Here is a 72,089-nt window from a genome sequence, read left to right as displayed (position 1 = left end):
AGAATTGCATGTATAAGGTGGTAGTTCAGTTTTGAAGAAAAAGACACAAATTTTGGACAGCATGGCCAATTTTAGATATTTAGATCGATGTTATTACTGCTTGATATTTCCTGAGAATGGGTGTGCATTTTAGAAGGGACATTGTATTTTGACTTACAGATATTTCATTGGTATTGTAGTACTCACTTGGATAATAGACTACGGATATTCAAATTATTTCTATGCGGAACGGAATAATTTTAGAAGTATTTTTAGTGGGATGATCGTGCATGAGGGATGATTTAGTCATTTGAGTACTGGATTTGGGATCAATTACGGTGATTCATGTGTTCTATGAATTTGGATACTAGGAGTCCCCAGAAGTATACTATTTCGAGAATTGCGGCATGCTTGATGTGAGTATTTTATTTAAACCTAGTGGAAGCACTAGTTGCACTAATTGATTGTTATAGCTACTCGTTGTGAGTGCGCATATACGTGAGATTTGAACCCATGTGCGAGCATCGGGGCAATTATTCATGCTCAGGAAGAAGCTTAGGCTATGATATGCCTAGAGTTGACTCTTAAGCTTAAAGTTATAATGTTTCTCGCATTCGTACCTTTGTTGAGAACTATCTTGGCTATACTTGAGGTTAAAAAGAGGCTAATTTATAGAATAAACTTGGTTGTTGCTAATTCTGCGTTAACTTGCCGATTTGAGCTGTGATAGCACAATTTGCTCATGCCTACAATATAGCGTGTTATTTATGCCAGTCTAGGAGCATGAGAATCCTATTTCATTTAGCATATACGTGCGTACTTTTGGATTGCTCCTATATGATATGCTTGGATGGGAGGCCTATGACCATGACATGTGGATTATATTATTGGCAATTGAGTTGCTCGTACGGTTGTTGTTAATGTGAGCTATAGGAGAGTTGGTTACTATTATTAGATTCATAGGTCTTGGTTATACTATGAATGATGAGCTCATAACATTTCGGTTGTGGTGATGCTTATTGAATTTGCGAAACAATTCTCTTCTTTGAGACATTTTCCATTTTTGGGTGCACGGATTGCACAGTTGAGACTTGAGTTATATTGGTGTGGAAATCACATCTCCTTAATTGTCTATCAGATTAATTGCTTCTTTCCTCTACATGCTATGATATTTTTTGATCGGGGCAATTTGAGAAAATTATGTGCATGCACACACATATAGTCTTCTCACGGAAATTGATTTGTTGGTTTTAAATAAATTTCTGTGCCGGAAAGGCAGGATTACACCGAAATAGCTGGAATAGTTGTGTTTGGTGATATAAGATCAATGGACCTAGAATGGGTACTATAATGTTTGATTACAGCGTATTGGAAAAAATAATTTAGAATTCAGCATAAACAATTGGCTATGGTACTTGTTAAGCGAGAGAAAGCTCCATGACATGTTGATCTAGTGAGTGGTTATGAGTTCCTGTATGTTTCTTTCATTTTCGGCGATGTACGAAGGTTTTAGAACGAGGTCTTCTTTGATATGAGGTTTACTGTCGGCATCGGGTTAATTTGAGAAACTACTGTAATTAAAAAGCATTGCTACGAACATTGAGATATGTGGCATTTGAGTTGGAGTATTTGAGTTATGGTTATGACTTGGTACAACTTGTTCATAATTATACAGTGTATAGATGTGAGGTTCAGATCTTGTAGGAAATTTCGGAGATTGGAAATTTGGATTCTAAGTCTTATAAGGCAGGTTGAATGAATTTTTTTTAGTTATATGGAGTTATCAAACCTAGATAGGATATGGTGACGTGGGATCACCCCGGGTATGTACATGGTAAGGCTACACGTCGGTTTGATGGCATTGGGAACAACTCTTGGTACGTTCGAGGACGAACGTATGTTTAAGTGGGGAAGGATGTAACGACCCGACCTGTCGTTTTTTAGCATTTCCATCCCGTTCAGCTATTTGAAGTCTTAAGTAGCGTTGTTTTGTGTATTATGACTTGCGAGAGTGGTCAAGTTTTGTTTTCAGATGATTCAAAATTTAATTGAAAGAACAATCCATGTTTTGGAAGCTTAAGTTGAATAAAAGGACCGGATGGTAAAATATATGTAAATTACCCCAAAATAGATTTTTAATGATTTCAATAGCTCCGTATGATGATTTTGGCCTTAGAAGCGTGTCCGGAATTCTTTTTGGAAGTCTATAGTTAAATTAGGCTTGAAATTGCGAAAATAGAAAATTTAAGTTTGGAAGTTTGACCGGAGAGTACTTTTTGATATCGGGATCGAAATACGATTCTGAAAATTTGAACAGCTTCGTTATGTCATTTATGACTTGTGTGCAAAATTTGAGGTCAATCGGAATTGATTTGATAGGTTTCGGCATTGAATGTAGAAATTGAAGGTAGAAATTGATCTTAATTATTCACTTACCTATGATAAATTAATACGATTTGGTGTAAATGTTAGTTTTTACCATTGATATAATCAGTCCATTGCATTTCAGAAGATCATCAAAGGTCTTGCCTAAGGTCAATTCAAACGGTCAAGGTTTTGCCACAACTTGTGGCAGAGAAAGTTAATATTTGAACAAGTCCTACAAAAAAAGGAAATATCATAGAGTTGTATATACTCAAGATTGTAAGACAAGTTATAATCACGAGATCAATGGGTCTATTTAAACATGAATTAATTAATAGGAATTACTGAAAGTTAAAGAAATCTGCATATATCGTCATCATATACACAAGCACATATAACTTTTGAGTTGCAAGTAATTTGACGTGCAGCGGCAACCCGTAGCTCCAATAATGAAGAAAAATGCCAGGAAAGCAGAATAATATAGTACAGTACATATGGGGTGCTGAGTGTGGACAGGCGGACCTAGGATTTGAGCACGACGGGGCACCATTGTATGTTTATTACTAGCGATAAAATTCGGCGTACAACTCTTTGAAAACTTAATGATTATAGTGACTTATCATCCAAGTATAAACAAAAAGAAGTTCTAAAGGGAAAAAAAAACACCAAATAAAGAGAGAATTTTTTTCGCAAAATAAGTGTATGGGATAGGAAGGAGTTTGATTAAGCATGTTTCATACTTTAAAATATAGGGGGTGCTTTTTCTGTAGTGGGCTTTACATAGCGAGATTCCGAACTAATCAGAACCCAAAGCAGGTTCCGGAAACAAGTGAGAAACAAAATAATTGAGGAAACTGCCACATGTTGGTATATAGTTAATGATTAAAATAGAAGCGAAAGCAAGTTTAAATTAAAAGGTGACTGTTAACAGGGTCGGATTTAGGGGCGGAAGGGGGTTCACGCCTGAAAATTACACTATATGTATAAGGTAAAATCTGTTTTTTTTATCTATATGCTATATTTTGAATCTCCTTCACATAGCCCAAAGTCATAGCGTAGTGTTCAAGGGGTTCAAAATCTTTATAAGGACTCTAGTTCAATTCCCACTAGCACAATCTTTCCTATTTTTCTAACTTTTTTCTTTTTTGAGCTCCCTTAGTAGAAATCTTGCCTCCGCCACCGAGTGTCAGAAACTTTGAAGTGCCTTTTCAGAATATTTTAGGTGTTATAATACCTGTGTTTGTGTCCAAAACAAGCCCTAAAACATCGACATTATACTTCTCTGTTTCTTCTCAAGTATTATATATATGTATATATATATAATGTTCTGGTGAGAAATTCAAATTATTACTGACCTTGAATTTCGTTTGGCTTTATAAAATTCTGTAGAAATTCTGCCACAAACGCTTGTAAAAAATATTAGTGAAACTTTAAATTCCTCAAGAATAGAAATTACTCTATCAAAGCCGCCAATGTTCCGTTCCCCACAACTTTATTTTTCCCAACACACAAACCAAACAACATGGGCAAGAAAACGATTACGAGAAGTTTATTCAGAAGTACTTCTACGTGCGAACTTATTTAATTTACCCATATAGTTCGTCATATATGGGTAAATCACAATTCCATTTTTCCTATATTACCTGAAAAATAAATGCGATAAATGATATATAGAGGTGTGCCTTGGAGTACCAAATACCTTTTAATATCGACACATGAAATTAACCGGCCTTAGTTTTTTAGATATATACAGCTTCATATTCAAAGGTTCACAATTTATTTATTTTTAATATTGTATTTTATCGAACAACACAACCGATCGAGATATTCAAGTGATGCATCGGGAAGGCAACTATGTGGCTGGTACTCTAGCAAAGTATGGACGTTCCAAGCAACCATCAACAACGGATCGGAGGGAGACAATACAATATTTTGGGAAATCGGCCCTCCAAACTTTGCTTTACATGCTTTCAATAAAACCAGATCATAGGCAATCACTATATGATCTACCCTATGTTACGTAATAATTAAACTTATTATGCTTTTAATATAAAGTATTCTTTTCATTAGCCAAAAAAATAGTTCAACTAGTCCGACGTCCATGACATAAAACGTGGCTCATCGACCTGTATATAGCTATGATCCTATTTCTAAAAGGAATAGTTACAAAAAGAATACTATTATACAATTTTAAATTATGATGAATTTATTTTTTACACCATCAGGTAATATTATTTGCAATAATAGGATTCTTTATATCAACTATAATATGACAACCTGAAAATTAAAATTAAGTGAAAGCTTACTATAATAAATTAAATTGCACTAATAGTGTAAAAAAAAAAATTACACTATCAAATTACAAAACTTAAATCCTATACAATGACTCTTCCTAGTCTCACAAAACTTGCTACATCCTTGTTTTTCAAGAATTCCAAGAAAATATTGTTTCTATCTAAAGGCTTCTTTTGCTGTGCTTCATCATTTTCACATCTATCAAACTCTTGAGAACAAAAAGAATATTCATATGAACTTTTTTTAGGCATATTTATCTTCCTTGAGAAGAAAATTTCATCGTCATTTTCTTCTTCGTCAGCTAACATATAAGAAGGAACCTCTGCTTCATGTTGTTCAAATTCTTCAATGCTTATCCCATCTTTAATATAATCAGCTCCAATCATGGCCAATGCTTCAATTGAAATCGACATTTCTTTTGTTGCTCTTTGTGCAACTTAAGAGATATGACACTTGAGGGCGGAAAAAATGGATACTATAACACTGAGCCAAGGACACTCTGCCTTCTCTATAAAAGCAGTTAATTGAATTCTGAATGAATTAACTTCTTGGTAATGACTTAATCTATAGATCGAAATTGTGATGAAAAACGAGCACGCTAGGTTTTGGAGAGAGATGAAACTTTGTTGAGTTGTTTTATGCAACAATTTCATTTAGAAAGGACATATTTATAGGTGATGAAGAAGGTAAAGTTGAAATACTACTTAATTAGGATGTTGAATTGACTCTTGAATTAACCTTTTGACATCTAGCTAGAAAAAGTTTCAAAGCCAAGAAAGGTAATGGTGAAGAAAAGAAAAACGTTTGAACAAGAATTCAAATTTCACGTGATGATCAATCTCGTAACGAAGGTGTCCTTGTTGCAATATGGCATCTAAAATATCTTTCTAATTTTTTTTAAAAAAAATCAAAATTGTTACATACTTTCACTTATTAGTTATCAATTGCACCAATAGTCGAATTTAAATTGGAATAAATTATTTTTATCTAATATTTAAATAGTATATTGCACTAAAAATATGATAAGTTGTAGTACTAATTTTCTTCAACAAAGAATTGGGAAAGAATACATTATCGCATTAACTAGTCAAAGCTCAATTAATTGAATCTGGAAAAAACATTAAAGAAGTGTCTTAGTATATTCTAAGTACAAGTACTTTCACGTATTCATTAACTTTGCATGACTACATGCATGATGACACTGGAGTACTACTAAGCGAATAGTTGAGTCCGAAACCTTTTTAATCATTTTTTGGACAAAAAACACTTTTGTACTACTTTAAAAAAAAGTTATATAAATGAGTAAAACGCAGTATTATACTGCGAATTACTTTAACGGAAATTTTGCCGTTAAAGTAATTCACAGTATAGTACTGCATTTTAATTAAAAAATTATTTTTTTTGTAATTCGCAGTACTATACTGCGTTTTACTAAGATACATTTGTAAAACGCAGTATAATAATGCGTTTTACATTAAATAATTGCGTTGTACTCTGGTTTTTGCCCCCACCAATAATGAACTGACATAACAATAATTCAATACATAAAATGTAGTATTGTACTGCGTTTTACATAGAAAAATTCTACACCCCAACGTCGGACTTGCCTTATTTAAAGGCGTTTCAATTTTATAAAAATTCATTCAATACTTTATTTCAAACTTACGTTCATACTTGTCTCTTCTTCTTATCAATTATTTTTTTACAATGTCTGAAGTGGCAAAAAATAAGGGTTTCACTATATTGGGGGGGGGGGGGTGAGTTGTGTTGGAGAATAACTCTGTGAGGTATAGCTCACCTCCACAATGTCATGTTAAATTGCCTCTTACTATGGAGTACGATAAATTGTTATCGTTGTTACGTAAAAAAATGAATGAGAGGAGGCGTTCGATTAACCTTAAAATAACCGGTAGATTTCCGTATTCAGTGACTCCGCAGGGGTTTGCTTATTATTCTGAGTTTAACATCGAGGATGATGAAACTCTTAGAGATTTTTTGCTGATTCCGGATGAATTTAGGGAATTTATTGTAATAAAATTATTGGAAATGTACGTCAAGGTGGAAGACGTTCCCAATAATGAGGGCGTGCATAGTAGGGATAACCCCCAGTCATCGGGTGGTTATTCTGGAGCAGTTTTTGCCGGACAGATTGATGATGAAAGAGCTTGCCTTGATTTAAACTTGTCACCACCGGCGAATGAGCAGCCACAAAATAATTTTTCGACTTTAGATAATCAACAAGACGACTGGTAAACTTCAATTTTACTACGCTTTAGCGATGTTTAATTTATGTTTTAATTGGATTTGTATTAACACTCATATTTTTCATAGGGGGTACCGTCCGGATATGAATTTTACAAGTTATGACCCTGCCCCTAGTTGGAATATGCGTAGTTCTGGAGTATTGGACCATGGTGGTCCATCTGGGAGTCATCACCAACAAGAAAATATCCATCATGAAACGTCAAGACAGTACGACTTGTAAGTAAAGTGATATAGCTATATCTAAAGTATTTATCTAGTTAGGTAACTTATCATTTTGTTCTTTATGTGTAGTGAAAACGAGCTTCTTGAAGCTCCTGACCTCACACAGTTGCCCATAGACGACGTATTTACTCGTGATTTGGCAGATGCGCAGAGTCAGGAAGATGATAGTGATTATGACAACAATGCAGATGAGTCTGGGGATGACACACCCTTCCATGATGAGGGTGATGAGGAGGAGGAAGTGAATGTTGAACCTGAGTTGACGAGGGAGCATGTTCCTCCACCTCTAGCTAGACCAAGAGTGTACGAGTCCCACGTGCCATTTCATGAGCGGAATATTCCCTACCTTGATAATTTGCCAAGCATGCCGAACGTGGATGCCCTCACAAGGGATGATGATGAATTTCGGTCAGCGATGTGGGATGAGTCTAGACCAGCTGTTCTGACAAAGGGCATATATTTCCCCGATAAAGCTCGCCTAATTAGGGCTGTAAAAATCTACAGTATAAGAGAGTGCCGTGAGATGACGGTAAGTGAGTCAACTACGAAGAAATACAAGGTTGTATGCCGTAGAGACTTTATGGGTTGTCACTGGATGTTGCGTGCCACCAAGAAGAAATCAGGTTTGTGGAAAGTGGGTAAATTTATTAGCGAGCACAGATGTGAAATGGACACATACAATGAGAATCACTTCAACTTGGATGTGGACTTGATTTCTCTTGTCTTGATTCCATATTTGGAAGTGTCCATTAGGTTCAAGATTAAAGAGTGTATTACAGCCGTCCACCAGGAGTATGGTTGTACTATAACCAAAAGAAAGGCATATCTCGGTCGCAAACGTGCCTTTGAACTTATTTATGGCGACTGGGATAAGTCTTTTTTAAATCTGCCCAGGTACATGGCCGCACTGCAACACTTTAACCCCGGGACTGTTGTTGAATGGAGGCGTGAGCGGAGTCCGGACATACCCGAATATATTTTCAACTATGTGTTCTGGTCATTTAAACCAGCAATTGATGGTTTTGTGCATTGTCGTCCTGTTATTTCCATAGACGGTACTCATGTCTATGGAAAGTATGATATTAAGTTTTGATTGCAGTTGCAGTAGATGCCAACGGTCAAATATTTCCACTAGTTTTTGCCATATGTGCCAACGAAAGTGAAGAGACATGGACGCTTTTTTTGAACCACTTGAAGCAGCACGTTGTCAAACAGCGTTCAGGTATTTGTCTAATATCTGATCGACATGGTGGTATTTTAAGTTATGTACGTCACTTGCCTGAATGGCAGGAACCATATGCATACCACCGTTACTGTGTGCGTCACCTGAAGGCCAATTTCCAGAAGAAATATCCTGACAAGGCATTGTATGACTTAATGTGGCTGGCTGCAACTGAGCACCAGCAGTGCAAATTCACGAGGCGCATGGAAGCGATCCGGCAGTTAGAACCACGAGCCTATACTTGGTTGATGGGGCATGAGCTTCACATGTGGACATTGCATGTTGATGGTGGCAGACGATGGGGAGCCCTCACTACAAACGTGTCGGAGTCATTCAACGGCTTGTTGAAGTCTGCCCGTGGAATGCCTGTCACTGCCATGGTCCGTATGACATTCAAACTGAGTGCGGAGAGGTTTGTCGAAAGGCATGCAGCTGCATCAGCATTGATGGACAGGGGTGTTCAATTTATGCCAATACCCATGAGAAGATTTGAAAGGTCCAGGAGGCGAGCACAATGGCATTCATTTCTTCAGTACGATCATGAACGGGGTGTTTTTGAAGTTAAGACCGGTATCCGCGGACACCGTAGGAATAATCTACAGATGGTGAATGAAAATAGAAGGTTATGTTTGTAAGCACGTGATTTTTGACCCTCCCCGAGAATTTTCACATTTTTAGTGTGAATATGTGAAATTGGGTCTAGTATAGCTATTTTAACTATTTTTACTTTATTTCGTTGCAAAAAGAAAAATTACAAAAAAAGTATATATATATATAAATTTTAGTTTATGTATCCCTCATAAACTTGAAAAAATCAAAAATTGCACTTTATTTTGGTACTTTATATAAATTCGAAAATTAACAAAAAATATATATATAATTCTATTAATGTTTTGAAGTCATTTTAATACAAAAAATATTATTTCATATTTTTGTCTTTATTAAAAACGAAAATTACAAAAAATAGTTTTATTAATATTTTATAGTTATTTTAACTTTGAAAAATACAAAAAATATTACTTCATATTTTATCTTAATATTTACGAAAATTACAAAAAATAGTTTTATTAATATTTTTATAGTTATTTTAACTTTGAAAAATACAAAAAATATTACTTCATATTTTATCTTAATATTTACGAAAATTACAAAAATAGTTTTATTAATATTTTATAGTCGTTTTAACTTTGAAAAAATACAAAAATAGTACTTCATATTTTATCTTAATATTTACGAAAATTACAAAAATAGTTTTATTAATATTTTGTAGCTATTTTAAAACCTTAAAAATATTTAAAAAAAGATATAGTTTTGTTAAATACTAGTCTTATTTTCGGTAGTTATTTTGCTTACATAGGACTAGTTAAGCAACGTGTTCCTATTTCTCGGGTCCGGGCAAAAGAATAATATTCGGGTTCAAACTACCCGGTTTTAGGCCTAATTTTCGGACCTAGCCCACAATAAACCGTGTCCAGGACACGTGGGGAACCCCACCACGCGTGGGGAACATATGCCTTGAACCCCACCACGCGTGGGCTCATTTTTTCTGGGCAAACCATGTCAAATACACGGACTACACATTTGACAAAGGGGGGAATTTTGAATTTTTGGTCAAAAAAAAAAGGGAAAAAACGGACTTTTGGATTTTGAAGAAAATAGTATTGTTCATCTTCTTCTTCACAAAGAAGAAGAAGAGAAAAACCTACTGGAAAAACCCACCTCCATCAACGGCAACCACCCTACTGTCCGAACGGATTCCTCCAAACACCACCACCAAACGACCAAACAGTCAGTCACCCTCCTCACGTCCGGCGACCATCCCGACACCATCTCCCCCGTCGTCTCGCAACCAGCCCAAACCACCACCCGAACACCACCACCGCAGCTGCCTCCACCATCCAGAAACCACCCATCAAGCAACAGCTTTTGTTGCTGCATCGTCACCTTCCCCAACTCCCTCTCTGCCATAACCACCAAACGACTACCACTCCCTCACGTCGGACTCCCCCTCAACCCCACTGTAAAAACAGGTTCGTCACCTTCCCCATCGCCCAACACCACCTGAAGAGGAAGATACTATCGTCCTTTGCTTCAACTGCCCGTCGACCCCATCGCTGCGTCGATCGAGCAGCAGCCATTGTTGCTGCTGTTCGTTTTCAACACGTCCGTCAAACAGCAGCCCGCGACCACCTGCTACCCAGCATCGTCCAAAACCACCGGCGACACCAACTCCCTCACCTTCCCCATCGCCCCGACGACCCACTGCTGCTGCCCAGCTCGCAGTCCCCAGTCCAGCATCCAAACGACCCCTTTGCTTCATATTCGCGTATCAGTCTGTTGCGTCGAAAAAATAGAAATACAGCAGCAACCAACATTTCGTGCGTTGGCAGTCTTGGCCGAGGTTTCAGTCTCCATTGAGGTCGTCGTTGTTCGTCGAGGTCCGGAACGTCGAGGTCGTTCCGAGTTTTCGTTGTTGTTCCTCGTTTAGTGAAGTCCAGCTTGAGTCCCGTCGAAGTCTTGTTTGTGTTCTAGGTTTGTCGAGGTTCGAAGGTTAGTATTCTTCATCCTTTGTTTCATTCTGTTTCATTTCGCATATTATCGTTCAAGGTGAATAAGAGTATTATTTGATATGGATGAATGTCAACAATGCAATTTTTGTTGTTGTGTTAAAAACGTTTATTCTATGTAATTACCGCATGCTTAAAGTAAATGTGAGAATGTATGAACGGTTTGCGAGTCATCTTAGTTGAATTGTTTTTTTTCATTTTTACCATGGATATTATTATTTATTAGAATCGTTGTTTTCGTTTAACCTTGGATGACGTCGTGGGTAAAAAATCATAATTGCTTTTAGGCTTGCCTTTAATAAATAAAATGAGACGATCCTCGAAAAATGCACAAGCTGCGGGGACCTCTAAATGTATATACTAAATACTTAGATTCCGGGATGGGTCGTTTAGCAAATTTCACGGCCCTACCCAAAAATAATAATGTGCTAGTTGCTTTAGGCGCGCCTTTAATAACGTTATCTCCCTGAACTCGGGTGTACATTTATGTGACCCAAATCCAAATCTCAACGAAATTGAAATGTGCCTCTAATCACGGGTACATTGACTGTGACGTGGTATGATATGCATTTCCATGACGTTGCAAATTCCTTTTTAAAAAAATAAGCATGAGATGAGCCTCGCCGAATAACAACACAAATCGTGGGGCCCTCAATAAATACTTGTTTTAAATTACTTAGAATTCAGGAGGGCCGCTTAGTGAATTTCGTGGCCTTCCCAAAATAATAACGCAATAGTCTCTTTAGGCGCGTGTTTAATAATTTACTTTCTTAAACATGGGCGTGCATTTCATGCGACCCAAATCCCGATCCCAAAACATCAAATAAAATGTGTTCCGGATTATGGGTGCATTTCATGTGACGTAGTCCAAAGACGTGTTTTAAATGATGTTCACATTCTTTTATAAAAAAAAATATAATAATTATAAAAGCGGTTAAAAGATAAAAATTCGCACATAAGTTCATAATTGTATTTAAAATCAGATAAATAAGCCGAATATAACAGTTGAGCGACCGTGCTAGAACCACGGAACTCGGGAATGCCTAACACCTTCTCCCGGGGTTAACAGAATTCCTTATCTGGATTTCTGGTACGCAGACTGTAATATAGAGTCATTCATTTCCTCGATTCGGGATTAAAATTGGTGACTTGGGACACCCTAAATCTCCCAAGTGGCGACTCTAAAATAATTAAACCAATCCCGTTTCGATTGTCCTTTAATTGGAAAAAACTCCCCCTGCGCCCCCGGGCGCGGAAAAAGGAGGTGTGACAGCTCTGGCGACTCTGCTGGGGATTTGGACCCAGAACCGCTGGTTCAGGGTTAAGAATTTGAGCTTAAAATAATTGTTATTATTTGGCTTTATCTATTATCTGATTTTTACATGTTTGAGCCTAATGTGTTAAATGCTGCTTTTACCGCTTTGATATTATTTGAACTGTATATAAACTGTGCCGAAACCCATATCCTTTCTGAGTCTTCTGAATCATGAAGAAGGGTGTACTTCGTACGACTTCTTTTCTGTATAGTGTCAAATCCCAATTTAGAACGAGGTTCGGACAAGTTGCTAAGCCGGTGAAGCTTCTGTATTCCCGGTACGCTGCCCCCCCTCGGCTCGAGCTGTCCGCTCGGGTAAGCCAGGTCTAGAACAAACACCCAGGTTCTGAACCTAGTATAACAAAGCCATGCTGGAAATTAAACCCAGAACCACTGGTTCAGGGCTCAAGGATTCAAGCTTAGAATAATTGTTATATTTGGCTTTATTATCCGATATATATTGCATGTTTTGACATAACATACTAAATGTTGTCTTTTACCGCTTTGATATTATCTGAATTGTATATAAACTGTGCCGAAACCCTTCTCTTCTTACCTCCGGGGATGTGCTTACTGGTTGAGACTCCCTATTCTGTTAGTGTCATACCCTAAATAAAAGAGGCTCGGAAAGTTTCTAAGCCGGCTGGCCTTTTGGTTCCCGGAAAGGAGCTCCTTCCTCAGCTCGAGTTGTCCGCTCGGGTACACTGTCTAGAACACCGACCCAGGTTTTTGAACCTAGTATAACAAAGCCACATGCCGGATCCCTAGTAGGAACGTTTATTTGCATCATGTGCATTTGACTTAGGGGACTCAACATAGGGGTTGGGTCCGTCTAGGACAAGCAACCTGAAAATAATAGACAATCTTTCGGCATCCTATGTGCTACATGTTGTATTTAGTCAAGGGCGTATGGGTCATTTGGTCATTTCCAGCATGATGTTATTTTAATCAAAGCATGGGGAACATTTGTGGAATCCAAGAAGTCTTGGAATTCCCTATGTCCCCCACGCTTGCTTTTGGGAAAGCACATGGGGAACATTTGTGGAATCCAAGAAGTCTTGGAATTCCCATATGTCCCCCACGCTTCATATGTTGGGAAAAGCGCATGGGGAGCATTTGCGGAATCCAAGAAGTCTTGGAAATCGTTATGTTTCCCATGCCACATTTTTGAAAGAAATAACAAATATAAAAAATAAAATACAAATAAAAACAAAGCATGAAAATTCAAAAAGATTTTGTATGTTGTCATCATTTTCCACATATAAGAAAATCGTGAAAAAGGAGAAAATAACAGCATAGAAGTCCGAGTAGAGTCGAAACTCTGCCAAAATTTTGAAAATGAAAAAATGTCTTGTTAGTTTGTTATATTAAAAGCAAAGGAAAAGTAAAAAAAAATCATCATTGTTCTGTCTGTTTTATTTTTTAAAAAAAAATATTAAAGAAAATAGTTTGTTTTGCCATTAAATGAAAATGAAAAAGAGTTTGTTTTTTTTTAAAAAAAATGTTTTATTTTATTTTGTTTGTCTATGAAAATGCCAGAAATAAAAATAAAAAGAGTCCGGCGTTGAATGTGATTTTATTATTTGTTCCAAAAATAAGTATATATATAATCCAAAAAAAATTCAAAAGAAAGTTCAAAATTCAAAAAGATAAAATAGATAAATAAAAATCCGAAAATATTTTGATTCTTCTTTAGAAAATTCAGAAAAAAAAACATTTTAGAAGCATTTCTTTTATTAAAGGTAAAATTCCAAAAAAATATTTTCTTCTTCTTCTTTAGAATAAAAAAAAAGCAAATGAAATTCAAAAATATATCTTAGAAGTGTTTCTTTTAAAAAGAAAATCAATCAAAAATTAAAAAATATACTTCCTTTCTTCTTTTAAAGTAGTTCTTTCAAATTCAAAAAAAAAAGGTTAGTTCATCTACTTATCCTTGATCGACCGAACTACGCGGGTTTGATTCTCACCGGATGTGAGATACGTAGGCAACCCTCATCGGGTCCAACCCCACCTTCTCAAAAAAAAAAAAAAAAAAAGAAGAAGAAGGAATGTTTTATGTTTTTCGTTAATTTGTTTGTTCGTTATGAATGAAAAATAATAGTCTATTTGATTGTTGTGGGAAAAATAATAAAAACAAAAAAAAAAACATAAATGGAAAAGGCTCTTCTCAAAAATAGCTTATTTGCCCGAACTACGCGGGTTTGATTCTCACCGGGTGTGAGATACGTAGGCAACCCTCATCGGGTCCAACCCACCTTTTGCTAAAAAGCCAAAAAACAAATAATAATAATAATAACAAAAATACATGTCAAATTTTAGCTTTTGTCATAAAGAAGTCGGGTGACGCTGTTTTATCAAGACATAGCCGAATGTTCCCGAAAGGGACGCCGAAAGGCTGACTTTGCATAAACAGCCACTTTTGGGTCATTTTTAAGACTTGGTCCAGTTGACCCCCACAGCCTAAAAACCTTCGTCCCCGAGACGTTGAAAGGCCGTGTTCGCAATATTGAGTTTTCTAATTTGAAAAACGACAAAAGAGTCATAAATAAGTCAGGTGATGCTGTTTTGTCATAAATAGCCGAATGTTCCCGAAAGGGACGCCGGAAGGCTGACTTTGCATAAATAGCCACCTTCGGGTCATGTTTAGAATTTTTGGTCTAAGTTGACCCACACAGCCTTATAAATCTTCGTCCCCGAGGCGCTGAAGGGCCGTGTTTTGCAACACCAAGTTTATATTATAATTTGAAAAAAAGAGTCCACGGTCAGGTGAATACCGTTCAAATTTTGTCATAATAAGCCGAGCCAGCTTCAGCCGCGTCTTAAACCGTTCTTGCCGAAATAGCCTTAGAGTATCTTTCAGTTGTCGAAAGGTTATTTTCGTAAAAGAATGGACAAGTTTGTAAAGCGTCATAAAATAATCCTCCTCGGCCTCAAAATTCATGTGAGAGTTGGAAAGGGCCACGTTTTGCAAAAACAACCATTTGGTTAAAATTAGCAAATGGAAGGAGGAAGTTGGCCATTTGTTTTGAAGTTTGTAAACCTTTTGATTAAAATAGGCGGGTTGTTTGATTTTCAAGTTGGTAGGTCATCTTTAAACCTTTGAAACCTAGTTTGTTTTAATATGAAAAGTGAAAAGAAAAAAAATGTTCATTATTGTTTATCTTTTATTGGTCTGAACTACGCAAGGTCTGATTCATGCGGGGGCATGATACGTAGGCAATCTCCATAAGATTCGACCACAACAAAAAATAAAAAATAAGAAAAATTTTGAAAAAAAAAAGAGAAAAGAAAGAAAATGAAATGAAAAAAATCTAAAGAAAAAGAAAATACAAAATATAATAAAATACAGGGGTTCCCAAAGTACTTCAAAGGGGCAAATAAGCAAGCCGGGATGACGCATGTTGTTTGAAGCAGGGATGACGCATGTTGTTTGAAGCAAGGCATGTTAGAAACGGTTAACTGCCTAGGGGCATTGCATCCTCAATGTGTTGTTATCAAATCTGTTAAACTCTAAACGCTAACAAGTTTGTTGTTTTCCGAATCTCAAACAGTTAGTTGTTAAAGAATTCTGGCAACACACCCTTACCAAACTAGATCCAAAGGACCGATAACAACAAGCATGACTACTTCAGAGAATAGCACCGAGGAAGAAAGGCCGATGAGCCAGTTGTTAAAGGAAGCGATGGAAAAGATAGAAAGGATGGGACTAGATATGAATGCAATGCAGCTAGCTCTAGCCAAAGCACAAAAGAGCCCTGAGCCATTGGGGCACATGCCGGAATACCCTCACTCCGGCCCTTCAACAAGCCTCCCAAATCCCCGTTACCATCAAGAAAGAAGCCCTCATGATTCCCAGGCTCCACCACCCCATCAACCTCTCCCCACACCCGATATTCCCACTTTTGTGGGACCCACACCAGCCCCCTTGCACAGAACGACCAGTGAGCCATTGTTTCAGGCTCACGATACGCAATACTATCCCCCTGAGCCTACATTCCATGCCCCCGAACCACATGCTTACAATCCACACTTGGAGGTACCGGCAGAGATCGAAAAACCGGTTAAAGCCCCTGAACAGGATGAGGTGTTGAGAAAGTTCAAAAGCCTAGAGCAGTCCTTCAGGAACCTGCACGGTTTGGGCAAACAGGTCAGCGTAGCATACAAAGATCTATGCCCTTTCCCGGACGTCCAACTCCCGGCTGGGTTCAAGATGCCTAAATTTGATTTATATGAAGGGCAAGGTGATCCCATGGCGCATTTGCGGGGATTCTGTAGCAAAATGAGAGGGGCAGGTGGCAAAGATAAGCTGCTGATAGCTTATTTCGGCCAAAGCTTGAGTGGTTCGGCACTAGAATGGTACACCAGGCAAGATTCCAGTAGGTGGTATACTTGGGATGATCTGGCGCAGGCTTTCGCAGGTCATTTCCAGTACAATCTCGAGATAGTCCCTGACCGTCTCACATTGTTGAGGACCGGGAAGAAGTCCGGGGAAAGTTTTCGCGAGTTCGGGTTCCGCTGGAGAGAGCAAGCAGCCAGAGTTGATCCTCCCATGAAAGAGGGAGAAATGGTGGACTACTTCTTGCAGACACTGGATCCAACTTACTTTGGTCACTTGGTGACGACGGTTGGGAAATCCTTCAATGAAGTGGTAAAGATAGGGGTCATGATAGAGGAGGGTTTGAGGTCTGACAAAATCCTGAATTACTCAGCGCTCAAGGCAACGACCCAGGCTATTCAGAACGACACGGGAGGTGCCCTGGGAAGGAGGAAGAAAGAAGAAATTGCCACGATTGAGGCAAGCAGTTGGTCCAAGTCTGGTAAACCATGCTACAACCAACCCAGACCCCACAAACCAAACTACCCATACAGCCCACCTCAACACCACTATTCACCTCAAGAACCACACTTCCCCGTGCACCAAGCCCAAACATATACTCGGCCTCCGGTTCGCCCGCAATGGCGCGTGTCGGCTCCCCAGAACACACATACACCACCGCAAAACACCTATCCACCGCCAAGAGCCTACAAGAACCCCCCAGGGGCAGGTTTTCGGGGAAATCAGGCTTTCAGAAATGAAAGAATCCAAAGAACATTCACTGAGTTGGGGGAAACCTATACTGCCGTGTTCCACAAATTAAGGCAGTTAGGCTTGTTGAGTCCTGTTGAGCCCAGATTGCCAAATCCCCTTCCCAAAAATATGGACCACTCGGTAAGCTGTGAGTATTGTTCGGGGGCTCCCGGACATGATACCGAGAAGTGTTGGAAGTTGAAACATGCAGTACAGAATCTTATTGACACCAACAAGATTGAGGTTCAGACACCAGAGGCTGAAAGCAAAGATTCCTTATTTTGAAAGCAAAGATCAACAATTGAATGGCTACTCCTCTTCTTATACGAAGGGAGTCTTGGTAGTGGGCTCTGATTTTCTTTTTTTGTTGTCTGGATTATTCCAGAGTTGTAATCCAGATTTTTTTTCTTGTGCTCGCCAAAGTGTGAAACCTTGCTATCCCGTATTTTAATAAAGTGAAAGTTTTTTTTCCTCATTCCTTATTTTGTTTTAATTTTTCTTCTTATTTTCTGAACAGTTCTCTTTATACTGGTTCTAATGACATGGCATGCACGACGGATCTTCAACCTAGTCTAAAAAAATCAATTTGATTTCGAACTTATAGTACAAGATTGTGATGATAAGTCGAAATACGATAAGGATGAAGCCTTCAAAGAAGTTAACAGAGAGTTGAGCCAATTTGAAAAAAGAGGGCCCAACTGACACGGAAGCCGTCAATCTAGGGATGCGGATGACATCAGGGAAGAACTAATCAAAGCACTTACTGAATTCAAAACATTCTGCATGGTCATACGACGACATGCCGGGTTGAAGCACCAATTTAGTGGTTCAAAAAATTGCCCACTGACCCGACGTTTCCCCCCGTCAAGCAAAATTAAGAAAGTCCAAAACCGACAGCAAGCCCAATGACGCTTTGTGATCAACAAATATCGAAGGGAAATACGTCGACATGGTTATCAATTCTGACACAGTTAAGAGATATTATGTATGATTGTGATTGTTGTTTGTTGGTATTTAGCATTTATCAGAGAATGAAATGACGGAGGCAATTCTTTCTTCTATCCAAACACTTTAACCTTTGCTACCCCTTTTGAGCCTTATTTATTTTTTTCATACCCCTCTTTTGGAATCAGTAATGAAAATGAAAGAAAAGAGAAGAAAAGAAAGTAATGATGATAAGAACAAAAGAAAAGTCAAAAAAAAACAAAAAAAAACAAACAAAGAAATGGGAACTACGTTTGACCTGATTCCTCAAAGAAGGATACGTAGGCGCCTCACGGCTCGGTCATAGTGTAACAAAAAAAACAAAAATCCCCAAGCAAGAAAAACTGGGGCAGAAGTTGATTCCGAGAGTTGTAATGTTTTACCCATCAAAATCGTTTTGAACCTCTTGTTACCCCTTTTCTTTTAACCATACACGAAAACCCATATTGACGTCCAAAAAAGACCTCCCAATCAGTAACTGAGAAGTGTTAAGTCAATGCAAATGGATGTCGGGGATAACACTCTGATCCCCAGCCAAGAAGAAGATCACAAGCTGGAAATGAATTGATAGCCGAAAGAATCCCCAACAGAAAGTCATATCGGCATCACTCCGATCCCAGTTGAAAAATAAAATAAAATGAGAGAGTCTTATCGGTGAAAACCTTCACAGGCACCATAAGGCGACGAGAGTTGAGAGAAACGAGAGAGTCTTATTAGTGAAAACCCCTCGAAGGGCACTATGAGGCGACAAGACAAGATTGGCGGGAAGGATCCGCATTTGGCAAAGAGTTGAGTGCCTGTTTATCCTCAGCAACATGAGGCCGTCCGAAGGGTTGATTGATACAAATCGACTGGGTTGATTAATCCAGAATGCATGACATGTTCGTTGGGATCGGTTATATCATTCAGATAAGTTTTTTTTCTTTCCTTTTCCCCAGCATTTGTTCAGAAAGACTTCTTCTTTTTCTATTTTTGAAATTCTTCACTTTTTCATTTCTTGGTTTAAAGATTTTACCTCCCCAACAGTTTATTTTTGAAAAGGATTTTCAGAGCTTACTACCAGTTGCCAAAATGATGCAAAGCAAAATGCGAATAGGACATGCCAAAGATAAGACGATAAAGCGAAAAAAAGTTGGTCGCAAGACCAAATGTTGAATGGGTCTAGATCCCAAGAGGACCAAATTTCCAAGGGTAGCTGGAGGAAAACAGGAAAACAACAGTTGAGAAAATAAAAGGAAAACTCATTCCCAGCAAAATAACCCCCAGCAAGTTTGATAGTGTAATGAAGCACAAAGCGGGGGAGAGAGAAAGGGAGAAACCATCCCCAGCAGGAGTGGCACGACCACTCACAATGTGTTAAAACTAACAAATTTTCTTTGATTTGAAGCAGGAAAAGGAAATCTTGTTAATGGCAAAAAACATGCCACAAGGAAAAGCACCAAAACTGGGGCAGAAAATTTCTTGCCATTTGTCGAAAATTTTCTCGAAGGAACGAGGAAATCAATTCAAGTTTTAAGAGATAGCAAGACAACACGATTCTAAGAAAGACAGTCGGAGGTAAGACAATTCCAAGCTTTTGAAGATGGGTTCATCCGCCCTCGAATAGGATATTTTGGGTTCATCCGCCCTCGAATAGGATATTTTGGGTTCATCCGCCCTCGAATAGGATATTTTGGGTTCATCCGCCCTCGAATAGGATATTTTGGGTTCATCCGCCCTCGAATAGGATTTTTTGGGTTCATCCGCCCTCGAATAGGATATTTTGGGTTCATCCGCCCTCGAATAGGATATTTTGGGTTCATCCGCCCTCGAATAGGATATTTTGGGTTCATCCGCCCTCGAATAGGATATTTTTGGGTTCATCCGCCCTCGAATAGGATATTTTGGGTTCATCCGCCCTCGAATAGGATATTTTGGGTTCATCCGCCCTCGAATAGGATATTTTGGGTTCATCCGCCCTCGAATAGGATATTTTGGGTTCATCCGCCCTCGAATAGGATATTTTGGGTTCATCCGCCCTCGAATAGGATATTTTGGGTTCATCCGCCCTCGAATAGGATATTTTGGGTTCATCCGCCCTCGAATAGGATATTTTTGGGTTCATCCGCCCTCGAATAGGATATTTTGGGTTCATCCGCCCTCGAATAGGATATTTTGGGTTCATCCGCCCTCGAATAGGATATTTTTGGGTTCATCCGCCCTCGAATAGGATATTTTGGGTTCATCCGCCCTCGAATAGGATATTTTGGGTTCATCCGCCCTCGAATAGGATATTTTGGGTTCATCCGCCCTCGAATAGGATATTTTGGGTTCATCCGCCCTCGAATAGGATATTTTGGGTTCATCCGCCCTCGAATAGGATATTTTGGGTTCATCCGCCCTCGAATAGGATATTTTGGGTTCATCCGCCCTCGAATAGGATATTTTGGGTTCATCCGCCCTCGAATAGGATATTTTGGGTTCATCCGCCCTCGAATAGGATATTTTGGGTTCATCCGCCCTCGAATAGGATATTTTGGGTTCATCCGCCCTCGAATAGGATATTTTGGGTTCATCCGCCCTCGAATAGGATATTTTGGGTTCATCCGCCCTCGAATAGGATATTTTGGGTTCATCCGCCCTCGAATAGGATATTTTGGGTTCATCCGCCCTCGAATAGGATATTTTGGGTTCATCCGCCCTCGAATAGGATATTTTGGGTTCATCCGCCCTCGAATAGGATATTTTGGGTTCATCCGCCCTCGAATAGGATATTTTGGGTTCATCCGCCCTCGAAAAGGATTTTTTGGGTTCATCCGCCCTCGAACAGGATTTTTTGGGTTCATCCGCCCTCGAACAGGATTTTTTGGGTTCATCCGCCCTCGAACAGGATTTTTTGGGTTCATCCGCCCTCGAACAGGATTTTTTGGGTTCATCCGCCCTCGAACAGGATTTTTTGGGTTCATCCGCCCTCGAACAGGATTTTTTGGGTTCATCCGCCCTCGAACAGGATTTTTTGGGTTCATCCGCCCTCGAACAGGATTTTTTGGGTTCATCCGCCCTCGAACAGGATTTTTTGGGTTCATCCGCCCTCGAACAGGATTTTTTGGGTTCATCCGCCCTCGAACAGGATTTTTTGGGTTCATCCGCCCTCGAACAGGATTTTTTGGGTTCATCCGCCCTCGAACAGGATTTTTTGGGTTCATCCGCCCTCGAACAGGATTTTTTGGGTTCATCCGCCCTCGAACAGGATTTTTTGGGTTCATCCGCCCTCGAACAGGATTTTTTGGGTTCATCCGCCCTCGAACAGGATTTTTTGGGTTCATCCGCCCTCGAACAGGATTTTTTGGGTTCATCCGCCCTCGAACAGGATTTTTTGGGTTCATCCGCCCTCGAACAGGATTTTTTGGGTTCATCCGCCCTCGAATAGGATATTTTGGGTTCATCCGCCCTCGAACAGGATATTTTGGGTTCATCCGCCCTCGAATAGGATATTTTGGGTTCATCCGCCCTCGAATAGGATTTTATTTTCTAAATTGTTGTTGAAACCAGGCGCCCACCTGTATAACGAGAGGAATACATTTCAGTCTTTACTTTCAGGTGTTGAAATTGGGAGCCCGCCCATAGAACAGAGGCATACATTCAGTTTTTACTTTCAAGTGTTGAAGTTGGGAGCCCGCCCAGATAACAGAGGCATACATTTCAGTCTTTACTTTCAAGTGTTGAAGTTGGGAGCCCGCCCAGATAACAGAGGCATACATTTCAGCCTTTACTTTTCAAGTATTGAAATTGGGAGCCCGCCCATAATAACAGAGGAATACATTTCAGTCCTTACATTTCAAGCATTGAAGTTAGGCGCCCACCTATATAACAAGGGAATACATCCTAATCTAGTGTTTAGTTCACTCTCAGCACTGCATCAGTAGTATCAGTGGGCTACGATTTTGCTAACGACTCACAAACCTCCCCAGGGCAAACCGGGTTAGGAAATTTGTTTTGTTTTGTTTGTTTTGATTGTCAGGGACCCGCCTGTAGAACGGAGTTTGTGGTAAAAGCAGAAGGACTACAACAAAAATCCCCAGCACTCAATCCAAGATAGAAGCAACAAGAAGCTCGCCCCAAGAATGCGAGTCAACAGTCTGAGCGGGTCAACAAAAGCTAGTCACAAAAGAAAAAAAAAAGAAGAAAAAAGAAAAGAAAAAGAATGAATCCGAAGCACGGAAGTGGAGAACGGATGTGATCTGCTCAAGAACTAGCGCCTACAACTAGCAAGTATCAAGGTTCAAATCCAAAGTCTGTATGAAGCACCATTCAAGACTCAAGACCAAGTTTCAGAAGACTTAAGAGATAGGAATCCTTGTAACTAGTAGCTGATAGGCTTAGTTAGTCTTTTTCAGTTTTCATTTTTGTTGTAACGACAGGACCGCAGACCGGAACCTCAACGGAACGGCACCTCGATCGGCTCTTCACCTCGGTACACTTCACTATCTCTCTCATTTCCGAACTACACGTGGCCTGATTCCTGTATAACCAAGGATATGTAGGCAGCTCGGATACCAGGGCTCGGTCACATTCCCTCCCTTTCCTGAAGTGTAGTCCGTCCAAGTAATGGTCGGGTCAAAAACACGGCTAGTCGTTCTTTGTCGGAAAACTCTTCGTGTTTCCAGTCAAAGAGGGGCAGCTGTAAGCACGTGATTTTTGACCCTCCCCGAGAATTTTCACATTTTTAGTGTGAATATGTGAAATTGGGTCTAGTATAGCTATTTTAACTATTTTTACTTTATTTCGTTGCAAAAAGAAAAATTACAAAAAAAGTATATATATATATATATAAATTTTAGTTTATGTATCCCTCATAAACTTGAAAAAATCAAAAATTGCACTTTATTTTGGTACTTTATATAAATTCGAAAATTAACAAAAAATATATATATAATTCTATTAATGTTTTGAAGTCATTTTAATACAAAAAATATTATTTCATATTTTTGTCTTTATTAAAAAAAACGAAAATTACAAAAAATAGTTTTATTAATATTTTATAGTTATTTTAACTTTGAAAAATACAAAAAATATTACTTCATATTTTATCTTAATATTTACGAAAATTACAAAAAATAGTTTTATTAATATTTTTATAGTTATTTTAACTTTGAAAAATACAAAAAATATTACTTCATATTTTATCTTAATATTTACGAAAATTACAAAAATGGTTTTATTAATATTTTATAGTCGTTTTAACTTTGAAAAAATACAAAAATAGTACTTCATATTTTATCTTAATATTTACGAAAATTACAAAAATAGTTTTATTAATATTTTGTAGCTATTTTAAAACCTTAAAAATATTTAAAAAAAGATATAGTTTTGTTAAATACTAGTCTTATTTTCGGTAGTTATTTTGCTTACATAGGACTAGTTAAGCAACGTGTTCCTATTTCTCGGGTCCGGGCAAAAGAATAATATTCGGGTTCAAACTACCCGGTTTTAGGCCTAATTTTCGGACCTAGCCCACAATAAACCGTGTCCAGGACACGTGGGGAACCCCACCACGCGTGGGGAACATATGCCTTGAACCCCACCACGCGTGGGCTCATTTTTTCTGGGCAAACCATGTCAAATACACGGACTACACATTTGACAAAGGGGGGAATTTTGGATTTTTGGTCAAAAAAAAAAAGGGAAAAAAACGGACTTTTGGATTTTGAAGAAAATAGTACTGTTCATCTTCTTCTTCACAAAGAAGAAGAAGAGAAAAACCTACTGGAAAAACCCACCTCCATCAACGGCAACCACCCTACTGTCCGAACGGATTCCTCCAAACACCACCACCAAACGACCAAACAGTCTGTCACCCTCCTCACGTCCGGCGACCATCCCGACACCATCTCCCCCGTCGTCTCGCAACCAGCCCAAACCACCACCTGAACACCACCACCGCAGCTGCCTCCACCATCCAGAAACCACCCATCAAGCAACAGCTTTTGTTGCTGCATCGTCACCTTCCCCAACTCCCTCTCCGCCATAACCACCAAACGACTACCACTCCCTCACGTCGGACTCCCCCTCAACCCCACTGTAAAAACAGGTTCGTCACCTTCCCCATCGCCCAACACCACCTGAAGAGGAAGATATTATCGTCCTTTGCTTCAACTGCCCGTCGACCCCATCGCTGCGTCGATCGAGCAGCAGCCATTGTTGCTGCTGTTCGTTTTCAACACGTCCGTCAAACAGCAGTCCGCGACCACCTGCTACCCAGCATCGTCCAAAACCACCGGCGACACCAACTCCCTCACCTTCCCCATCGCCCCGACGACCCACTGCTGCTGCCCAGCTCGCAGTCCCCAGTCCAGCATCCAAACGACCCCTTTGCTTCATATTCGCGTATCAGTCTGTTGCGTCGAAAAAATAGAAATACAGCAGCAACCAACATTTCGTGCGTTGGCAGTCTTGGCCGAGGTTTCAGTCTCCATTGAGGTCGTCGTTGTTCGTCGAGGTCCGGAACGTCGAGGTCGTTCCGAGTTTTCGTTGTTGTTCCTCGTTTAGTGAAGTCCAGCTTGAGTCCCGTCGAAGTCTTGTTTGTGTTCTAGGTTTGTCGAGGTTCGAAGGTTAGTATTCTTCATCCTTTGTTTCATTCCGTTTCATTTCGCATATTATCGTTCAAGGTGAATAAGAGTATTATTTGATATGGATGAATGTCAACAATGCAATTTTTGTTGTTGTGTTAAAAACGTTTATTCTATGTAATTACCGCATGCTTAAAGTAAATGTGAGAATGTATGAACGGTTTGCGAGTCATCTTAGTTGAATTGTTTTTTTTTTCATTTTTACCATGGATATTATTATTTATTAGAATCGTTGTTTTCGTTTAACCTCGGATGACGTCGTGGGTAAAAAATCATAATTGCTTTTAGGCTTGCCTTTAATAAATAAAATGAGACGATCCTCAAAAAATGCACAAGCTGCGGGGACCTCTAAATGTATATACTAAATACTTAGATTCCGGGATGGGTCGTTTAGCAAATTTCACGGCCCTACCCAAAAATAATAATGCGCTAGTTGCTTTAGGCGCGCCTTTAATAACGTTATCTCCCTGAACTCGGGTGCACATTTATGTGACCCAAATCCAAATCTCAACGAAATTGAAATGTGCCTCTAATCACGGGTACATTGACTGTGACGTGGTATGAGATGCATTTCCATGACGTTGCAAATTCCTTTTTAAAAAAATAAGCATGAGATGAGCCTCGCCGAATAACAACACAAATCGTGGGGCCCTCAATAAATACTTGTTTTAAATTACTTAGAATTCAGGAGGGCCGCTTAGTGAATTTCGTGGCCTTCCCAAAATAATAACGCAATAGTCTCTTTAGGCGCGTGTTTAATAATTTACTTTCTTAAACATGGGCGTGCATTTCATGCGACCCAAATCCCGATCCCAAAACATCAAATAAAATGTGTTCCGGATTATGGGTGCATTTCATGTGACGTAGTCCAAAGACGTGTTTTAAATGATGTTCACATTCTTTTATAAAAAAAAATATAATAATTATAAAAGCGGTTAAAAGATAAAAATTCGCACATAAGTTCATAATTGTATTTAAAATCAGATAAATAAGCCGAATATAACAGTTGAGCGACCGTGCTAGAACCACGGAACTCGGGAATGCCTAACACCTTCTCCCGGGTTAATAGAATTCCTTATCTGGATTTCTGGTACGCAGACTGTAATATAGAGTCATTCATTTCCTCGATTCGGGATTAAAATTGGTGACTTGGGACACCCTAAATCTCCCAAGTGGCGACTCTAAAATAATTAAACCAATCCCGTTTCGATTGTCCTTTAATTGGAAAAAACTCCCCCTGCGCCCCCCAGGCGCGGAAAAAGGAGGTGTGACAATGTTCATGTGGGAAATGGACCATCTACCATATGCCGTGCGCACATGCGTTGAAGTGCTTTCAACAAGTTGAATATGGGGCAACAAACTATATTGATAGGCAATACAGTGTTGCTGCATACATAGACACGTATATTGGGAAGTTGCTGCCATTAGGTGCTGAGCATTATTGGCCGCCGGAACCTTTTAAGATGGTATGTAACAAGGACTATTTGCGCAAGCTGCAAGTACAAAAGAGAACGCGTATACGGAACCAAATGGATGTTGGTGACACTGTTTATGCGCGTAAATGTGGAATATGCTCGCAAACAGGACACGACCGTTGTAAATTTCCTTCAGGTGGTTTGCGTAGCGGTGGTAATACGGCTCCTGGTGCAAGTTCGTCGAATGTACCCAACTATCAAGGATACCCCTAGTCTTTTATTTTGGTATTGTTTTTTGTAATACATGTTTTTACTTGTGTATGTTGCAATATATATCAAATAAAATTATGTTCCACAATTTGAAATGAGTGAAGAAAAAGTTGTTTAATTGTAGGAAATGTAATATGTAAAGCGTGGTTTGATAGTTTCATATAACAACACAAGAACTTAAACTTAACTTGCACTTCAATTAAAATAAAGCATTACTACAGCACAAACACAAACATAACAGGCCAACATAATAAAAAAATATGAAATATGAAAAATACACTAAACACATACAAGCAAATGTTTAGTCCCGGTTGCCATTTATTCTCCGCTCCAACCACTTAAATCGTTCTTCCATTCCTTCTTTTTCTTCTTCCACCTCTTTCAGTTTCGCCTTCACCTCCGCAAGTTCCCATTTATATTTTTCTTTTCGTTCCTTTTGTGCTTCACAATTCCATTGTGCTTTCCATTTTTCTTCTCCCACCTCATTCAGTTTCGCCCTCATTTCTACAATAATTCTATCGCCTTCTCTTTGTGTTTCCCGTTGGCATAAACACATATTATGAAGAAACTGCAGTTGTTCTCTGTAGCATTCCTGATAACATGGTTCATCGGGACAGAGGTGCTCCAAAGCATTCGATCGACTGAGCAATAAAAGGGCAGTTGAGCTACCAACTCGTCGTTGTATGGAGTCCAGATGAACTGCCAAATAATAACATAAAAGTGAGTATGCGCAACACAACTCAATTTAAACAAGTAAGTGTAGGTACATATCTACCTGTCCGTCCACCAGCATATCTAGCACATCCCTGATAAGGGGGAGATTATGATGAGCATCGGTCCCTCGGTAGTTCCCACGCCGGAGAATCCACCTAGAAGCTAGAGGGAGAAACGGATAAGCCTTACCAGGCGCAAGTGCTGGTAGAGGTGACTGCAACGGCATGATCCGCTGCCAGGCCCAAACCTAAGATAAAAGGTTGATGTAATATTTATGAGTCATTTCGACCATATAGAATTCAGAGAAATGAACAGAGTATTCGAAAATGTTGTCACCTGTAGGAGGGGCAGAAAACCACATATGTCCACCGTTGGGCCCATGCTCGCCCGGCACATGCTTCTATACAGGTATGCGAGAACAGCAGCACCCCAACTGTACTGGGGTAAACCATCCAACTCCTGAAGATGATGTAGAAAGCGCATACTCACTTTACTCCCCGAAGTGTTCGGGAACAAGACACACCCGAAAAGCAGGAGCAGCGCCAACCACGTGTACCTCTCAATATGGAGATCCTCCGTCTCGCCGGTAATGTCTGGGTGCAAAAATGCCATATGATCTCTGATGGCTGACAAAGCAACGTGACTGCCCCCAGCGTCACCCTAAGGTCTATAACCAGTAAAATGCATCATCATATCCAAATATTGTGCATGCGTCATGGATCTAATGTACTGGGGCAGTGCTACAGCCCGTCCATCTACGCGCAGCCCGTACAAAACCTGAACATCCTCCAACATGATGGTGGCCTCTCCAATGGGCAAGTGAAAAGTGTGTGTCTCCGGTCGCCACCTCTCTACCAATGCCGTGATGAGAGACCAATCAAGCTGCATCCGTCCAATCTCAAAAATCGTATAGAAGCCCTTAGCCTGTAGGCGCGCGACTACGCGGGCATGGAAAGGATGCTCCCCGATGAACTCCCATAAATCGTCAGGTCTCCTAGGGTGGAGAGGCTGCATCGATAGTTGTCCCTCCCATACAAATAATTATGTATGGGTTCCAGGCTCGATATTTGAGGCCCGGTAGCACCGAGTTATCCTTAATTATTATGCGTGTTAATTTCAACATTTTTAGAATTGTGTGTGTTAGCTTAATAAATTAAATAATTAATTATGTTTAAAATTGGACTGAATAATTATGTATGGGTTCCAGGCTCGATATTTGAGGCCCGGTAGCACCGAGTTATCCTTAATTATTATGCGTGTTAATTTCAACATTTTTAGAATTGTGTGTGTTAGCTTAATAAATTAAATAATTAATTATGTTTAAAATTGGACTGAATAATTATGTATGGGTTCCAGGCTCATTTTTTGAGGCCCGGTAGCACCGAGTTATCCTTAATTATTATTCGTGTCAATTTTAATATTTTTAGAATTGTGTGTGCTAGCTTAATAAATTAAATAATTAATTATGTTTACAATTGGACTGAATAATTATGTATGGGTTTCAGGCTCATTTTTGAGGCCCGGTAGCACCGAGTTATCCTTAATTATTATTCGTGTCAATTTTAATATTTTTACAATTGTGTGTGCTAGCTTAATAAATTAAATAATTAATTATGTTTACAATTGGACTGAATAATTATGTATGGGTTCCAGGCTCAATTTTTTAGGCCCGGTAGCACCGAGTTATCCTTAATTATTATGCGTGTCAATTTTAACATTTTTAGAATTGTGTGTGCTAGCTTAATAAATTAAATAATTAATTATGTTTAAAATTGGACTGAATAATTATGTATGGGTTCCAGACTCGATATTTGAGTTAATTTTACAAGATATAGGAATTTGTTACTTTTGTAAGTTTATTGTTGTAATTAAATAATTAATTTTGTAAAGTGTAATTGAATAGAGTTTGCAGTTACTACATACTTAAACTACATAGACTCTACGCTAAAAGGCTCTACATTTTACTACGCTAAAAGGCTCTATATTTTACAACACTAACAGACTCTATATTTTACTACACTAAAAGGCTCTATATTTTACTACGCTAAAAGGCTATTTATTTTACTACGCTAAAAGGTCACTATTACATATAAAAACAACTAACATAAAATACAAATATGAACAACAAACAAAATAAATAATATTAATTTTTTAACAATACAAATAATTTATCAAATTTTAACAATTTTTTGTACCAAAGTTAATAAATCAATCCGGGTATAAATAAGATACAAATTTAAACACAAACATAACACAAATTAACATGGAAACACATTAAACAATACAAATATGCATGTATTATACGAGTTTTGACATAAACAAAATTGAAATACCTTGATTTAAGTTTTTTAAATTTGATTGAAATCGAATTTTTGCACCCGAAAGAAGGAATCCAAAGCTTGTCTTGTATGTGGGACCCACACTCCTTGCTCTTTGGTGACGGGTGGGGCCCTAATTTTTTTTTTTGACGGGGGGGGGGGGGTGGGGGTGGGGGGACCAGCAGAATCGAAGGTGTTGGTTTCCTTCGGTTCAGTGGTCCAAGGAAGAAGAAGGGGCTATATTTTATTGAAGCTATTCGGAGTATTATACTGCGTTTTAAGTAAAAAGCAGTATAATACTGCGAGCAGCTTTAATAAAATATAGTTGGGCCCAGCATCTTAGTAAAACGCAGTATAGTACTGCGAATTACAAAAAAAAATAAAAAATTAAGTAAAATGCAGTACTATACTGCGAATTACTTTAACGGCAAAATTTCCGTTAAAGTAATTCGCAGTATAATACTGCGTTTTACTCATTTATGTCACTTTTTTTTAAAGTAGTACAAAAGTGTTTTTTGTCCAAAAAATGATTAAAAAGGTTTCGGACTCGCGAATAGTTCCGCTGCTGAGTTCAACAGAATCGTAGCTTTGACTCGGATCTTGTATTTATGTTAAAAATTCAACTAATATATATGTGTTAAAAATTTATCAAAATCCAATAAGCTACATTTTTTAGAATTCAGAACTTATAAAATCAAAATCCTAGCTCCCCTACTTACATAAATATTCTGAAACTAAAGATCGGAGTGAAAGAAAATATGAATGCATTAATGCAAATTAAAGAGCATTCACGTTCTACTGCATGCGAACGCATATACGTAATGGATATAACGTCATCTCTTACACTCAACGACTCACATTAAAATTGCAAGAAGTATATATTAGAAAGTTTGCATATATAACTGAAGGCTTTTGCTTTAGGTCAACTCAAATGGTCGAGATTTAAAAGTTTGACATTTGCACGAGTACGCGCGCCTACCAAAAATATGACAATATATGATCAGTCACGAGAATCATAGAGTCAATTGGTCTAGCAAAACATGAATCTATATATAGGAATGATGTGAATTAAACAAACACATGTTTTTGCAGATTCAAATGCAACTCTCGGCATTCATTGGAAGCTTCGACATATTCGAGTTTCGACTGCATGAGTAATGACCAATGAAAGTTAACAAAAATCAGTCTATCATGGCGGAAGGGGGTTCAATGCCAAAAATTACATTGTGTATTTATAAAATGTCAATTTTTTTTAATGTTTATATATATTAATTAGATATTGAATCCACTTAGCTTTTTGGTATATTTATTTTTTAAATTTTTTGAATCTCTTTGGTGAAAATCTTGTTTCCGCCGCAATTATCTATAATAAATAAGCACAATTTAAGGAGCAAGCTTCTCTTTGTCCAAATCCGATGTTTCAATTTCTCTTCAAGCACGTTGTGTTAGACTATTATTTTAAGCAAAAAGAACAATCTATTTCTCATATTTCAAACTTGACAGAGTCAGATTCAAAATTTAAAATTTATGTAGAATTCATAACATCTTTTCACGAATTGGTTTGAACATCATACTAGCTAAATCAATTTGCGTGAGCATGCTTGTCATGTACTGACAATATGAAATTTATTTACATATTATATCACTTATTAGGTAGTTACAGGTAAGTTAATCTTGACAAGCATCACTTTGTAATCAGGTAAAGATGGTAACTAACTTCCTATCACATACTCCCTCCATTTTAATTTAAATGATACACTTTTCTTATTAATGCGTTCAAAAAAGAAGGACACTATTTAGAAACTATTTAACGTAACTTTGAACTTTTTATTTTACCTACGTTATCCTTAATCAGAAATTTTTATAGCCACACAAATATTATGATCCCACAAAACTTTTACCCCTTAGCTTTTAGTACCACATATCTCAAAAGTCTTTTTTCTTTCTTAAATTTTGTATCAAGTCAAACTAACTTATATATCTAAATTGAAACGGAGAGAGTATTAAAATTTATTAATAATGTAAAAGAAAGTTGTATAAATCAAATAACAAGGAAAATAAACTTAAAGAAGCATAATACTTTGGCATGGTTTGATCAAGTGACCTATATATGATTTACTAATATAAAAGAGAGAAAACTTATGAAAGAAAAATCCTCGACCCCAACCCCAAACAAAACCTTTTTAAGGACTAAATCGTGGTCTCGTCGATGTCATATTTTTTTTTCTGTGAAGGAGAGATCCTCAATTTATAGAGGTGATAACTTTTTTTTTTCTCCAATAAAGGGGACCTATCAAATAAGCAAGAGATCTATATTTTTCTTTTAGAAAAAGTAAAATCAATTATAAAAAAACTCTTTTCCGTCCTTCAAAAAAAAAGGTAAAATCCTAATATGGAAAGAAAATCATGATAAAATCCTAACAACTTATTACAATGGCACTAATTATTTAATTTATACAATGATTATTCCTACTAGTCTCAAAAAACTTGCTACATCCTTCTTTTTCAAGAATTCCCAGAAATTATTGTTTCTAATTAACGGCTTCTTCTGATCCCCTTCATTATTTTCACATATATGAAACTCTTGAGAACAAAAAGAATATTCATATGAATTTTTAGTAGGCAAATTTTTCTTCCTTAAGAAGAAAACTTCATCATCTTCTTCTTCATCAAATAATAAATAAAGAGGCACTTCTGCTTCATGTTGTTCAAATTCTTCAATGCTCATTCCATCTTTAAGATAGTCAGCTCCAGCCATGGCCAATGCTTCAAAGGAAATCGACATTTTTTTTTGCTCCAATTAAATATGAGATTCGAGGACAAAAATAGGATGCTATATTAATGCTGAGCCAAAGACGCTACGCCTTTTTCTATAAAAACAATTAGTTGATCGAGTTCTGAATGAATTAGCGCTTTGGTAAAAGACTCAATATAATCTACGTTAGAAAGTCGTATATTAGGAAAGTACCACGTTAGGTTTGGAGAGAGATATATATGCTTTTTTGAGTTGTTTATGCAAGAATTTTATTTATGAGACAGGACATACATATAGGTGTGGAGAAGTTAAATTGTTACAAGTTGAAATACTACTTAATTTAGAATGTTGAATTGACTCTCGAATCAAACCTTTTGACATTTAGGGAAAGTTTCATGGCTTGCCAAAAAGGTAACTGAGTTTGAATAAGAATATATTCGTACCTTCTCTTTTTTTTTTTTGGTCGAAATATTCGTACCTTCTCGTGATGAGTAATCTCATAACAAACCTATTCTTTTTGCATAAAATATAGGAGTAAGTTAATTCTTTTTATCTGAAATTTGAATATTGCATAACAAGTGCTATAAATTGTAATTTTGCTCACCAAAAAAATTGTGCAAGACTACATCTTAAAGCATTAGTCGAAGTTCAATTAACTGAATAAGAAAAGAGTCAAATATTTTTAAATGGAATATAAGACTGAGTTCATTTGTGTTAAAACTATGTTTTTCATTGATAAAGTTCAATGACTTTTTTGAGTCAAATATTCATTAAGTTTACATGACACCATCCATGATGACATTGGATACAACTTGGTTATATGCTGAAAATGATCACGAGTTAAAACTAAATATGAAATCATTAATGCCAAAGAAAATTCACGTAAATTCTTCTGCATGGCAATGGATATACCGTCATCACATACACTTAAAATGACTCAAATTTGCAAATAATAATAATAATAATAATAATAATTTCCCTCTAACTAATGCAACACTTGGTTGACAATATTAAGTAGTACTTGTATTAAGTTACGCGAGAATTTGTATATTATTAAAATCCGAATACATGTATTAGCTAGCAATATGTGAATAAAAATCTTTAAAGATAAAAATGTTATCAAAGTAAATATATAAATAATACTCCCTTCATTATACTGTATTATTCACCCATAATATACTCCGTTCATTATAATTAGTCTCATAAACACAACTTCATTGCATTTCAAAACGTTGCGTTACGTCAATTCACAGTAATTTTTGTCTAAACCTTATATTTGCCTTAAAAAATTATTGAATTATGTACCAATTATTAATTTAGAATCCAGTAACTTAAACTAATTAGAATACTGAACCCATAAATTTCAAATCATGGCTCCGCCTCTGCGTGTATACATGAATCCAGTAACTTTTGCCTAGATCCTATTTTTATACTAAAAAGCTCATTAAATGTATAAGAATATTTAGCTTAGAACCCAGTTTATTTGTTCATTTATCATTGTATATTAATTTGATATCGTTGCAGAAGCTCATAAACTTAAAATTTTGGATCCGTCGAACTTAATTAGGTCATAACTCGTGGTATAAATTAATGCTTCACGAGTCTACCAAAAATGGAAAAATCTTAGGGTTGTACGCAAGACTGTAAGGCAAATATGAGTCACGAGAATCATAGGTCAATGGGTCTAGCTAAAGATGAGTGCAAATGTAGGAATAATATATGTACAATAAATGCATGAATATGTACACATGTTTTGCCGATTCAAATGGAAGTTTCGTTTACACTTAGGAAGCTTCAGCATATTCGATTGCATATAAAGTTAAAAGAATTATGCATATTGTCATCACTGGTAAATTTAAGGTTTGAAATTTATGAGTACTTATAACAATCATAAGTTAATATATATATAAAAAAGTCGGACCAATAAACTAGATTTCGAGCTAAATATTCTTATATCTCTAGAGGATTTCTTAATACAGGTCATCTCCAACTTTACCTCCATTCCTCATAATGGGGGCAATTTTTGGGGTAATTTAGCTTCAACCCTTCCTCATTTTTGTCCCCAAAATGGGGGATGAATAGTGTTCCCTCAAATATGGGGTTACACTATTCATCTCCTCCATTACTATTCATCACTTTTTTATTATTATTATTATTTTATTATTTAATTTTTTAATATATCTCTTTATATATACCTAATTATGTTTATGTAATGTCTTTATAATATTAATTTTACATCTTAACTTTGATGTATAGTTTTGATAAATTAATTTTCGTGCATTTATTATTTTTATGTAAAATTGTAAGTTAATTTTAGTATAAGTTATAATTGTACAAAAAATATATAATTATCTCAAAAAATGAATGGTATAAAAGTTGAAATTTGTTTAATGGAAATTAAAAAATGAAATTGAAATGAATGATAATAATATAATATAGAAGAGAGAGAAGAATATAAAAAAGTTTGGGAAAAAAAATGGGGGAATGATTGGAGTAAGTTGTTCCCAAAATGGGGTAATCTCCATTTTGAAAACCAAAAATAGGGTAAAGTTTGGAGATATATAGGGACAAAATAAAAGTTATTGAGTTCATGTAAAGTCATTCCGTCCAAGTCTGACATGCAGCAGCTACCTGACCATAACTCCAATAATGAAGAAAAATGCCAAGAAAACAAATTAATAAAACAGTTATTGTTTGAGAGAATTTCTCCTCTAACTCTAAATTTTCTATTTATTTTGATTGCTATTAAAATTGCTAGGATCGATAGTTTATTGGATTGGCTAATCCATCTATCAGTTGGTAGGCACTTCTAATTTTGGGTAGTTCGATAAAGTACCACAAACAAACAACGGGGGCAAGAAAAAAAAATGCTTCCTCCGTCATTTATGTGATGCGGTTCGAATTTTGAGAATTAAGCTTCTGTCTTTATTTTTAAAATAAAATGTATATATTTACATTTCAATTTTTATTATAATCGAGTATTGATATAATGTGCCTAGATAAGCGCGTATCAACGCATTTTCTATGCGAGAACTCGTCATATACATCAACTAGTCTTGTGGTTGTAACAATAACACAATCCTATTTCTTTATTTGAGTTTGAGACCGATACGTAAGCAAACTAACATAAACGAAGTTGTCTAATGGAGTAATAGATAATTGAAAAAAATCAAAAGCGTTCAATCTTTCATTTTTTTTTTCTCTTTATCGTTTTTAAAATTTTCCAGTCTTTTTCTGTGAATTATAGGAATATACTCATCCTCCAAAAATGTTTTGTCGTCATCAAAATATCTGGGTTTCTGGTTTGGCAACATTTATTTTCCCTATAATATGAGTTTTTTCAAGGAAATTGTTGAGTAGTTAGTTATGGTTTGTTCTATTTTCTTTTTCTTTGTTTTTCCAAAGGGTGTGGTTTGTTGATGGGGGTGAAAACCAGACCAAAGGTGACAAAGACACGAGTACCAAGAAGAGTAGAACGTGTTTGTTCAATTTTCTAAGGAACGCAAAACCTCGTGCTTGTTGGAGAAAAATATTTTAGTATTTCATTTATAGTTATGAATCCACTCTCATTGTCTTTGTTTATGTTTTGGTTATTCAAGAAGCAACGTTACTACTTATTTTAGGAGTTTATCTTCTGATTGTCAGATATCAGTTTATGATAGTTCTATACATAGATAGTATCAAGATTTTTTATATGATGGATGTAGTTTGATTGACCTAATTGTCACTATTTATTTATACTGTCATGTGATCAAGAGGTTACGGGTTCAAGATGTGAAAATAGTCTCTTCCATAAATGCAGGGTAAGATTGCATACAATAGACCATTGTGGTCCGGCGGCCCTTCTTCGGACCCTGCGCATAGCGGAAGCTTAGTGCATCGTACTGTCCTTTTTTTTTTTACTTGTCGCTGTATAGAACTTATATACTCTTAATATAGTTCCAACTAATTGTTCCTAAAATGTGACTAATCAATGTTTACTATAAAGATTTACTTGCAATTACTTTATAGTAATTTGATTGTGCAGTAATTTTTCCATTATTTGTATCTTAAAGTCTAAGGATATCTATATGTCATATTCTTAAAAAGTGAGCTAAGTAACTTGAATAATAAGATAAATTACCTAATTTAATAAGTTAAAATACGATATTAGTGATGGCAGAGTTATGCTGAAAATAGCAGGTAATGTGTGTGCATATTGGCCCGGGCATAAGTCATCAAGAAAACAATAATGTGACACTATAATTTAAATCCTTAGTAGTCGTTTGGTACAATAGTCGGATAAACCAGGGTGGAATATCCTATGGAATTAGTTATCCGATCTTTTATATGAGATAACTAATCTCATTATTTTAGTGTAAAATTTATCACCGTATTAGCTAATACCTATAACCAGTGGTGGCAAAATAGAACTTTAAAAAAAATACTTAGCTATCCATACTATCAATTAAAAAACAAATTAGATAAATAAACTTTTTAAAAACAGGTCAAATATGAATAAGATTCATATTATCCAATTAAAAAATAGATAATCAATGAGTTCTTTTATATTTGCAGAAACTCAAATTGGGGTTTCTCTAGTTTGAGAGATTAAGAGTTCTCCTAAAAGTGATCATATTCAAAAAGTCATGCATAATATGGATATTCATATCATCTGCCGGTTAACCTATTTTCTATGATATTATATATGAGAAGGGTCGGATATTTGATCCGTTTTTGCATTATCTATTTTTGACCCACTTATGATCAGCCTGTTGGGAATAAACCCCTTACCAAAATAATATTCACGGTAATAAAGCGGAATAATAATGTAGCACCGAGATACGGTAATTAACAAGAATAAAAGAGTAACAATGACACCAAGATTTTTACGTGGAAAACCCTTCTGAATAAGGGAAAAAACCACGACCCCGAGAGGAGCAACTGATATCACTATAGTAAGGAATTTTACACTTTGTAGGTCGGAGATAAATACTCCAAAGACCACTACAACACTCAAAAGAAATAACCCTCTTTTGATATTCCCACCTCACTACAATATCGCTCACTCTCTATTTTCCTCACAGACTATTTTCTTATACCTTGTCTGTGAAACCTCACTCTTTCTTTCTCTCTTTGTTGGTGTGAAGAAATGAGAGTTGAAGCTCTCCTTTTATAGCCAAAGCTTCACCCTCTAAAGCCTACAATATTTGACAATTTACACACACTTTTCACAATTCAACAAAGTTGGCTACCAAACCAAAGAAATTCAACAAGGTTGGCTACCAAACCAAACTAATTCAACAAGGTTGGCTACCAACCAAACCAAGTCAACAAGGTTGGCTACCAAACCAAAGAAAACTCTTATTAGGCACATGCCTAATACTTCTTCAATGAGATGGACATCATCAATCTCCCCCTCCAGTCTCATTCATCCAGAGGAGGTAGCACTGTCTTCTAGTTTGAGTGCATGCCGACAAGTTCTTTGCATAGCTCGAACTTGTTCCTTGGTACCACCTTGGTCAGCATATCTGCGGGATTCTCATTTGTAGAAATCTTCAAGACTTTTAGAGATTCATCATCTACCATTTCTCGAATCCAATGATATCTCACATCAATGTGTTTGGTCCTTGCATGGTACATAGAGTTCTTGCTAAGGTCTATTGCACTTTGACTGTCACAATAGACGACATACTCCTTCTGATGCAATCCAAGCTCTTGAAGGAATCGCTTGAGCCATATCATCTCCTTGCCAGTTTCTGTAGCGGCAATGTACTCTGCTTCAGTTGTTGAAAGTGCAACGCACTTCTGCAACTTAGACTGCCATGATATAGCTCCCCCTGAAAATGTAAACAAATATCCAGTAGTGGATTTTCTGTTGTCAATGTCACCCGCCATATCAGCATCTGTATAGCCCTTCAAGATTGGATCAGATCCTCCAAAGCACAAACAATCTCCCGTGGTACCTCTCAGGTACCTGAGTATCCACTTGACTGCTTCCCAATGTTCCTTTCCAGGATTTTCAAGAAACCTGCTGACAACACCAACTGCGTGAGCAATATCAGGTCTAGTACATACCATTGCATACATCAAGCTTCCGACTGCTGAAGAATAAGGAACTTTAGCCATGTTCCCTTTCTCCTCCACTGTTGTAGGACACATCTTCTTACTCAACTTTAGATGACCAGCAAGAGGTGTGCTGACTGGCTTAGCATTCTTCATGTTGAAGCGTTCTAGTACACGTTCAATGTACTTCTCCTGAGATAGCCACAACTTTCTACTTGTTCTCTCTCGAACTATCTTCATCCCTAGAATTTGTTGTGCTGGGCCCAAGTCCTTCATATCAAATGACTTGGACAGATCTCCTTTCAACTTTGCTATCAACCCCTTGTCTTTTCCTACAATTAACATGTCATCCACATACAACAACAATATAATAAAGTTATTCTCAGAAAATCTTTTGAAGTATACACATGGATCAGAATAGGTCTTTAGGTATGTTTGACTTTTCATGAATGAGTCAAACTTCATGTACCACTGCCTTGGTGCCTGCTTCAATCCATAAAGACTCTTATTCAATTTGCACACCATGTGTTTCTTTCCAGCTACTTCAAATCCTTCTGGCTGCTCCATATAAATCTCCTCTTCCAAATCTCCATGAAGAAATGCAGTTTTCACATCCAACTGCTCCACTTCAAGATCTAGGCTAGCTGCTAAGCTCAAAATTGTTCGAATAGAAGTCATTTTGACAACAGGTGAGAAAATTTCGTCAAAATCAATACCTTTCTTTTGTTCGAAGCCTTTAACCACCAATCGAGCTTTGTATCTGACCAGCTTGCCATTTCCATCTTTCTTGAGTTTAAAGACCCATTTGCATTTGAGTGGTCTTTTACCCTTTGGAAGTTCAACCAGCTTGTATGTGCCATTTTTCTGTAGAGATTCCATCTCTTCTTGCATAGCTTTCATCCACTGGTTCTTTTCTGGATGGGACAACACCTCCTTAAGACTTTCTGGCTCCCCCTCATCACTGATGAGGACATACTCTGTGGAAGGGTACCTGCATGACTCTACCCTTGGCCTCTCTGATCTCCTCAGAGGTTGAGGTTGTTCTTCTCCCTGAGTGGGGTGCTCCACTTCCTCGACACCTTCATCAAGTTGCTCCCCCTGCTCAATAACCTCACCAGGTTGCTCCACCTGCTCGGCAACCTCGTCGGTTGTACTTTCTGCACTTGTGGGATTGTTAGAAGTAGAAGGAATAGTAACAAAGTTAGGAATTATACCATTCTTCGCCTTTTCTAACATATCAGCAGCAGTTCCAACTTCACTTTCTCGGAAGACTACATCTCTGCTTCTGATGACCTTCTTCTTTACAGGATCCCACAGTCTGTACCCGAACTCTTCATCTCCATATCCGATAAATATGCAGGGAACAGATTTATCATCCAGCTTTGTTCTCTGCTCTTTTGGTACATGTGCAAAAGCTCTGCAACCGAACACCTTCAGATGCGAGTAGGACACCTCCTTGTTGGTCCAAACTCTCTCTGGGATTTCAAACGCCAACGGAACTGATGGACTCCTATTGATCAGGTAACAGGCTGTCTGAACTGCTTCACCCCAGAATGACTTAGGCAGTTTAGCCATTCTGAGCATGCTTCTCACCTTCTCCACAATGGTGCGGTTCATCCTCTCGGCTACGCCATTGTGCTGTGGGGTTCCAGGAACTGTCTTTTCATGTCTGATCCCATGACTTGAACAATACTCTTCAAATTCCCTTGAAGTGTACTCACCTCCATTGTCACTTCGGAGGCGCTTTAGCTTTCGACCCGTCTCCCTTTCTACTAGAGCATGAAATTTCTGGAAAACTTGAAACACCTGATCTTTGGTTTTCAAAATATAAACCCATAATTTTCGTGAAGCATCATCAATAAAAGTAACAAAATATTTGTTACCGCCCATTGATTCAATTTCCATTGGGCCGCAAACATCAGAATATACTAAATCAAGTATATTCAATTTTCTTTCAGACGATGTCTGAAATGAGACTCTATGCTGCTTACCAAATAAACAGTAGTCACAAGGTTTTACAGTTGTACCTTTGGCATAAGAAATGAGTGATTTCTTAGCAAGAATCTGCAATCCCTTCTCGCTCATATGACCCATTCTTTTGTGCCATAAATCTACAGAAATCTCATCTTGTGCCGCGTTCAATTCACCTTGGCATATTTCTGCATTTGTCCTGTACAACGTGCCACGAGCAACTCCCTTTGCAATCACCAATGATCCCTTAGTGAGTCTCCACTTTTGATTTGCAAAATAACTCTCGTATCCATCTCGGTCTAAAGCAATTCCCGAGATCAAGTTCATCCGCAAATCAGGTACATGCCGCACATCCTTTAGAACCAATGTGCATCCGACATTTGTCTTGATACAAATGTCACCAATCCCCGCAATCTTTGAGTAACTTGTGTTACCCATTTTCACTGTGCCGAAATCACCTGCTACATATCTGCAAAAAAGATCTCTTACCGGTGTGGCATGGTGAGATGCCGCTGTGTCAACCACCCATTCCGACTCTGGACCTGACAGGTGCATGCATTCCTCTTCCTCATTTATAAAGAGGACAACATTATCATTATTTTGCACCATGGCGGCTGTGTTGTCGTCATTCTTCTGGCCACTGGTTTCACCTTTGCCCTTCCTTGGATTTGGGCAATCTCTTTTGAAGTGACCTGGTTGATTACAGTTGTAGCAATTTCTGACTGTTGATTTGGATCGGTTCTTTGACTTCTCACGAGCTCCGGATCTACCATAGTTGTTCGAACTCCTTTGATAACTCCTGCCTCTACCTTCTGTGATGAGAGCATGTCCTTGATTTTCAGGCTTCTTTCTCATCTTCTCATTGAGTAGAAGAGCCGATGTGACATCTTTCAACTCAATAGTAGTCTTACCGTGCAGGATGGTTGTTGCCAAATTATCGTACGAAGATGGCAACGAGTTCAATAGCAAGATGGCTTTATCTTCTTCCTCGATTTTCACTCCGAGGTTGGCAAGCTGTGTGATTAGTCCGTTAAACACATTTAAATGTGACAAAAAATTCGTACCTTCACTCATGTGTAGGGCGTATAACTGCTTCTTCAGGTACAATTTATTTGTCAGCGTTTTGGACATGTATAGGCTTTCCAACCTTGTCCAAATTCCACGTGCAGTGTCTTCATCAATGATGTTATTTACCACATCATCTGATAAGTGCAACCTAATTGCACTAGCAGCTCTTTCATCCAAGTCAGCCCAATCCTCAGCTTTCATGGTATCAGGCTTTTTGGAATCAACATCTAGAACCTTGTGTAATCCTTGTTGGATGAGCAGATCTCTCATCCTTCTTTGCCATGTTGAGAAACCGTTATCTCCGTTGAATTTTGCTACCTCGTACTTTACTCCGGACATTTTTATTTTTCACCAAGTATAGTACTACCGACAGTGAATAGTATTTCAGTGAACGAGCAGAACCTGTGCTCTGATACCAGTTGTTGGGAATAAACCCCTTACCAAAATAATATTCACGGTAATAAAGCGGAATAATAATGTAGCACCGAGATACGGTAATTAACAAGAATAAAAGAGTAACAATGACACCAAGATTTTTACGTGGAAAACCCTTCTGAATAAGGGAAAAAAACCACGACCCCGAGAGGAGCAACTGATATCACTATAGTAAGGAATTTTACACTTTGTAGGTCGGAGATAAATACTCCAAAGACCACTACAACACTCAAAAGAAATAACCCTCTTTTGATATTCTCACCTCACTACAATATCGCTCACTCTCTATTTTCCTCACAGACTATTTTCTTATACCTTGTCTGTGAAACCTCACTCTTTCTTTCTCTCTTTGTTGGTGTGAAGAAATGAGAGTTGAAGCTCTCCTTTTATAGCCAAAGCTTCACCCTCTAAAGCCTACAATATTTGACAATTTACACACACTTTTCACAATTCAACAAAGTTGGCTACCAAACCAAAGAAATTCAACAAGGTTGGCTACCAAACCAAACTAATTCAACAAGGTTGGCTACCAACCAAACCAAGTCAACAAGGTTGGCTACCAAACCAAAGAAAACTCTTATTAGGCACATGCCTAATACTTCTTCAATGAGATGGACATCATCAATCTCCCCCTCCAGTCTCATTCATCTAGAGGAGGTAGCACTGTCTTCTAGTTTGAGTGCATGCCGACAAGTTCTTTGCATAGCTCGAACTTGTTCCTTGGTACCACCTTGGTCAGCATATCTGCGGGATTCTCACTTGTAGAAATCTTCAAGACTTTTAGAGATTCATCATCTACCATTTCTCGAATCCAATGATATCTCACATCAATGTGTTTGGTCCTTGCATGGTACATAGAGTTCTTGCTAAGGTCTATTGCACTTTGACTGTCACAATAGACGACATACTCTATATATTATCCAAAAACAAGAAAGTAAAAACTGGGAAATCTAATCCTTGGTTTCTTCTCAAATAAACAGAAAATGTCCTTTATTTCAGGGAGAGAGAGTGTCAGGGGAAGCAGTTGATTATTTGTTATTCTTATTTTATTAGTATCGTTTGCATTTTGAAGGAACATGAAGCCCTCAGGTTTTGTAAGTTTTTTTCCTTTTATATGTTCTCTTTGGCTTCTATATGTATGTAACATATTTTTCTACGTATATATTACTGCATGTTTTGCATTCATTATTGGTTAAGTTCATGCAATGATGTTTGTTTAATCAGGAATTAAATTTAACGGATTCAACAAAGTTCCTACCGCTGAATAGTTGTACATTTCAAATAAATGATCAGAATTTAATGTTTGTCAAAAATTTAGCATTTTTCACGTATATATCTACATTTTATGTTCTTTGGCTTCTATATGTGTAGTTATTGTGTCAATTGTTGTATATGATGTTCTGATTTTCTATAAGTAGGATTTTATTATAAAGAGGGGATTATTTTTAGGATTTTGGAGAGATTTAGAGTCATACAAAAAAATATGATTTTTTTTTTCTTTTATTTTTACAAGGGAAAAAGATTTGATCTTATAGCAATACAAGACATTTATATGGGCAATTAGTTGTGGAGAGTCTAGTTCTTGTGTTTTTTCAATTAAACTATCATTTGGCGGAGTCTTTTTCCTTAGATTGATTTTAGTACCATTAATAGTGTCTTCTAAAGAAGTGAAGCACTGGAGCATCAGTAAAGTTGTCTCTGTATGACCTATAGGTCACGGGTTCTGCTGCTCTTTGTGTCAGGGTAGGCCGGTAAGTTTCATGCACCGGAATGCCCTTTTTATAGTGTTTTTTCTTTAAGGAATTCACTATAGACACCTTGGAATTGCCACACATTCCCGAATCCCGATCAATCAACCACACCTCAATCCTAAAATCAGTTGGTATTGGCTGCCACCCTGAATCAACACTTTGAATTTTAGTCCTATAAACTCTTGTTCTTTGTTATAGGTAACATAGTAGCTTGTTGTTTGCAAAGTTCAGTTCAATATACTGATGAGATTCTTTTTTGGGTATTTTCAGGTGTCACTACTCAAAGATTCAAAAATCAAGAGGTCATGTTTCTGTGCCCTTTTTCCTACAGTTTCCGTATTGTGTCTGATTCTCTTGTTAGGGAGCGACTTTGTAGCAGATCATAAAGAGGTGCATTCTTCTTTTCCTAGCTACTAAGAGATTTAAATCACAAACAGTTTTCTGTCTTATTCTCTTGACCTTTCCTGTAGTTTATGTCGAAATATGCGGCCATCTCATCTAAAAGCTTAATCTGATTAAGGCGATACTCTTTTTATTTATTGCACAGGCTTTGCTCTAGCTGACACACTTAATATTGTGATCATACTGGCAGTGCTGCACTCTTAACCGATTATAGGCTTTTTTATTTTCATAGTGTCTCTGACTTATTCGCAAAAGAGGAACTTGGTACTATTCATATTTTGGTAAATTTGTTGCGCAAGTGATGCACTATGGGAACGGATAACCATAAGAACTCTATTGTGCAGAAAAGTTTGCAATGGAAGCTGGAGAAAGTGCGAAGCTCTTGTGAGGTTTGTTCTTTTTAGCATTGAAACGTTATCAACTATCTTCCTAGGCATTTAGTACTGTTTGTAGTTCCATTAAAATGAATTGACTCTATTCAGGGGTTTCTAAGTACCCTGATGGCATTCTTATTCTTCGCATAAATAATTTTTGTCATTCGTTTTAGAATCAATGCAGGCCTAATGGAAGTGAGCCATTACCAGAAGGTATTATTGCTAGGACTTCTAACTTGGAAAGACGGCCCTTATGGGGTTACCCAGAGGTTAAATTTCATATCCATCTTTGCCATGTTCCTGTTACGTTCTACATGCAGAGTTGAATATTTTCTGTTGAAAATGAATTCTTATAGCTTTTACAATGTAAGATACTCCATTCGCTCTGATTTATATGATACTCTTTCCATGTTGGTATGTCCAACAAAATTTGACATCATTCTACGAGTAATATTGGTTTGGATAACTTGATCAAGTTTTTAGAATTCAAATCTCTTTAACTAGTCAAGTGTAAGGCAAAATGTTCTGTTTTCTCTTCAAATTTCTACTGTAGGTCTTGCTTGATGAACATGTTACAACAACAACAATAAACTCAGTATAATCCTACAAGTGGGGTCGGGAGAGGGTAGTGTGAGTACGCAGACTTTACCCCTACCTTGAAAGTAGAGAAGTTGCTTCCGATAGACCTCGGCTCAAGGAAAGATGAAAAGAAAACAGTAGCAACAAGCAGTAACAACAACAAGATAATAAGAAAACAAAGCAAAAGAAACAAGATGTAGTAATAGAAATCTAACAATAATAGAATACAAGACTAGCACTAATACTACTGGTATAGGAACTACATGGACATGTTGATTATCATTATTACTTCTGCGTCTGCTGCTGATCTTGTTTATGAACTGATGAGGAGATCGATATTTAAGTAGTGCAAGAATATAAAATGACATTTTCATGGTATAGATTTTCAGCAGTGTAAACAGTCGCTTACATTTTTTACTTTTAATTGTGATTTAGCAGAAAAAAGAGCCTTCAAAGTACTTGTTTGCTGCAGCTGTTGGGATAAAGCAAAAGGAAACAGTAAACGAGATGGTACAAAAAGTGAGTTTTTAAATATGGTCTATAGTTTATGATATACAGTTACCACGAATTAGCTCATTAAATTGGTTGGCAGTTTCTGTCAAGTGATTTTGTGGTGATGCTTTTTCATTACGATGGTATTGTCGATGGATGGAGGAGTTTTAAATGGAGTAACAGTGTAATACACATCTCAGCTTTGAATCAAACAAAATGGTATCGTCTTCAGACCCTTAGCTTCTGCATTATTTTGTTTTTAAATTTTCTATTTGTAGTTCTCAATTATACCACACTAAACCTCTTTACCTTCTTCAAGATATATATACAGATAATATTTTCATATTTTGATTTGCATCTCAAAATGAGGGACACAAGCACAGAGGCGTATTTTCTTATGCAGTTGTGTTAGTGTAGAACATCTTCTGCTTGCACAAAACTCTCTTGACATTTTCGGTTGTTATGAAAATGGCAGGTGGTTTGCAAAAAGATTCTTGCACCCAGATATAGTAGATGAGTACAGTTACATCTTCCTCTGGGATGAAGACCTTGGAGTAGAAAATTTCAACCCGAAACGGTATGTGAAAGTTGGTATATACTCTACTTAGAATACAGGAGACGGAGTACTGTTAGATTGCATATATGCATTTAGTTTTATGCATGTTCTGAAACAAAAATGGGAGATTTGGAGCAACGGTAAAGTTGTCTCCGTGTGACCTATCGGTCACAGGTTCAAGCCGTGGAAGCACCCATAAATACTTACATTAGGGTAGGATGTCTACATCACACCGCTTGGGTGCGGCCCTTCCCCAGACCCTGCGTGAATGCGGGATGCTTTGTGCACCGTACTGACCTTTTTTATGTTCAGAAACATCTAAAAGAGATAGAAACCATTCCAATGAAATATACTGGATTTACTAAACCTGAATTGTATTATCCATATAGATATATATCTATTGTGAGAGATGAAGGTCTTGAGATTTCACAACCAGCACTAGATATTGGAAAATCAGAGGTGCATCATCAGATTACTGCGCGTGGGAGGAGATCAAGAGTGCACAGGTTTTTATTGACAATTCTGTGTCTTAGTATGTTCTTTCATATCTCTAGATTGTAGTAGTATATAGTAGTAAATGAATAGTACTACAAGGCTTAAGTTTTCTACTTATTAATGCTAGTACATGTATGAATTTATGGTCTAGTATGGCGTGCTCATCTGACAGAGGAGTTTCATTATACAATGTCGTGTAATCTCTTGCAGCTCTTTGATTAACAATGGCTTAGATCTTCTTGTGATGTCCGAATTAATTGGTTTAACACATTGCGTTGCAGAAGGACTTATAAGGCTGGCGATACTGGAATTCAGTGTGACTATACCAGTGCAGCTCCTCCTTGTACAGGGTAACTTAATTTTGTTTTATGCGACTCACGCGTTAAAGTCTTTTTCTGTTCATGGGAAATATTTAGGGAACATAAGTTGGAATTTTATAGCGATAACCTCCTTTTCTGCATCCCTAACGAGTTTCTGATATTGCAGGTGGATAGAAGTAATGGCTCCTGTGTTTTCGAAAGCTGCTTGGCGCTGCGTGTGGTATATGATCCAGGTTTTTCCTTTTAGAAATGCTGCATTGTCGCTATTAATGATATGTACATGCTGTAGTTGCATTACTTAACTGCAGTATTGAATATTTTACAGTTAAAAATTGGTTTTTGGCAAAGAGGTGTATAGTTTTCTCTGCTGTATCTGATAAAGCTAAGATCATACCACTGTTTAGTTCAGTTCATCAGGCATAACTGCACTTAATCTACGAAAAAATTAATTAATCTTTACTTCTTATTCCTTCTATGTTATTTCACAGAATGACTTGATCCATGCTTGGGGTTTGGACATGCAGCTTGGTTACTGTGCACGGGTATTTTTAGATTTGGCGAAATTATTTTTTTCTTTTGTTTAAGGCAATAGTTAGCTTATGTTACAGTCATGAGTTGCTGATGTTCATTGGGCATTTTTGTGATAGGGAGACCGAACTAAAAATATTGGTGTTGTCGATGCTGAATACATTGTTCATTATGGCCTTCCAACACTAGGAGAGCCTGAAAAGAAGGTATTTACAACTTGGTCTTGGGTTACAACTGATTCGTTGTAGTCATTGACTTCGTCTTGAAAAGAAAACAACCACATGAGTGTAACAGTCCAGTCCACTAATGATATCGTCCGCTTTGGGCCTAGGCCCGTAGCTTTAAAACGCGCCAATAGGGTCTAAAGTTTGTTTACTTATATATCCAGTATCTCTCTCGTATTTTATCGATGTGGGATTCATCTGGGGCGTCACATACCCCCCCCCCTTAGTGACTCAGCGTCTTCGCTGAGGTTTACTCCACTACCATTCAAGGTTGCATGCGGAATGGCTCTGATACGATATGTAACAATCCAGCCTAGTAATGATATTGTCCTCTTTGGGCCTAGGCCCGCACGGCTTTAAAACGCGTCACTAGGATCTAAGACTTGTTTACTTATACACCCAGCATCGATCTCTCCTGTGTTTTGTCGATGTGGGATTCGGCTGGTTGTCACAACAAAATAGTTGAAATGAACTTTGAGTACGGCAACAGGCAGGCTAAAATGTATAGGCAATAATAATGAAGCTGTCGCATTTGGTTGATGTTCATACCTGATCAACAGTTGAACTTACTACATTCACTCCATCAAGCCGACTGTTTTGAGTTCATTTTACCAGTAGAGAAACATATAAGACAATGCTTGTTTCTTTAGCATGATATTTCCTTGTTCGGTTTTCTGTTTTGCGGTGAAATGGTTAAATCCTAGTTTTGGAGTTCCACACCAGCTTTCCCTCATTATCGGAAGGCGTTTGAGTTCCTTCTGGAGACAGTTTAAGTCGTCATTTTAGTCATTCAAGATAGAAGCAAGAAACATCTAACACTATTTTCAGATGCTATACTGTTAGCAGCAACACTCTTTTCAGAATATGAAGTTTTAATAGTACTTCTTTTCTTACTTGTGAAATAATTAATTTCTCCTGAGATTTATTCATTCGTGTTAATGTCAATCATGCAGAAGAATTTGACAGTGGGTGGAGAAAACATCACAAGCCTTGGAAAACAAGTAATTTTTGACGTAACTTTATCCAGTGATGATGTGGATATTATAGCTAACCGATTGTGTCCACCAGATTAGATGTGTTTACTTATGTATTTTGGCGCGTCTTTTTTTTAACATCAAAGCTAAATATTATTTTCATTAATGCAGGCACCATCTCAAGCCAGCACTCTTAATTTCAGAGTAGAAGTAAGTTTCTGGTGCACTTTTACTATGAACGTTACAATAATCGCGAGCTGACTTTGAATTCGACTTTTAGGTGGTCATAGTGACATGATCACAATAAGGAAAATTTTTGCTTCTTGACTGATAAAGATTGCATATTCATATGGTATCCGGTAAAAACTAAATAAGGAGTATCAAGATTGAGAAAAAGTCTGAAATGAAATACAGCAACAACAACTACGCCTCAATCTAAGCTAGTTGGGGTCGGTTATACAGAGTCTGAATTGAAATAAGGAGTGTAATACTAATGCAGCATGCAATGCGAAGACATTTTGACTCCAATTATGTATGTGAACTTCAGGTGAGAAGACAATCCTACAATGAGTATAAGATATTCAAACGACGATGGAAACAGGCAGTCGAGGAGGACAAGTGTTGGACGGATCCTTATCCGGAGTCAGTGAAGTAAACCATTGCTCTTTACATTGGACTTTCAGTGCATCAGCTTATTGAAAAAACTGAGATGAGATGAGGCCAGGAAGCTGCAGATTCAAGAAATGGAGATAGGCAAAGTTTCAAGTTAAACTGCCCCACTAGAGCATGATCGACGCCAAAATTATCGCCTTAACAGAAGGAAGAGGACATCAAATTTGTGGAGAATCGAAGAATTTGAATTCAGAAAACCAGAATGTACAGTTTTATCAAGTTTTTTAGTGTAAAGTTGCAATTTGATAGATAAATGGGCTATACTTGGAAGTAATAATCTGTGTATGTATAGTTAAGTAATGTGAGCTTCAAAAATGTACTCTTACAACAGATGCCAGACATAGTAGGAATTGGAGTTTTATATTCTTTAGAAATATATTCAGTATAGTGAGATTGTTTGTATATATTCACATTCTTTTTCGTATCCTTTACGCTTTTTTTTACTTTTAGCCGAGTCAGAAACTATTTACATTCAGTAGCCGAAAAAGTATATAAAATTTGTATAATTTTTTTATATAACATACAGAGTGTGTGTGTATATATATATATATATATATATATATATATATATATATATATACAAAAAAAATATACGATTTTAGGCTAGCGGCTATACAATGTCATTTTTCCTTTTTTTTAACGATGTTTAGCAATTTAATATTTTCTTTAATTTTGGACACATGCTATTTAAATTCAATAGCTTTTAGATGTTAGAATTATTGAAATTTAAAAGGAAAGTGTACCAAAATTTCAAACAGAGAAGCACATGTATCTTTGACTTCTTTTCTCTCTAGTCCAAAACACACATATGGTCCTCCGTTTTTATCTTTTTTGCCATTTGCTTGCTCTAATTTGGAAACATATTTTCTTTTTAACCCTCAACTCATAGTCTAGTATTTTAGCAGTATACATTTTTGTGTAACCCATTGATCTTTTTATCCTTTTGGTAAGATTCGATTTATATCATTTATTGCCCTATCTTCCAATGTAATGGCCTCAAAATCTTTAGAAATTCTTACTCCCTCATTGGAATTTCTAAGCAAGAGGTCCATAATCTCTTGCTTAATTTTTTTTTTTTTTTTTTTGGGTTGAGACTAAAAAGACGACAAAAATTGAACCGCGCCTATTGTTTACACCAACTCATGGAACGCAAAACGTGTCTTTGAGTTTTAACCGTTAAAGAACATCCCGGTGCACTAAGCTCCCGCAACGCGCGACCACAAGGGTCTATTGTACGTTGTCTTATTCTGTATTTCCACAAGAAGCTTTTTTCACGGCTCGAACTCGTGACCTCCTGGTTACATGGCAGCAACTTTGAGTTTTAACTGCTAAGATTAAATTATTGAATTTGATGTAAAAACTCGGCGCAAACTTTTTTTTTTTTGGATGATAAGGTAAAAGATTTTATTAAAAAAGTACCAAGAAGGTACTAAGAGAATACATTAGCAGGTAAGTTGACTGATTGAGCAAAGAGTATTTAAAGATAAATTATAAGCAACAAGCAGCCACTTCTTCAAAACAATTCAATTATACAAAGGGAGGCTGCAAATCTTCTCATCTTGTCCCAAGGTAGGACATGTCACATGGGTAGCTCAACTAAGTTATCCTAAACTCAAGGTCAGTTAGATTCCCTACACACTATATTTCTAGTGTCAAATAGTCTCAAAACAGCAGATTCAGATTTGGTTGGTTGTCCCCCACCTATTCACATTCCCATTCACTCACAAGTTGCATAGTTAGTGTTATTTGGATTCATAGTTAGCCAAACAAACTAAAAAAGAGACCATAAAAGTGTCACTTGTGGCCTACTGGTCAATTAAGCGGTATGAGATATGGACGAGATCAAGGTTCAATCCTCGGCAGAGAAAAAAAAAAATGTTAAAGTGACTTCTTTCTCATTTGCCTATACCTTGATAGGCAGCAACAATTACTGCACCTCGAAACAAGTTGAATTTTTATTGATCATGTTATTCATTTAAGCTCATCACAATTTAATATTATATAAGATTAATATTGAGGAAGGGAAACCTTAGAATAACGGTAAAATTGTCTTCATGTAACCTATAAGTCATAGGTTCGAGCCGTGAAAGCAACCACTAATGCTTACATTACGGTAGATTGTCTACATCACACCCCTTAGGGTGGGGCCCTTTCCCGGACCTTGCGTGAACGCAAGATGCCTTGTGCACCGGACTACTTTTTTATATTGAAGATACTTAAAGTTCTCTATATTTTCAAATGGCATATAAACCTCTAATAGGGCTAAAAGATTACTAGAAAAACATAGGACTTAAAGTAAATGTACTAACATTATTAAAACTTAATTCCAACTAATTGTTATAGTCTATATAAATCACATAAAGCAGAAAAAAATGGTGAGCCTATAATTTAACATATGAAATGGAAATGAAAACTTCAGAACATAGTATCTACTACTCTACAATTAAAATCCAGTGCATTATTATGGTAGCTGAGGTTAACTACCCTACTCAACTTCCACCCACCATAAGTGTTAAGTTTGTCAACATTGACAACAACCCTATTCATACTCTTCATAAAAGCCCATCTAATTTCTTTATTGCTTAAGGGCAAGTGATAGCTCTATCCCAATCTTTCCCTTATACATATAGGGACTTGTGGGGGCTGCATATACTTCCAATAATGAACCAATATCACATGAAGACCCTTACAACATCAATAATAAACAACAAACTCTACTATTATCACCTTAGGTCCTACACTCTTAGAAAATGGGGAAATTCAATCTTATGTTCAGTGTTTACACTATCATTTTCCCATTATTATAAAAATATCCATACATCTGACCGGAAATCTTAGCGTGACTGGTAAAGTTGTTGTCATGTGACCAAAAGGCCACGGGTTAGAATTGTGAAAACAGCCTCCTGCAGAAATATAGGGTAAGGTTGTGTATAATAGACCCTTGTGGTTCGGGCCTTCGCCAAACCCCGCGCATAGCGGGAGCTTAGTACACCGGACTACCCCTTTATAAAAATATCCATACATTTAAATCCAATTGCTAAATAACCCCAGTGGTACAGTAAAAGATTAATTAATGACCAAAACATTCAGACAATAGATATAACTTAATGACAGTAATGAATATCTCAGTAAACATCCTCACTAAGCTAACAATATTTTATAATGACAGAGACTATCAACATCAATAAAATATACTAACAATATGGAGTAATAAACAAATCCACTAAACTTCATTAAGAGAGAGAAAAACTCAATCAATGTATATAACTATATATGTATTATACTTCACTCTGAATCTAGTACTTAATCCAAGTTTTTTGCTACTTAAGAAAAAGAATCACAATTTTTCATTACTGAAAAAAGAGTAAAATCTAACACTAATTCAAGGGCACAAATCCCAATATCAAGTAGCAAAAGATTACCTGGAAATAGCTGTCCTTCAAACAATTATAAACAAATCAAATCTAAGAACAGATATTCCTCTCCCCTTTCAGACTCACATAAACACAAATCAAAGACCCAAAAAAAAGATCTAACTTAACTTAATTTTCTTTCCTTTTATAGAAAGAGAGATACTTTCTTGATTTCTTGTGGATTTAGTAATGGCATCCAAAGCAATTACAAGTTTTAGGAGTGAAAGAACAGTAACCAAAAGGCCTGTTTGGTATGTTACAATTGATAGCATAGCAACAAGGAGTAGGCAAGCAAACTGCTTTGGCCCCACCACAACAAGTGCAAAGTGCACAAATCTGAAAACTCCCAAGCTTTCTCCTTGTGTTATTTAGCATTATCATCATCTTTTCTGCTTTCCCTGGCTCAATTAGTGGCACCATTTCTTTTGACCCTTTTGCCTACAATAGCAAAATATAGCTCAAAACTCCATAAAAATTCAATCTTTATACCAAAAAAATGACCCATTTGCCTACATAAGCAATTACAGCTGAAAACTCCATACAAATTCAATCTTTGTACCCAAAAAAAACTTGACCCTCTTGCCTAGAATAGCAAAATATAGCTCAAAACTCCATAAAAATTCAATCTTTATACCAAAAAAATTGAGTCTTTTGCCTACACAAGCAAACAAGCTCAAAATTCCAAAAGAATTCAATCTTTATGCCAAATATTATTTGACCCTTTTGCCTACAAAAGAAAATATAATTCAATATTCCATAAAATTCAATCTTTATACCAAAAGATTGACCCTTCTGTCGACAAATGTAAAATATAGCTCAATACTCCATAAATTTTTAATATCTATACCATAAAAATTGACCCTTTTGCCTACAAAAGCAATTACAGCTCAAAACTCCATCAAATTCAAAATTCATACCAACAAAAAGTTTGACCATTTTGCCTACAGAAGATAATATAGCTAAATACTCCATCAAAATTCAATCTTGATACCAAAATAATTGACCCCTTTTTTCTACAAAAGCCAATACAGCTCAAAACTCCATAAAAATTCAATCTTTATAACAAGAACTTTGATGGGATCTATCAAGAAACAAGAAATTATATCAAGAGAGGGAAAAACTCACTTGGGAAACTGGGGCACCAAGAAAACTTATAAATAACACAAGAAATAGAAAGGGGAAGAGAACCCCGCTAACAGTAGCAGACATATTTTTCCTTTTTTGTGCTATATTCTCACAATTTTGAGTAAAATGTAGAAAAGATTGTAACTTTGAGGTTGGTTCTTGATCTTTCAGCAGAGAGTTTTTTGGATTTAGACTTTTGAGTATGGTTCTTGAACTGTCAAGAAAAGAGTTAAAATTAGGAGAAGGGTGTTTTGAAAATGGAAAAGAAAAAAGAATGGGAGATTTTGGAGGAAGAGAGGAAAGTGAAATGAGTGGTGTAGTTGGGTCACAGTTAGTATAGTATATAGTACTCTCAGTAAGAGCATAAGTGCAAAGTGGAGTCACAAAGTCACAGGTATACTATAGGTTAGTGTGAATGTAATTATGTGAGTCATTATTGGCCTCTCAGCTATTTTCAGAAATAAGCTTCCTATGACAGAAAAAAAAAAATTAACCCAATTGCTTATACTAAAAACAGTCAACACAAGTATAATATATACTCCCTCCATTTATTTTTACTTGGCATGTATATTAAAAATTAATTTTCATTTTTACTTGTTATTTTACGCATATCAAGAGAATTCCTATTATACCCATGGTATTTATTAGTCATTTCAAGTCATTTTCTCAAATCCAATAAAATATGCATCAATTAATATGAGTATCATGGTAAATTATGCACTTCATTTATTATTTCTTAAAAGTCGTAAAAAGTCAAAACGTGTCAAGTAAAAGTGAACGGAGAGAGTACATAATTTATGTATTATGCTCGTTTGATATGAGGAACAAGGAATAATTAATCCTAGGATTAAATTCAAGAAGAGTTTATCTCATGTTTGGTTGGGAAAAAATTGTGGTATAATTAATCCCGAAATTAATTATCCCGGGATTGTAATTTTTGTATCCTCATGGAAAGATGGAATAACTAATCTTAGGATAATTGATCTTGAAATAACATCTTTCAACCAAACGAGCCCTATGTGTATAATTATGTATAACAAATATATAATTTATGTATATGACTAAAAATAATATTGAATATGACCAACTATTTGTGTAAACATCCCGACTCAAAGGACTTTTTCTAAAAACTAAAAAAAATTAATAGGTAAATTTGACAAAAACCTAGTAGAATTTTACTCTCTAGAGACATTACTACTTACTTGTATGGCTGCATTCATATCCATGCACATTTTCTGTCTCATTATATGTGTAGACAATTACAATTTTGTCAAATTTAAATCCATAAGAAATTTGGATTTTATCACAAATTAAATATATATTGCTCCAATTAAGTAACATGGACTGGTATAATTGGATTTGTTATTTAAATCCAATTAAATTGATTTAATTGAAGGTCCAATATATTATTGGGCTAGTCCGTCAATTGGTCTTCTATCAAATGGGTCGGCCCATAAGCCTCAAGCCCAATGATCCATTAGGGTTTTCTTGAAGATTACTCCACCTCACGCCTATATAAAGGGGTCAAAGGAGAAGGCTAAGGGACAAGCAAGTAAGCAGAATGAAAGGCTAAAGAAGCTCTGAAGAATAGCATCAAGGTCTCCATCCATATCTGCAATCGTCGTCTGTTGTCAAATTCCAAAGGCAAACTCAAGTCATAGGCGGACGGCTACAAATCTTCTGTTCGTGATAACTCAACACCAAATCCTGGTTCGTGACGACCTTCAAATTGTTCGTGACGTACTACAAATCTGAAATCCGTCAAGTTCAAGATCAAGTTTTCAAGCTCTTGAACCATCATCCGTGAAGAGAAGAATCAGAGGACTACTTCTCTTTAGATTTAGAGATATTTTAGAGATTGTAACCCCATCACTTGAAATTGAATATAATATTTGTTGCTATATTTCTTGTCTTGATTATTATTTTTCAGGAGCGAATTTTAGTTGTTACAAATTTTGGCACGCCCAATGGGACCATCTCTACCTCTCATCTCTTTTCTTCGAAGTTCAAGAACACCAAGATGGACATAATGAAGGTCAATCCCAAATTCAACGTTACTGAGGATGCTGACTCCAAAATCGGATTGGAAGTTGCCATGGAGATTGTTGGCCAAATCAAAAGAAGCAAAGCTGAAATACAAGGATAACAAGTGCTGAAAGTGTCGTCCATAACTCATGTTTTTGGTTCATATTCTCCAAAAAAAGTGAGATCCTCTTCATACATGCTAGAAGAAGGGAACAACATCGCTGAGGTGGTCGAACGAACTTTGGCGCGATTTAGCCTTTCAAAAGAATATCATCATTGGTCCCATAATCCTTTCATATAGAAAGATGATGATGTGTTGAGCTAGCAAATTTGCTCTAATCTCCCCTCTTGTCGCTCCATGCAATAATGTTGGAACTTATGGTGATCACCTTGTCAAGTAATTTGTTCGATCTCTTAAAGAAATTGCTTTCGATTAGTACAACGATCTTGAACCTGTTTCAATCGATAGTTGGGAGCAACTGAAGCAAGAATTTCTTATTCACTTCTACAACACAAGGCACATTGTAAGCATGATTGAACTTACAAATGCTCGCCAGGGTAATGAAGAGCCCGTTGTTGACTTTATCAATCGCTGGAGGAGCTTAAGCCTCAACTGCAAAGACCGTCTTCGAGAAACTTCTGGCATCAAAATGTGCATCCAAGGTATGCATTGGGGCCTTCGCTACATCTTACAAGGAATAAAGCCTAAAACTTTTGAAGATTTGGCCACACGTGCTCATGATATGGAATTGAGTATGACCACAAGTGGAGACCAAAGGTTTCCTGGCTTTGAGCCTCGTGATGAAATAGAAGCAGATGATGTTGAGAATGGGGGCAAATATTCATGCGAAGATGAAACTGAAAAGTCCATGCATGTTGCTACGCTCCTTGACGTATGAGCCTAAACTGCAAGTCTCAACGCTCTTTGACTCATGAGCCTAAACTTCAAGTCACCACACTCCTTGATGCATGAGTCTAAAGTGCAAGTTGCAAAATACTCCTCGATGCATGAGCCTAAACTGCATGTTGCAATGCTCTTTGATACACGAGCCTAAACTGTATGTCACAAAGTTCCTCAAATTCGAGCCGAATCTTTAAGTTATAAAGCTCCACAAATTCAAGCAAAAGTCTTCAAGTTGCAAAGCTCTTCAAATTCGAGTGTCACACCTCCTTTTTTCATCTACACCCCGTAAATGGTATAAAGAAGTTTTTCCAATTAAAGGACAATCGAAACGGGATTTATTTAAAAGATTCAGAGTCGCCACTTGGGAGATTTAGAGTGTCCCAAGTCACCGGTTGAATCCTGAATCGAGGAAAATATGACTCTATAATACAGTCCGCGAACCAAAAATTCGGGTAAGGAATTCTGTTAACTCGGGAAAAGGTGTTAGGCATTCCCGAGTTCCGTGGTTCTAGCACGGTCGCTTAACTGTTATATTCGGCTTAATTATCTGATTTTAAAGTATTTTGAACCTATGTGCAATTTTAACCTTTTAACCGCTTTTAGTCGTTTTTAGGAGTATTGCAACGCTGCTAGAACACCTCTTAAACCACGTCACATAAATGCACCCGCAGTCTTTGACATATTCTAACATTGTTGAGATTTGGATTTGGGTCACATGAAATGCACACCCGAGTTCAAGGAAATTAATTTAAACAGTGCCTAAAACAACCACGCACTTTCAAGTTTGCGAGGGCCATGAGAATTCGCTAAATGGCACGCCTCGATTTCCAAAGAATTAAGATTCATCCAGTGGTGGCCATAGGTTATATATAATCCAAATGTGTGAATGACATGCCTCAAAACTATTCAACTAAAAGAACTAGGGAGATACGTAATAAAAAAACTAATTTGAAAATAACTATCATAACCGCACCACGAAAACGATGCCCTTGATTTAATTATGTGCCTAAAGCTTGATCACCATATTCATAAGTTGTTTGTTCTCTTCCTATGCTTGAGACCAATTGTATGTGTTTAAACTTGCAAAACGGTTTACGTGCAAAATTAGGAAAATATGAATACCATTTGTTTTATGAAATAACCATCATTCCACCCAATGCAAACTCGACTTTGTATATCCTCTTTTAAAATGCCGAAGTCAGTACTCATAAAATCTGTTCGTACTAAGTACACATTTGGCATTTGCCTATTTATTAACATCACAATTTTTATCATATATAATGCACCGAAATGTTTACACAATTATGCAATCATCACTTCAATCTAGACAAACTCATCGCATGAACCAAAACCGCCTTCCATATAACTTCTACACGTTCATTTCTAGTCCAAATCCGAACCATTCTGTTAATTCGCTTGTGATGATTGGGTTTAGACGAATAAAATCAAGCCAATTATTGTCCAAACTTGTGAAAACTATTTACAATTAACAAATCTATACTTGTAATAATGTCAACATCACTTTGTCATAAGAAACGGGTTAATTGCACTCCTAAACTAAGATAGGCAATTTATTATCAAGAAAGGAAACTAGTTTACAAATTGATTTGACAGGAAAATTCACATTACATGTACCACGAACACATAACTGAACCTCTCAGAATACTCCAATACTTTGAACATAATGGGCTATATCAATTCTCCTCTAACTCATGGTTATCCCAATAGCTGTTATCATACAAGATTACATACAAGCATTTATCTTACACAGAATTAAAACAAAGCTCCGATGTTTGACGAAGTATATTATTTTAGTTCCTTGATAGTTCCATACTACCATACATTTGTCTAACATAGTTTAAACACAAAACTTAGCTAATGGTCAATATTCTACCAAGTTCCCCATCTCAGCAGTTCAAAACCAGCTATAACCAATGAACTTCAGAAGCAAGTAAAATTACCATTGAGCTATACTAACTTCAACAGAGGCAAGTTGACTAATAGCTCCCGTTGAGCATATGACATGTCAATTAACTAAAAAAAAAATTAAAACTAAACTAATCGATTTGAATGTGCAGAAAACATATTTGGAACTCCGGATTTTATTTCATTGCAATATCAAAACTTGAGCAAGATAAGTCCAGGGACATGTACCTGAAATATGAAACATGGGAAAACAAATGAAAATCAGTAGCCGAGTAGTATAGCAGCAGAACTCAACGACCAGTAGAGCCAAGTTGAGCAAAAAGTTATGTGCAGCAGGCCCAGAAAAAGTTTGATCGAACAATAAACTTTAACACGTCAAAACCAAACTTTCACAAACTCATTTTTTATCTATTTTTACTCCCCGACGAGTTAAATGCTCTTTCAGAGATTAGAAATATCAAAAATGCAAAGTGATCGATGAAACAGTAAAACAGTATAGCCCTTTTAATTTCAGATTGTTTCTCTTCAATCTCTCTGTTTATTCCTCTCCGTATTCTCTCACTGTGTTTTTCAGTATCTTCAGAGTCCAGCCCCCTTTCTGTATGAACTTAGTATCTATATATAGGCATTCAACTTAATGCATTCCCCACTTTCAATTCTACTTTTCATTTCTTAACTATCCACTAGCTTAATGCTTTCTTAATTAATTCAGTAATGCAATTTCTACCCTACCACCCATTTAGAAGCTTCTCCAGTTAGGTGATAATTAAATAATTCCCACTGTTATCTTAAAGTTTCCTTTTTTTAATAAAAAAACTTGAAATTCATAGACCAATCTGAACCCAATTCACATCATTTAATACAAACAAAATCTACCAGCAGACTGCTTAAACTCTTAATACAGAAAAACGAAACAATTTCAGCCTTTCAACGAAAATTATCAGGAATCAATTCAAGAACTACTGTTATACGAGTTTAAACTACTGAGCAACAAAACAAAAACCAAATAAAATCAACAAACAACCTATTAATTCGAAAAGAATTAAACTAAAAAAATCATAGAACAACTGACCAAATAACATTCTGACAACAGAAAGGAGTAGAAGAAGATAAAAGAAAAAATAGAAAAAATTAAAACCAGGAATACCTACCAAGATTGATTGAACACCGTCTCAAACTAGACCTTCAATGATCTTCGAATTTGTGGCCGAAATAGACCTTAATCGAGTGTTCTCGACTGAGAACACACAACTAAGATCGATTTTTGACCTCAAACCTTTAACATATAATAATTTGGATTTTGGGATTTAGGGTTCGTTTCTTTAAATACAGATTCGAGGGATTCCCGGGATATTCGAGGGATAAGGTTCATGGATTCGGAAAGAGGGGAGTGAGGAGATTCTATGGTGTAAAGATGGAGGAAATTGGGTTAACTAGGGTTCGTGGGTCAAATTTCGATTGAAGATTCGACGATTTTGGCCGTGATTCGAAAGGAACGGTTTGGGGATTTGAGATTATGAGGCGAAGGGGAATCAACAGTGTTAATTTGGGGCTGTTTGGGCCACCGGAACTGCCGTGAGGCGATTTCCGGTGGGCAGGAGGCGGCGGTTCATGGTGGCGTTCTGTTAGGTCTCTGAAGAGATGGGGGGAATGAGATGTGAATGGCCGGGTTTTGGGGGGTTGATATATTGAAAATGTTTGATTTAATTAGGGTCGTTGGATGATTGGAATCCAACGGCTCTGATTAGATCATTAATGGAAACGGGGTCGTTTTGGTTTCAACTGGGGCAGTCCGGGTGTGGGAATGGGTCGAGTTGTGAGGAAAACTTTGGATCGTTCGATATAGATGAACGGACGGTTGAAATCCGTTGAGATCGAAACGACGTAGTTCTGTCCCTATACTACGTCATTTCGATGGTCTCAGAGAGTGGACGTTTGGACCGGGTATGGGGTTTGTGTTGGGCTGGGTTAATTGGATTTAACCGGGCAAATGGAATTGGGCTTATGGATTTAATTAAAAATGGCCTCACATTCCTAATTTCTTGTTTTCCTTTCTTATTTTTATTTTATTTTTTCAATTTTCCTTCTAATAAAAAGAAACCTTGACCAAATTATCCTAAAAACTAACTAACTCAAATAATTAAATTAAAAGAGAGTCACACAATTGACATTAAATACTTAAAAATGTAAAGTACGTTATTTTTTGTGAATTTTTTATTTTTGTAAAAATAACATTTTACTAAATTAACAAAAAATGTAAAATCAAATTCTAAGTGTAGATGCTATATTTTTGGTATTTTTTTTAATGCATTATTAAAATTAAATATGCAAACAATCAAGAAAATTGCACAGTAATTCCTAGAATAACACATAATTAAAGAAAAGGTCTAATTTTGAGAATTCTTTTGGAGTAATTCATGTGAGGAAAATATCACGTGCTCACAGCTGCCCCTCTTTGCCCGGAAACATGAAGAGTTTTCGTGCAAAGATAAAGTGAGTGGATATGAGCGATTTTTGCCCGTTCGAATACTCCGTGGGAAGCATTTTTGAAAGATTTGACCGAACCTCTGCTTCAAAGGTTTCCTACATATCCTTGGCTATAAAAGAATCATGTCAATGTAGTTCAGGATATTTCGGTAGCTGGGACTACCATGAAGCTGTGGTTTCACTGTTACTACTGCTGATACTGCTCACTGACCTCCTTATTACATCATGACAAAAATGAAGAAGCTAGACTAAGCTATAATCTATGCTTTACAAAGAGTTATTTTCAAACTTGGCCTTGTGACTATTGTTGCCTTGTTGACTTGTATTTTCCTTAGGAGTTCCTTTGTGGCTGACTTGCACGGTATTTTTTTGAAATGTTTTCCCTTCTTCTCCAGGCAGGTACCTGACTGCTAAACCTTTTAAATGTCGTCCTTTGATTATTGTTGCCTTTCATCTGTTCTCCAGGTGGGCTCCTGATTACTGAAACTTGAATTGCTTCTTCCCTTCGTTCTCCAGGTGGGCTCCTGACTGCTGAAATTTCAACTGTATTCCCTTGTTTTCCAGGTGGACACCTGATTGCTGAATCTTCCACTGCCTTTCCTTGTTCTCCAGGTGGACTCCTGATTGCTTGAACTTGAATTGCTTTTTCCCTTCGTTTTTTCAGGCGGGTTCCTGATTACTTGAAATCTGGATGGTATCCCCTTGTTCTCCAAGTGGGCTCCTGACTACTGCGCTTGAAAGTATTCCCTGCTCTCCAGGCGGGCTCCTGACTTCAAAATAGACAAACCAAGAATTTAAAAGCTAATATTTAAATTGTACTCCCATGTTCTCCAGGCGGGCTCCTGACTGCTGCGCTTGAATGTATTCCCTGCTCTCCAGGCGGGCTCCTGACTTCAAAATAGACAAAACAAAGAAAATTTTCTGCCCCAGTTTGGGTATCTAGGCACATATGCAAGTGTAAAACGAACCACATTACCAAATATCAATAAGCATTTGAAAACTAGGTTCCGTTATCCAGGCGGTCCTGACAACTCTTGACAATTTTAAATCTAAGCTATATCTTTTAAAGGTGTGACTTCCGCTAAATCTTGTTATTTAATGAAAACTCTCAAAGCTAGGTCCCATTGTTCAGGAGGGTCCTGAGAATTTCCGACTAAATTGGGAAAAGGCAGAAAAAGATGGCGTTTCTGCTTGGGGAAAACGTTGAGGAAATAGAAAATCATAATCATTAATCCGGGAAAGAAGAGAAGTCAGAATCTTTGTTCTCATGGGGTAATGTCCAAAGTGTATCTCAAACATACAAACTTCAAAGTTCCACTTATAATCTTCTAGGGTGCACTCATGCCAAATTCCGTTACTCATGATTATTTTGAATTTTAGACTAAGTCCTATTTTCCAGGAGGGTCATGAGAATTTTCGCGATCAAATCTGCCTAGTACTTACTCTTCCTACGGATGATTTCCCGAAACAAATGCCATTTTTGCCCATGTTTCAAATCAAAGAAAATTTCGTCAGTTTAAAACGTGGTGGTTCATCGTGGCATTCCTGCTGGAGGTGGTTTTCTCTTTGTCATTCTTTGCTTCGTCCAACTGCCTTGAACTGATCAAAAAGATCGTTTTGACCTCCTAACTGATCCTTAACTGCAAGATCCCCAACTGCTATTCTCTCCTCCTGACCTTTCTGCCTGAAACCGTACATCTCCCACGACATTACTGAACCATTCCACAGTTTTAACTTTAGATTACACCATAGGTCCATTTTTCATCATATCCTCTTTGGCATGTTCTAGCTGCATTTTGCTTTGTGCAATTCCGGAACTGGTAGTAAGCTTTGAAATTCCTTCTTACAAGGCTAAACTTGGTAGAGCTTTAGAGAAGTAAAATTAACAGCAATGAAATGCAAGGATTTTAAGAATAAAGAAAAGAATCCAAATTTGGATGACTATTGGAGACAAGAAAAGGGACTTATCTGAGCGGAATCACCGGCACTAATGATCATGGTATGCATTTGGATTAATCAGCCCAGTCTATTTAACCAATCTCCTTTCCAATTGTTTTACTTTGTTCTCCAAGATTTCCACAACCCAATTTACTTTCCGCCAACTTACGGACATTGTTCGACTTGCAGTGCCCTGAAGGGTTTTCACCGACAAACCTCTCTCATTTGTTTTCTCTCAGCTTTCGTCGCCTCATGGTGCCCACGAAGGTTTTCACCAATAAGACTCTCTCATTTTTATTTTCTCTCAGCTTTCGTCGCCTCATGGTGCCCATGAGGGTTTTCACCAATAAGACTCTTTCTTTTTTTTTGATTTTTCTTACTTAAACTAGAGTGTTGCCCCTAATATGAATTCTCTTTACATTGCTCGACCTGGCATCTCTAGAAGACTGATCGGAAGGTCTTTCTTTGGACTGTAATATGGGCTTTTGGATGAGGTTAGAAAGAAAGGGTATCAAAGGCTCAAAATAATTTTGACACGGGTTTAAAATTACAACTCTTGGAATCACATTTCTTATTACAAGTACAACTTCTGCCCCAGTTTCTTGCTTGGGTATCTTTTGATATTTTATTTTACTATAACCGAGCCGGGAAGCTGCCTACGTATCCTTAACAGGAATCAGGTCAAACGTAGTTCACACATGAATTTCCTTGTTTGTTATACTTTTTACTTCTTTTCTTTTCTCTTTTTCTTTTCTTTCTTTTTCTCTCTTTTTCGTTATTGATTCCAAAAGAGGGGTATGAAAGAAATAAATAAGGCTCAAAAGGGGGAACAAAGGGTGAAGTATTTAGATAGCAGAACAAAGTGCCTTCGTCATTCCAATCTTCGAAATAATGTCAAATACAAACAATCAACAGTTATAACAAAGAAATCATACATAATATCTTTTTACGGCATCAGAATTGATAGCCATGTCTATGCATTTTCCTTCGATATCTGTTAAACATAGAGCACCATTGGACAATACTCTGGTCACAACGAATGGCCCTTGCCAATTTGAGACGAACTTGCCTTTCGCTTCAGTCTGGTGTGGAAGGATACGTTTCAGCACCTGCTGGCCCACTTCAAACTTCCGTGGACGTACCTTTTTGTTGTATGCTCTTGCCATTCTCTTTTGATATAACTGGCCATGACACACTGCTGCTAATATTTTTTCATCAATCAAATTCAACTGCTCCAAACGGGTTTTGACCCATTCATTATCATCAATTTCAACCTCAGCGACAATCCGAAGGGACGGGATTTCAACTTCCGCAGGTATCACTGCCTCAGTTCCATATACCAACAAATAAGGAGTTGCACCTACTGAAGTACGGGCAGTAGTGCGATAACCCAGCAACGCAAACGACAATTTTTCATGCCATTGGCTGGAACTTTCTACCATTTTCTGAAGTATCTTCTTTATATTTTTGTTGGCTGCCTCAACTGCTCCATTCGCCTTGGGACGATATAGGGTAGAATTGCGATGTGTAATCTTAAACTGTTGGCATACCCCTTCCATCAATTTACTGTTAAGATTAGCACCATTATCCGTGATGATCACCTTTGGGATTCCGAATCGACAAATGATATTTGAGTGAACGAAATCGACCACTGCTTTCTTGGTCACCGATTTGAAAGTTTTGGCCTCAGCCCACTTGGTGAAATAATCAATGGCTACTAGAATGAATCTATGCCCGTTGGATGCTGCTGGCTCAATTGGTCTAATGATATCCATGCCCCAAGCAACGAAGGTCCATGGTGCCGACATCATGTGTAATTCCGATGGTGGAGAATGAATCAAATCTCCGTGTATCTGGCATTGATGACATTTGCGCACAAAACTGATACAATCTCGTTCCATGGTGAGCCAATAATAACCTGCTCGGAGAATTTTCTTTGCCAGCCCATACCCGCTCATATGTGTGTCACACCTCCTTTTTCCGCCCCGCGAGGGGACAAGGGAGTTTTTTCCAATTAAAGGACAATCGAAACGGGATGGTTTTATTTATTTCAGAGTCGCCACTTGGGAGATTTAGGGTGTCCCAAGTCACCAATTTTAATCCCGAATCGAGGAAAAGAATGACTTTATATTACAGTCTGCGTACCAGAAATCCGGATAAGGAATTCTGTTAACCCGGGAGAAGGTGTTAGGCATTCCCGAGTTCCGTGGTTCTAGCACGGTCGCTCAACTGTTATATTCGGCTTGATTATCTGATTTTTATACAAATTGAACATATGTGCAAATTTTAACTTTTAACCGCTTTTGTCGTTATTATTATTTTACAAGAATTGCAACGTCGTGAAAATATATCTCGAACCACGTTACATCAATGCACCCGTGGCTATCGATATATCTCGACTCGGTTGAGATTTGAATTTGGGTCACATAAATGTGCACCCGATTTAAGGAAAATAAATTATTAGAGGCGCGCCTAAAGCAACTAGCGTCTTGTTATTTTGATGAAGGTCGTAAAAATTCGTTAAACGGCACATCCCGAATTCTAAATACTTTGATATATACATACATTAGAGGGCCCCGCAACTTTTATACATTTTGTTTGTCGAGGCTCGTCTCATTCTTGTTTTTAAAAGGAATTTGCGACGTTATGGACATGCATCTCGAACCACGTCACAATCAATGTACCCGTGATTATAAACACATCTCGAATCCGTCGGGATTTGGATTTGGGTCACATAAATGCGCACCCGAATTTAAGAAGGTAAAAATATTAAATACGCGCTTAAAGAGGCTATCGCGTTATTATTCCGGGAGGGTCGTGAGATTTGCTAAACGACCCACCTTAGGGACTGAATGCTTCAATATATACATTTAACGAGGGCCCCGCAGCTTGTGCGTTTTTTATTTGTCGAGGCTCATCTCGTCCTTATTTTAAAAGGATATTCTATAGCAACTACGTTTCTTGTCGCGTTTGTCTCTACTAATTGAAAACAGAGATAGTCCTAGTTAATTACATGCTTGCAAGTTATCTATAACAGAATTCCGAGTGCTTGCGCAAAATCAGAAGCACGGCCACGTACACAGTCAACCGAGCAAGTATTAAGGGCCCAAACCCAACCCACGCAGTAGCGGTTGGGCCTGGGCCACTGTTTTTCGATGAGAGCCTGCTTGGCTCGCTCGACTTGGGCTCAACCTTCGTGAGGTTGAGATTGCAAGCTCTGTGTTTTTTTTTATCTTAAAACATGGTTTACCAGTTATATGAGGCAATTTATCAGAAGGGAAAGAACTTAACTAGTAGTGTACGATTTTCATGCTTGGCATACATTACAGAATTATACTACACCATTAAACTAAATCTAAGATACAACCTACTGCATTGGGCATACTTTTATCACCAACCTATATACACAGTCTAACATTCAACTACCATACATTGACATTTATTATGCATGAGGACTATCTCCAGTATCCAAAACAAGAATGTAAACTATTATACATTATATGAGGTCTAACATAATAGTCTATGTATATATAAACATCTGCAGATCTTCTATTTTACATTCATGCTCAAACCTTTCAAGTTACAGTGGTAGTATATTTGTATACCTGGGATAGAGGAGCAAAAGAAGAAGAAAGATGATCAGCTGAGTGATACACAACAAGCACAACAGCAGGTAAACAACACAACACAGCAACAACCAAAACAGCCACAATGATGAAGCTCAACAAGTGGTCGAGCAATGGACAGACAATCCCAGAAAACAGAGCAGAGAGATAGCAGGAAACCCAAGATATCGAAGGTAACAGCAACAGACAATCCAATAACTCCAAAGCTCAACAAATAACCACTACAGTTCCGATATTCAGGAAGACTAAAACTCAATCCACAGCACACAGAAAACTCAGTGTAGTAACAATCACAGCAGAAAACACACAGCCTTCTCTTAATGGAACAGTAATAAACCTAGTTAGGATGACCAGCTTGATTTCTTATGCAGTTTTTGGACAGTGATTTAGTTAAAGTGTTTCTGAAAATTTCTTTTTGTTTTTTCAGTTTTCTTCAACTCACAGGACCCCTCTCAAGACTAAAATAAAATGAATCCCCCCTTCTAATGGAAGGTCTGCCTCTTTTATAGCCTAACCTTAACACTTTACAGTCTGTTTGACAACTCGAAATTCCCCTCCCCTGCTGTTTTTCCACTCAACTATTTTAAATAAACAAACTCCCATCAGATCCCTGACAGCCCCTCTCTATTTTTTGTTGTTAAAGTGTCCTAATCTCTTATTTATTTAGCCAAAGTATGGGCAACAGGAATATAATCTGACAGCACATGCTGTCCAATTATTTTAATTCCTTAAAGCTAACCATACACATGCTGCCCACAGTCTAAGCCAAGAGAACATGCTATCCAAATAAGATCAAAGTCTGAACTGCCATTATAACCTACCCCCTAGATGTTCTTTAATTCAAATTGAACAAAACCAATAGGCAATACAATTCAGTTCCTAATGGGATTCAAATACAATCACAACAAAAATAAACAACACGAATCAAGTTGTTACCATTAATGACTGAAACTAATTGACGACATACATCGACTCGACTATATTAATCGTAATACATAACAATCAATCGTTCTATAAACAACACGTACAGAGTCCCGAATGACTTCAGACAACTTTGTTCAATCACTGGGGACCTATATGAATTAACTTATTTGATGACTAATCTAATTGACGATCATGTATATCACAGAATACATTCAGAACACACATAGAAAATCAACCGACCAAATAAAAGGTCTTTGACAAAGATGGAAGAAATCCGAATGAAAAATAACAAAAATAACAAACAAACACAACGAAACATGTTGACAACTTAATTAGCAGTTGAATAAAACAAAAAGGAAAAGAAAAACTTACCGAAAAATGTCCAAATAAAATTGACCCAAATCTGACTCAACTTTGACCCCTTGAGGCCGAACAAACTTTAATCAGGGTGTTCTCACACGAGAACACCTTGGTTAAGGTCTATTAGACCTCAAACCCCGTTAAGACTGGCCGGTTTCCAAGGCTATTCATGTTCTAGGTTTTGGATTCTCAGATTTGAGATTCTAAGAGTTGTGGGTAGATTCGGACCAAACCAAGCCTGGTTTGGTCACGAGGGGGTCAGGGGAGTGTCTGGTATGAAGATGGTGAGGTTTGGCATAGGTCAGAGTTCGACTCGAATCTTCAAATGAAGATTCGAGACGAAGGAAGGTGATTCGAGGCTAGGGGGTAACAGATCCATGTTCAGGAGAGTGAGGTGGTCCTAGGGTGTTCAGGAGGTGGTCATCGGCGTTCATGCCGCCGGGTTTTGGTGGAAGGGAAACTAGGGCGGCTGCTAGGGTTTCGGGGGTTCAGGGCTTGGTGAAGGAGATGAGTGAAAGGGGGGTTCGGATATGGGGCGTGGGGTGTGAGGGAAGGCTTATATACGGAGTAGAGGATTGGATCTGAGCCGTTAGATTAGATGATCTCAACGACTTGGATCTGATGGTGAGGGGTGAGACGAGGTCGTTTGGCATTAAAACGGGGTCGTTTGGATTTAAGTGAAGGGTTGGGTTGGACCGGCTAAACAGGTCGGGTTACGGGTGCGGATGTGGACCGTTGGATGGGTGTGGTTGAACGGCTCAGATCAGACACTTGATGCGGCGTCGTTTCGGGAGGTGCCTGGGCAGGTCATGTTTGGACTGGACTTGTGTCCTTGGACGTGGCTGATGGGCTGAACTTGGGCCTCAATTCAAAAATGGGCCCAAGTCCGATTTGCTACACCATTTGAATTCTTTTTCTTTTGTTTCCAATTTTAAAAATACAACTAAATTAAAATGAACTTGCAACATCCAACTAATCAATACTTGACACAATCATTTGCACACATACTAAAAAAAATTCTAAATGGTTAAATCACAACCTGAAATAAAAAATGCACACATATTTTTGTGAATTTTCTTTCTTTTTAATGACCGAATTATGGTTTTAATTACCCTGACATACATGCTTTGTATTTTGATCGGTAAGATTAAATGCAAAATGGACAGACCCACAAATGACTAACAGCACATGTCACGGAAAAATGACAAATTGCACAGCGAGGCCATTTGTCACTATTTTTTGTTTTCTTTTGGAGTGATTGTCCGTGAAGCAAAAATCACGTGCTTACAGCTGCCCCTATTTGCACGAAGACACGAAGGGTTTTCGCGCAAAGATAAAGCGAGCGATTTTTGCCCGTCCGAATACTCCGTGTGAAGCATTTTTTTGAAAAAGGTTTTGACCGAACCTTTGCTTCAGAGGTTTCCTACATATCCTGGGCTGAACAGGAATCAGGTCAATGTAGTTCGGGAAATTTTTGTAGCTGGGACTACCGTGTGACTGTAGTGCTCGCTGCTGTTGTGCGCTGTTGCATGCTGCTGTAGGATGCTACCGCTCAACCGATCTCCTTGTTACATTGTTCTGAAAGGAAAAACAAGAAGCTAAGCTAGACTATGGGTCATGAGGTCTCATCTATCTTCAACTTGTTCTTGTTGCCTTGCTTTCTTATCGGCTAACGCTTTCCTCCGATGCCTTTATTTTGTGAACTTGGGGGATGATACTGGTCCTTCGCCTTTTCTGAATGCCAGTTTCCACCACTTCGCTTGATCTGTTGGGGGAACATGGCCCTCTTCTTTAAGCCTTTCAATGGTTTCTTCAGTGGTATTTTCTTCATCAAAATTGTTATGTTGGGCATGCTATAACGTTCCCAAACTGCTCCTTTCGAGACGCGTTCCTTCTTCCTTCTGAATCGCGCGCTTGCCTTTGCAGCCTTCCGCTTCTTGGTGCTGGGGATTTTATTGTTTCCTGCTTGAGGATCTCTGTTGTAACCCTCCGCCTTCAGGTGGGGTTACTGATTCCAAAACCTAGAGCTGAAAAGTATTCCAGCATTTTACTGGTGGGCGACCTAGAACTTAAAAGTATTCCCGCATTTTACTGGTGAGCGACCTAGAACTTAAAAGTATTCCCGCATTTTACTGGTGGGCGACCTAGAACTTAAATGTATTCCCGCATTTTACTGGTGAACGACCTAGAACTGAAACGTATTCCCGCATTATACTGATGGGCGACCTAGAACTTAAATGTATTCCCGCATTTTACTGGTGGGCGACCTAGAACTGAAATGTATTCCCGCATTATACTGGTGGGCGACCTAGAACTTAAAAGTATTCCCGCATTTTACTAGTGGGCGACCTAGAACTTAAAAGTATTCCCACATTTTACTGGTGGGCGACCTAGAACTTAAAAGTATTCCCGCATTTTACTGGTGGGCGACCTAGAACTGAAATGTATTCCCGCATTTTACTGGTGGGCGGCCTAGAACTTAAAAGTATTCCCGCATTTTACTGGTGGGCGACCTAGAACTTAAAAGTATTCCCGCATTTTACTGGTGGGCGACCTAGAACTTAAATGTATTCCCGCATTTTACTGGTGGGCGACCTAGAACTTAAATGTATTCCCGCATTTTACTGGTGGGCGAACCTAGAACTTAAAAGTATTCCCGCATTTTACTGGTGGGCGACCTAGAACTTAAAAGTATTCCCGCATTTTACTGGTGGGCGACCTAGAACTTAAATGTATTCCCGCATTATACTGGTGGGCGACCTAGAACTTAAAAGTATTCCCGCATTTTACTGGTGGGCGACCTAGAACTTAAATGTATTCCCGCATTTTACTGGTGGGCGACCTAGAACTTAAAAGTATTCCCGCATTTTACTGGTGGGCGACCTAGAACTTAAATGTATTCCCGCATTTTACTGGTGGGCGACCTAGAACTTAAAAGTATTCCCGCATTTTACTGGTGGGCGACCTAGAACTTAAATGTATTCCCGCATTTTACTGGTGGGCGACCTAGAACTTAAATGTATTCCCGCATTTTACTGGTGGGCGACCTAGAACTTAAAAGTATTCCCGCATTTTACTGGTGGGCGACCTAGAACTTAAAAGTATTCCCGCATTTTATTGGTGGGCGACCTAGAACTTAAATGTATTTCCGCATTTTACTGGTGGGCGGCCTAGAACTTAAAAGTATTGAAATTGTTTCCCCGTTCTTCCGAGAAAATTTTTGACAATCGGCAGAAAATTTTCTGCCCCGGTTTTTGGTGATTTCCCTGGCGTTGCGTCTTGCTGCCATCATCAATCCTTTGTTTTCCTGTAGCAGACAAAAGGATTTAGTTAGTTTTAATCGTGGTGGGAGGAGGTGCCTTTCCGGCGGATGATTTTTCTCCCTTCCCCTTTTCTTGCTCTATGCCTCCATAATTGGTTGGTGGACAAAATTGCTTGCTGGGGGTATCCGGCCTGCTGGGGATTGGTTTTCAATTTATCCCCTTTTCTGCTTTCTCTTTACAGTACATGCTGTGGGAGTCTGCTCTTACTCCCGAAACCACTCCCTTTAGGAGTTTACTTCCTCCAAAACCGCGGGGCACAACGTTGCATTGCCTGGGGCCAGCCTTTTAGACTGTTGGGGTTATCCTGCATTTGATGAATCCCCCTTCGGTCTCTGGTAGTAAGCTTTGAAAAATCCTTTTCAAGACAAAATTTTAGGAAGAAAAATAAAAGATAGAAAAGGGAGAAAATCTTTCTGAACCAATATTTTGTGGGAGGAGCTAATCAAAAGAACTTATCTGGAGGACATGACTGGTCCCCGTGATCATGGCGTGCACCATAGATTCCCGACCCAGTCTATTTGTATCAATCGATTTGTCCGATGGTCTGACTTGCTGGGGATGATAAATGGATGTTCATCTTGTTGCGAATGTGGTAGCTTTTGCTGCTCTATCTTGTCGCCTCATAGTGCCCTTCGAGGGGTTTTCACTAATGAGACTCTCTCTTTTCTCTCATCTCCCGGCGCCTTATGGTGCCTGTGAAGGTTTTCACCAATAAGACTCTCTCATTTTATATCTCTCATCTTACGTCGCCTTTCGGTGCCTGTGAAGGTTTTCACCGATAAGACTCTCTC

General features: G+C 37.6%; 2 protein-coding genes across 2 annotated transcripts; one reads left to right on the top strand and one right to left on the bottom strand.

Annotated features, from left to right (window-relative positions):
* Nucleotides 1–42,790: 42,790 nt before the first annotated feature.
* On the top strand, nt 42,791–49,634 carry LOC104248864 (uncharacterized). The gene is made up of 15 exons (XM_009805211.2): nt 42,791–42,974; nt 43,902–44,021; nt 44,378–44,422; nt 44,581–44,676; nt 45,425–45,505; nt 45,579–45,697; nt 45,954–46,055; nt 46,424–46,540; nt 46,811–46,879; nt 47,016–47,082; nt 47,338–47,391; nt 47,497–47,583; nt 48,555–48,602; nt 48,747–48,785; nt 49,123–49,634. The coding sequence occupies exons 1-15, from the start codon at nt 42,957–42,959 to the stop codon at nt 49,228–49,230; spliced, it is 1,170 nt and encodes a 389-aa protein (XP_009803513.1). The 5' UTR covers nt 42,791–42,956; the 3' UTR covers nt 49,231–49,634.
* Nucleotides 49,635–52,455: 2,821 nt separating this feature from the next.
* On the bottom strand, nt 52,456–54,170 carry LOC104248863 (uncharacterized). Its single transcript, XM_009805210.2, has 2 exons — nt 53,786–54,170; nt 52,456–53,098 (listed from the first exon to the last, which is right to left on the bottom strand). Exons 1-2 carry the CDS (start codon nt 53,867–53,869, stop codon nt 52,844–52,846), a joined length of 339 nt encoding a protein of 112 aa, XP_009803512.1. The 5' UTR covers nt 53,870–54,170; the 3' UTR covers nt 52,456–52,843.
* Nucleotides 54,171–72,089: the final 17,919 nt, after the last annotated feature.

This window comes from Nicotiana sylvestris, chromosome 5, assembly GCF_000393655.2.
Source record: "Nicotiana sylvestris chromosome 5, ASM39365v2, whole genome shotgun sequence".
NCBI classification, from domain to species: domain Eukaryota; kingdom Viridiplantae; phylum Streptophyta; class Magnoliopsida; order Solanales; family Solanaceae; genus Nicotiana; species Nicotiana sylvestris.
This window is presented reverse-complemented; position numbering and strand designations above follow the sequence as displayed.

Coding starts and splice junctions, on each gene's coding strand:
- LOC104248863 (XM_009805210.2), bottom strand. CDS start 53,869: ATGTCTGCTACTGTTAGCGGGGTTCTCTTCCCCTTTCTATTTCTTGTG. Junction 53,099..53,785: donor TTGGTGCCCCAGTTTCCCAA/GTGAGTTTTTCC, acceptor TTGCTATTGTAG/GCAAAAGGGTCAAAAGAAAT.
- LOC104248864 (XM_009805211.2), top strand. Junction 44,677..45,424: donor CCTTATGGGGTTACCCAGAG/GTTAAATTTCAT, acceptor GTGATTTAGCAG/AAAAAAGAGCCTTCAAAGTA. Junction 46,541..46,810: donor AGGAGATCAAGAGTGCACAG/GTTTTTATTGAC, acceptor ATTGCGTTGCAG/AAGGACTTATAAGGCTGGCG.